At 38.2% G+C, this 72,089-nt stretch overlaps 2 protein-coding genes across 3 annotated transcripts; one reads left to right on the forward strand and one right to left on the reverse strand.

Annotated features, from left to right (window-relative positions):
* The first annotated feature begins 30,547 nt into the window (after positions 1–30,547).
* POU1F1 (POU class 1 homeobox 1) lies at positions 30,548–42,532 on the forward strand. 2 transcript variants are annotated; one of them, XM_042810531.1, is made up of 6 exons: positions 30,548–30,689; positions 32,826–32,975; positions 35,747–35,992; positions 38,097–38,261; positions 39,697–39,757; positions 42,319–42,532. In XM_042810531.1, the coding sequence occupies exons 1-6, from the start codon at positions 30,548–30,550 to the stop codon at positions 42,530–42,532; spliced, it is 978 nt and encodes a 325-aa protein (XP_042666465.1). The 2 variants fall into 2 exon arrangements, with proteins under 2 accessions (XP_042666465.1, XP_042666466.1); XM_042810532.1 differs by having other exon boundaries at positions 32,907–32,975.
* Positions 42,533–47,111: 4,579 nt separating this feature from the next.
* Positions 47,112–58,277, reverse strand: CHMP2B (charged multivesicular body protein 2B). The gene is made up of 6 exons (XM_042810737.1): positions 58,136–58,277; positions 55,040–55,131; positions 52,635–52,829; positions 50,240–50,342; positions 49,100–49,206; positions 47,112–48,931 (listed from the first exon to the last, which is right to left on the reverse strand). The coding sequence occupies exons 1-6, from the start codon at positions 58,167–58,169 to the stop codon at positions 48,818–48,820; spliced, it is 645 nt and encodes a 214-aa protein (XP_042666671.1). The 5' UTR covers positions 58,170–58,277; the 3' UTR covers positions 47,112–48,817.
* Positions 58,278–72,089: the final 13,812 nt, after the last annotated feature.

Consider the following 72,089-nt stretch of genomic DNA (forward strand, 5'->3'; position numbering starts at 1 on the left):
TAGCCTGAACATTTGTCACTAACAGGAGTTATACAATGAACAGAGGACAACATCAGCTTGTATTGATAAAAAGAACTTGATGGAAATGGAAAAACTGCAATGAGTTTTACTTCTAGAAGGTGAAATAGTGCAGAAGATGCCTGCTAAAAGGAAAAAAAAAAAAAAGAAAAAAACAAAAAACAAGCTGTACAAAAGACAGTTTTCTGCACCAAATCCTGAATGTTAACAGTGGAGTCAGCAGCATATATTGCCTAATGCAATTGGTTCACTACATTTGCTGGTGTTTGGATTCCAGGTTTCAGTAGATAATGATGGTACTTTTTTTTTTAATCATTGTTCGTTACATTTGGATGGGAAGCAGGAGATTTGCAAAGTGCATTTTCAAAGGACAAAGGTACATCATTTTTGTATTTGGAAAGGGTTTGGTTATACACTGATATACACTGATAGAAGGAATCAAAACTTATGGTGGGGCTTTTTAACTCCTACTTCTTACTACTGTACATCACTGAGATAAGTTTACAGTAATACAAGAGAAAAAATACACTTTGACAAAGCATGTAGTCATCTCACTGTATTCAGCGGTACAGAACAAATTGAAATGCGGGTTTTTTAGGTTTTTTTTTTTGCTTACTTGATTGTTCTTTGCTGTTTGTTTGTTTGTACAGAAACACTTACCTTCTTTTGCTGGCAGTAAGATACTGTTGTAAGCTAGGGTACATCACTGGTATAAATACCTGAATTTTATGCTACAAGATATAAAAACTACTTTTCTCAGAAAGTCTCATCTTTCCTAGATGGATGCACAGTTTTTCAGCACTAACAATACTGCATGTGCTTGGAATTAGATTCCTTGTCTCAGTGCAAGATGCCAACTCAAATAACTTGTGCAATAGGAATTAGAGACTTGAATGTACTGTGACATTAGCATAAAATAAAATTGTCTAGGGAAAAAAAATGTTTTGCCAAATAAGTCTCTTGAGAGGCTCAGTAACAATGTGGAAGGAAAAACAACTGCGCCTATTGCAGAGACTTTTGAAGTTTCTGGTAAAGAAATCCTTTTTACAGATTAGAAATCACGAGTTGTTATGCTTCACATACTTTTGAATTTGGCATTAGTTCGTGATTCATATAGCTGACTGCAACAAAGAGTATGATGTTGTTGTAAGTACCAGAAGAATAATGTGTTCTTATGTTGCGCTTGTAAACCAAAGACTGTTATTAATAGTAGTATTTTTCTATTGAGTGGCAGGTTCTTATGCAATGAAACTTAGGTTTCATTCCAAAGAACTGCAGTTGCGCTTGAAGTGTAACAATTCTACCCAACTATGGACAGGTCTAGAAAAAGGATGCTCCAAATTCAAAGGTGTCTTCACCCCAATTCAAAACTGTAGAAACAAAATACAGAATATAAACAATTCCTATTTATTCACCTAAAACATTCAGCAGTGTGAAAGTGGCTTTAGCAGAGAGCTGAAGAAAAAGCCTTTATTTTCAACTACCACCACCAGTCCTCCCTCATGATCCTGTGACAACAGTGATATAGTCAATTGTGCTCTCTTCACAAAAAGTTACTTTAAAATTGCCATAGAACCATATAGATGGCCTTCAGAGGTCCCTTCAGACTCTAAGGATTCTGTGATTCTGTGATCTAGACTGCCAGAGTCACCAGTCTAATGGGAAATCTGCAAAATCATAGAATCATAGGATGGCTTGGGTTGCAAGGGACCTCAAGGATCATCAAGCTCCAACCCCACTGCCACAGGGCACACCAACTTCTGTATCTAGACCAGGCTGCCCAGGGCCCCATCCAACCTGGCCTTGAACACCTGTAGGGACGGGGCATCCACAGCCTCTCTGGGCAGCCTGTTCCAGCACCTCACTACTCTCTCTGTAAAGAACTTCCCCCTGATATCCAACCTAAATCTTCCCTCTCTAAACTTCAAAAGATTTCCCCTCATCCTGCCATTATCTACCCTTGTAAAGAGTTGACTCCACTCCTGTTTGTAGGCTCCACTAAGGTATTGAAAGGCTGCAATGAGGTCACCCCACAGCTTTCCCTTCTCCAGGCTGAACAAGCCCAGCTCCCTTAGCCTGTCCTCATACTGGGGTGCTCCAGTCCCCTGATCATCTTTGTGGCTCACTTCTGGACCCTCCAACAGCTCCCAAAATGGAGAAAGAGTAGGAAGAACAGAGAGCCAAGGTCTCTGGGGTGTGAGTGGGGTTTATTAATCTGTTGGGCAAAATCATTCCACCTTTTAAGAGTGGTAAGTCAGCACCAGTAATCTCCTCACAAAGAGAGCTGTGAAAGATAGCATTGTGCTCCTCCTTTAAGAGAAAGAAAAGTTGTATTTTTGTAATCTGTATTTCTAAAACTCCCAATGGAGAGGGTCACTGTATTTTTTTTTTAACATTTCCTATATATATGTGTATATACCACACAGAAGATTACAGATGCAGACCTGTTGCTGAAGTTGTTCATTATTTCAGTTGCTGGCATTAAATGGAGATTAATTCTGAAGCTGTGTAGTTTATCTTCAAGAAAAAAATACAAACACAAAAAACAAAGAGAGAGATATGTTACTTTGCAAGCTTATTTTCTGATATCAACTGTTCCAAACTTCTCTGCAGGATTATTTCTGCTTACAGAGGATCCCTGCTAGGATATGGCCTGTGTAAAAGAAGGCAACTGACACTATGCTGCAAATGGCAGTTCACTATACCCTGATGTTCTGAGGGCTGCAAGTATGCTGAATACTGCATACTCCACTTTTAATAAAATAAAGGCAAAAAAAAATACATCTTTCAAAAAGAATTTTGAAAAATAGAGAAATATAACAGATATAAGTGGCCATCAAAAAAATTTTTTTTTACTTAACATTTTATACGCATCTTCTCCCAAATATATGTGTGCATAAAAAACAAACAAACAAACAAACAAACAAAAAGTATATACATTCATATGCCATTCTTTTGAGAGAAAATCACTGCAATATTGAAGCTGAATATTCAGAAAAATTGATCTGCGTGATAGTGTAGGGAGTAAATTTGTACAATGCTTTGCTTTATTTCTCCATCTCTGTTCTATGGTACAGGAAGGAACATTAATCTGTAGAAAACAGAGAATGTAGAAAGACTTTTTAGACCTGCAGACTTGTAGAAAGGGAAATTTGCCATATTGAGGTTCATAATACGGCTACTTTGAAAGGAGCTTAAGAACAAGTGAAGTGCTAGAAATGTGTTTTCATGGAAATAGTGAACAAAGAAGTCAAGGTAAATAACGTTGAAGGTTATAAGCAAAGCTGTAAAGAGAGAGAGAGAAAGAAATCATTATGTGGTAAGCAAAGATCTTACTAGAGAGACAAAATAACATGATTTTTTTTTTGTGTGTGTGTATGTATAGAAATATACAAAATATAGAAATTTAGCAGTGTCTCATCAAGTAGTGCTGATCCTCGGAGCATGATGAGATTGATAATTCAGAGATGTGCTGCTGTGTCAGAATGTCAGCTGCATAAGCATGTTGCCATAGAGGAAGGGCATTCTCAGAGTACAGTTGAAAAAACAACATAAAACCAACAATAAACGTTTCTGTTGACTTCCAGTGGTGTAAAACTATAGCAACTTTGGAACATTATACCAGGTGTGGGTGGCATTCATCTTTTCCACGTGCTGCCTTCTTTCTGTGCAGGGGTTGAAATAAGGAAAATTGTAGCTGAGATGCTAAGAGCATAGTGAAGAGGCACTGCAATGTCCTTCTGTTCTAATAGGAATCCCGCTACTGGACTTAGAGCTTCTTCTTCATATAGACATGGTGGGTTTGGAACAACTTGAAGTCTAGCCTTATGCTACTCCATGTAAACTCTTCTCTAGTAGTTACAGTAGTTTTTGAAACCACTGTTTCAATCTTGATTATGTTTTTGAATATATAACCTCAAGTATACGAGGCGTGCAAATGAGTTCTATAGCTTGATATAGATATGATTTGTCCTCCATTTTCAGTATTCTTTCTCCCTTCTGCTACTTGGTAAGTAACAGAAAATATATATATATATATCCTTCTAACACTTGCAGTCTACTTATCTTTTTCTGGAACAGATTTCAGTTTCCAGAGTGTAAAGAACAGATGCCTCTGTTGACTTGTGGTTTAAGTTCTGCTGGGGGAGAGAAGGAGGAGGGGTACTCTGGCATTTTCGTAAAACACTTTCTGAGTTCGTTCCATAAAGAATTTTTCCCTACACTGAGAGGTGCCATCCATGAATTTTCAGTGATTTTTCCCATGTGCTTACCATATGTTGTTTATTTATTAACAGTAAATAAACAGTGATGAAAATGACCCAGGAAAGGCAAGCATCCTACTAAAAATCCATGAATAAATTAAATTGTTTACTTATTTCTAAAAAGAATATGAACTTGCTTTGAGTAGGCTCTTTTTCTAAGGTTCTTAAAGCTCATCAAATACAAATGGAACTGAAGGACAGACATATGGACAAAATTCCTCTCACTGTGTACAAGTAAAATTCCAAAAAAGCATCTCTATAGTCATTAATTCATGCGACCTTCCACAATAAGCCCAATGAACAAAGATGGTTCTTAGAAACCTTAGAGGAGTACATAGTAAACACTGATTTTTTTTTCTTCTATGTAATCCTTCACATGTTCTGGAAGGATCTCTGAGTGTCTGTGGGATGCACTGAACTCTAGTTTTACAGTTCTGGATCTCTACTGGGATTGGCACTGAGGCTGCCAGCACTAATTGTGATGGGTTTTTGTTTGTGATCTGGATACCTGCCTACTAGGAAATGAATTGGAACAACTCAGTCTTTTAGGGATTAAACTGAGGGAGAAAAACAATCTGTCAGTTTCAACCAATGCACAATTCACATTTTTGCCCATGTTGCCTTGTAAAAGAATTAATTTTCTGACATCCAGATTCTGAATTCACTGAGAATAACATCTGTGGATATGAATGGGAGGAAAGACTGTATTTCTGAACATCACTAGCAGAGATATGTGACTGCATCAGTGCAAGGTAACACAAAATAATTTAAAGGGCTGCTCCCAGAAGGCTTTCCTGTAAAGAAAACCTTTTGCCAGAGACTTGACAGACCTAAAGTACACAGGCCTAAACGATATTATTTAAGAACAGCGCTGTGTCTTATACTTGATGGTTTTTTTTTTCTTCCTTTCATTTTTTTTTTTAAACCAAGAGCCTAGCTTATCTTTTGGAAAATATCTCTTTCTGCAGATTATCCACAATGCTTGCATTTAACTAAGCAAATATTAGATGGAAGTTTGAATATTTTAGTATCTCTATTTGTCCCTGTTTTGCTTTTTTTGTTACTGTTGTTCTCCTTTGCTCCTCTGAAAATGCATGTTTGGAAAGATGGTTATTTGAGCAGACATTTTGCGCATCATCTTCTGGTGTTTTATGAGCCACCAGCAGACCATGAACTAAGAGCTGAAAAACAATGTAATATACTGGGCTGGAGCTCTCTCCATGCTTTACCAAGCAGAGCAGCAGGACAAAATTTTTGTCTTGATGTCCACAACTGGAGAGAGACAGAGGGAGAGATTTAGCTGACCTTATCTGTTAATGTGTCATGAGACCTAATTTCGTGACTAGTATGTAATGGCCAGTTTATTCCCTGCACAAGCTGAGGTGTCTGATGCATAGGCTGAGGTGTCTACTGGTAATGTCCTGTTCCATGCAACACTGTGGTCTTAAGAAGCCTTGGATTCAAAAGTAGTGAGCATTGTTTTACAGTTATCATTTCACATATCTGTTTTTTTTTTCTCATTAGAGTATTCATGTTTTTTCTTCATTCTCATCTGCCCACTACATAAATGAACATAAAGCTTTTCTTGTGGTATTTTGTTTTTCTACTTGTACTTTTTTTTTTTTTTTTTTTTTTTTTTTTTTGCCATTGACCTCTAGCAAACACCATCACTTCTATTTTGGCATTTGCCTAGTAGTGAGCACAAACTGTGCAAAAAAGACTTCTCTCAAAAAACAAATAATTGTAATTAAGAAAGTCACATTATAAAGGAGTGGTCCAGCTCTAGCAGCCAGTGAATACTGAAATATCTGTGAAGTATTACCTCGGAGTAGTGCTGTTTGCTATGGCTTGTTATTAGTAGCACAGATGAGATGAAAGGCTTGTAGATAAATCTAGATTTTAATTGACAGCAGCATTATTTATAAAGTTAGAAAATAACCTGCCTGGTAAAGTCTGCAAATATAATGGACAAGAAAGAAAGTACTAATTTTGGTAAAGTATGGACAATTAAAGGACTACGCATGTTGGGTGAGAAGCTGTGAGCTAAATTGCAATCTGACAGACTAAGCCAGTTTGAACAGTTTCACGTGGTTAACATCCACTCTTCTGGCATAAAATAACATGAAAATAATTTCAGAAGTGTGGAATGTGGGTTTACGTAGCTAGTTTTCCACAAGAAAGGAGATTCTAGTAAATTTTGAGCTCACTGGCCATTTTCAGGCAAGTTTCACTGAAGACTGTCAGTCTTATAACAAATAAAAAAACAACATAAAATGCCATAAATTTTATGAAAACAAGTCATTTGGTTGAGTAAAATGAAGCTGCAGGTTGAACTCATTTGTTGTCAAACAGAGAATCAAGGGAGAAAAAAATAATTACTACTTTTGCAGGAAAGTCTTCACACATGAGAATAATCTGCAGGAAACTGGACTTAATTTGTTTTGTATGTGAAATGTTGTTTTTTTTTTTTTTTTTTTCTGGAGATACTGTAGTTTGGTGCTGCATTAAATGAACTTTTCATTTTATTTACTTGTGAATTTTTTTCAAAGGTGTATCATTTGGTGCATGAGAGGGGAAGTCATGTCAACCATGAGACATGCCTCATCTCCTGCTTCTTTGCATTTACTCTGGGAGACTCTGCTGGGGCTGTTGCAATGGAGCAGCCCTTTCCCAAGGACACCCAGGAAGGGAGAGAAGGAGAGTGGAGTGGAGGAAGTCCTTGCCCAGCTATAAGCAGGTGGCTAGGAGGCAGTTTAACTGGCTGCTGTGCCATTCAAGTGTCTCATTCTAAAACACATCTAGGATAATGCATTTTCTTAATATCAGGAGTCATCATTTTGTATTAAGGAAAAGAACTTTGGGAAGTATCAGCGAAAAGAATCAGAGTGGTTTTTACATCTTAGCATATATTTATATTTTTAATGCTGTATTTTTAAGAAGGGGAAAATCAGAGGTTTCAAAGAACTCAGAATTTTATTTCTAGGCTGTCCTATAACAGAAGGAGCCAAGTACTACTATGGGTTTCATGGCTTGATGCCAACCCATTAAAAAAGCTTTGTGGTTCTGCACAAATGATTAGCCTTCTTCATCATTTAATATGAAACATCCTTTTTCCTGGCAGTGTATTTCTAACACAAAACAGTAGGGGTTTAGATTTCTGGCTCCAGTCACTGTGATAAGAATCAAGCAGTAAAATCTCTGCTCTTTGCTTTGGAACTATTCTTTGCTTATTCTATTCTCTCAGTGTCAGATGAGTGCTCATATATTTAGTCATCATTACCCACTTCTCCACTACAGACAGTCACACAAAGAGGATGTATCAAGAGTTGGAAAACATCTGTTAACAGTACAGAGATTTCAATTCATTTATCAAGTCCTTCTTCATTTATTGCCATAAAAGTAATGATTGTCTAAAACAGCTCTTTTTCCACATGAAAGATAACAGAACGCTTGCAATTTAACCCAGCAAACACCTGTGTATGTGATGGAAGCAGTTGCAAGAAGGTCTGTGTGATCATAGGGTGGCTCAGAACCAATAGGAGGAAGTCACAAGGAAAATTATTGGATTCATTTTCCTCTCAAATTAGCACGTGCTAATCTTCATTCCTTTTCAGTGCAGCAGGTTTACAAAGGCAGGTAAATGGAATTGTGGAGAATTTAATCTGGTAGCAGAATCACGAAAAATACCCAGTAATCTTGGACATCAGTGTAGAGCCTTACATTAAGACATTGATGCAATGTGAATTTAGGGGTGTGGCCCTGCAGCTGCTGAAGTTTGAGATGAACAGGCACACTCTCATTCTCTCTTCTTGACTTCTGGTTGAGGATGGCTTTTTCTTTGCTTGCACTGTTTGGATGCATGATCAGTAGCATAGTGACCTTTTCTGGCCATAGTTCGTCTCTGTTGTGTTCTTAAAGATCTCTTTCTGCGATGGCTATGCAGGAAAACTTAGTGCTGGCCAATACTTGTTCATGTTCAAAATGGCTGTCCTACCCATTAGAAAGGGAAGATTTGTACAAAACAGCACTATCTCATTGCTCTCAGCTCTTTAGTAAAACACGTTTGAAATGACTCACTGACGCTTCTAGCACTTGGATAATTATAGTGTAATTGATTCTACTCACAAACAGAGCATTCATAGCGGTAGCACATGAAATGATGGAAATCCGGTGTGGATCCAGAACCATTTCTGATAACAGGTGTTTGGAAAGTTTCACTCTTCATGGCTAAAAATCTTGCAAGAGTTCTGTAAAGGAGAAACTAAAAGCGTACAACTCTCAAGCAAGTGTATCTTCTACTGCTCTCTCCTGCTACCATTCTAGGCAGAAAACGTGGAAGAAATTACCGTGTAACAGTAACTGTTCACCAAATGACCCGAAAAGCAAAGCTGGAGCTAGCAGAAAGTTGAGGTAGTTGGCTGCTCTGTGAATGGACTCAATGAGGTATCTGAAAGGAAGGCATAAGTCACACAGACAAATTGCTCTTAGGAATTTCTACCCTAAAATAACAACATTAGCACAAAGGACAAGCCTTTCAATAGCAAACTGTGAATGTCCCTGACTGTGTGAGAGCTCGAATTGACTTGAACTAAGTGTTTATAGACCATTTAGCTCATCTTAAAACATGGTTGCTACTCACTGCTGTGATTGAAATAAATACCGTACGGAAAACTCTATGGACAAAGAGTTGTAATTGAGGTACACTTAATTAAGATGGATTAAACTCTTCCCATAAGTTAATCGGTTTATGCTCAATGAGATGGAACTGAATGTAATTAGCTAAATATCATCAATAAAATTACTTTTCTTCTCAGTTAGGAATATATTTTATTGAGAGCAACAATGGCTTAGCCATTCAAGAAACCATATGAATATAGCTTTGGGACCACTAATGGTGCTTTAGGTGTTGGAGGATTAGACTCCTGTTCAGAATGTCCTCAAAGGTTTAGAGATTAGACCATGAGAAGAATCTATTTTCCTAGCTTTTATTTCACTGCTTTTACCATGGACATATACATGAGATGCTTCGATCAAAGGATTAAATTAAATACTTAGAGGTTAATTCTATCACCTTTACTGAAGTAGTCAACTTGATTTATTGCTTTTGGCTTATATAGATAATAATTCTCTCTAGAGCTAATATTGTCTCAACAGGTGGTCACATAATCAAACTGGATTTTTTTATTGCAATTAAGCACTCCATATAAAGCATTAAGTTTCTCTTGTTTGCCAGGAATCATTCATATTTTAAAGCCACATTTGAGATCAGTAAATGCACTGGTGGAAGTGAAATGGATTAGGAACTGTGGAGTGAAGTTTAATTCTTTGGAGAGTATGTCCTTTGCACATGGGCATACAGATTCTCACACCAAAGTCTTAGTGTCAGTTCCCTCAACACTCCATCGTCCCTCTCCTTTTGCTGAGGGGATGTTTCTATTGCACAGACAAAATCTATTGGCACTACATCTTCCACTGCATTGTTATACCCTCAAAAGTGATGAGTGGCTGTGCACACTTGCAGTGACTGTGATGGGAAAAAAACACTGTGTTATGAGCTTTGTGAGTGTACATGGGTATCCTCTTGGTGCACTATATCAGATTTCATGGATGAGTTCTCAAGTCAAACCAAGTAGCATGGGGAAAGAAGAAGAGTCTTCATTTATAAGAGGTGTCTCTGACTGAATAATTGAAATTATGGCAAAGACTCCTGTGCCACCTTAGGTATATTGTAACCTGAGGCAATTTACCAACAGTACACCAATACACTTTGAATAGCTTCCTGAGATGCTGTGTTCATGTGCCCTAAAAATAGCTGTGGGTTCATGCTATATTTATTTGTTTGTTTGTTTGTTTGTGGCAAAAATATGCATGGTGTTTTAATTCTGCATGTCTGGAGAAGTTTAATGAAGGCGATAAAGGATCTGAAGGAAAGCCTTATGGGCAGCAGCTGAGGGAGCTGGGATTGTTCAGTCTGGAGAAGGAGAGGCTCGGGGGGACCTTATCTCTCTCTCCATCCGTCTGAAAGGTGGTGAGGCGAGGTGGAGATCGGCCTCTTCTCTCTCTCAGGGAACAGTTCTAGGATGAGAGGTAACAGACTTAAGTTGTGCCAGGGAAGGTTCAGGTTGAATAGTAGGAAAAATTTATTCTCTGAAGGAGTGGTGAGGTATTGGAACAGACCAGGGAAGGACTGGTGTCCCTGTCCCTGCAGGATTTTCAAGAACTGTGTGGGACTGAGGAACATGATTTAGTGGGCGTGTTGGGGATGGGTAGCTAGTTGGATGAGGTGGATCTTGGTGCTCATCCCATCCTTAATGTTTCTATGATAATAAACCTCCCTTTCCAACACTGCAGCTCTTAACATCTTACCTGAAAACAGTTGTTGTTGTTTTTTTCTAGAGAGATGAGAAATATTTTATAGGCATGTGCATGGGATGCTTCTGAACTGATGGTAATGGTGCAGAGCAGTCAGTGTCTCTGAATAGCTGCTGAGAGGGAGAGATTTCTCTGAGCAAAATGTATAGAAGCTTATTATATCTGACCTGCCTGTCCTGGACCTGCTTTATGACCAGTAAAGAGTAACAAACACTTTGTGGTGCCATTCATCTCATCTAAAAATAATAATAATAATAATAATCTGTCTAAACTGGCAAATTTAGACAGGAAAAAGATAATTTTAGTCAGGTAATTAGACCCTCTAGTCCTTCTTTCTCACTTGATTATAAAGTGAGTCCAAGGTGACAAGCTCAGCTGCTGGCATGCTGACTGTAAATTTCTAAAGTTAAGTGAAATCAATCCTACTCCTTCAGCCTTTGAAAAAAATGAGACATGAGTCCCCTTTTGGCCATAAGCATAATTTTGTTGCTATTCTTGACCCTTTGGACATTAACAGCTAGACTCCTTTACTTCTTCCTTCCACTCTGAAGTGTGCACTCATGATTAGCCAAAGGCTTAAAAGCCAAGCAAGTTCTGATAGAAATCAGCCACTGACTTCTTTGGGCACTGGACCTTTCCCATAGAATATTAAATTTTTGTATTTGTAGGAGGCTGTGGGTTTTTTTTTTGTTGTTATTTTATTTTGTTTTGAATAAATGGATTATTTTATGCCCTGGAAATATTTTGGAATGAGAAGTATTTGAGGGTGCTGGTTTTGCCTCTATGATTAGCAGGTATTTATGTAACTTTAACCTGTCCTGATGGCTGGAGATCAGGGAGCATCAAATGGTTCTGGATGCAGCCAAAGCAATACGTGCTGCTGAAGTTCAGATTCATGTCTGACTTGTGAGACTGAGACCTGAATGAACCTGCCATGTTCCTGTGGATTGCCAGGTCTCTAATGGTCTGAGATCATGCTGCACCTTTTACCCTGCTGAGCTCTGTGCTCAGCTGCCCTTATTTTGTAGTCAGTCCTCAAAAGAAACACATCACGGAGAGAACTTCAGATGCACAAACAGTTGTGCATGCTCATGGATGTATAAGCCTTTTTTTTTTTCTTTTCACTGAGATGCCAGGCTAGTTTTTACTGTATTCTCTCTCTTGTTTTTGTACTCGAGGAGGAATGCAGCAAAAAATGCAGAAGTACAGTAAATATAATCACAAGGGTGATGCAATGGCACTGTACTGCGCCTGCTTTTTGAAGCAGTTGTGCGTCCCTTCAGCATTCTGCTGGCTGGCTGTTTGCGATTGCCACCTGCTGGTAAAAGTATTACATGGCTTGTTTCTCCTTCTGGAAGAGGACAAAAGTACAGAAGTACGATTTTTTTTATTACCATTTTTTTTTAAATCAGATTATTTCATTTTTCTTGGACTTTTTTTTTTCATTATGGCTATATTAATTGTGGTTTCCGAATAAAATATTGCTGTGTTTTACTGGATTTCACAGATTATGTAAATCTCCAAGTATTCCAAGAACACTTAAGTTATTATATTATGTAAATATCCACTGCCAGTTCTCTCTTCTTGCAGGATTTTTAAGAATTAAAACAAGGAGGACCCAAATTTTGCATTCCCATTAAAAGCAAAAGGTTTCTGGTTGCCTGCAATGGGTTTGGAGAACTCATCTTTTCATTTCAAAAACATTTCAAAACCTGGTAGAACAAAAAACCATTTTTGTTCACAGAGATGAAGCCACCATGCAAAGACAGCGTACACTGTGCAGTCTTTGTTTCATCCAAGGAAGATGCTGTTCTTTTTAATTTATCTAGTGGGTGGCAGCCCTGTTTGTGATTGATGGGCTGGAAATAGATGAGCTTTGAGGTCCCCTCCAACCTAACAACCAGTGAGGGGGCCTCCAGGGATCATGTTGGTTTTTAAGTGATTACTCCTAAGCCATGGCTTAGTCTTGACAGTCTTTTTCAGGAACTAATCTCTTTGTTTTACACATAACCACATAAGATGTACTTTGACACAGTGCAATAATTATCAGCTACCTCCTGGTAATCAATAATTTAAAAGCCCATGCAATGTGTGCTGTTTGCTGCTTTAGCAGAGATTTGATGGTATAGTAAGTGAGAACTGGGTAGTGGGGAGGTTTGTAACCTCAGGTGGCTACCATAGGGATGGGGGCACTGTTCACACCATTCATGGCAGGACCTGCAGGGTGTGCTGGGAAGGGACTTGCTGTTGAGGGGTATTTTCATTGAAGGTTATGAAGTCTGTGATGCCTGGTCCTGCTCTGTACTGTTCCATGTGCCCCTAAAAGAGACAAAATTAATATTCAGCTGGAGCTCTATGTTATGGGCTCATAACATGGGAAATGATTTAGTCATTGGAATAGTAGATTGGGTTGATAGTTGAACTTGGTAATCTGGAAGGTCTTCTTCAAACTAGATATGAATCTGTTCTATGCTTCTCCACATGGATGAGAGGTTGGCACAGGATTCTCACTGCTCTATTTTTGGGACATCCCTCCAGTTTGTGAAAGGGCTGTTTCCCGCCTCTCTCCCCACATCCTTCATGGACGTATGTAGGGATTGGAGGCGGGTAAGTCGCTCCTTGGCCTTCAGCAGTATTTCTTTCAACGCGTTACAAAAAACATCTATTCCTTTCCCTGACAAAAAATAAAAAATAAAAAAATCACTGGAGTTTCATCCAGTGCTGCTGTTGTTAAGGCTGTCCAGCCCTTTGTCTGATAGAATGGTTCTTGCAGTTATTTACAGCTGCTAGGCTCTGACCATTGAGGATGAGATTTTTCATGCTTATTAGGAATTTCAGATGAACTGTTATGGACAGTTTTGCCTATTCCCCATTCATCCTCCTCCTTCTCCCCCCTCCCCCTCCCTTTTATTTTTTTGAAAGAGAGAGAGAGAAGAGCAAAGAAATACACTTTGCTCATGTTTCAAACAACAACAACAACAAAATCCCTTTCTTGTATTGTTTCTATTTAGTTCCCAAGCTTAAAATTCATAATTTGGATTTTCTTCTGACAAAGAAAGATGCGTTAACATCCCTATGAAAATATGCCCATAATGGGCAAGAGAAGCAGCCTTGAAAAGGGCAAATTGCTCCGTAACAGCAAAAATTTTCTGAAGGTTAAAAGGATGCAATAATAAATATTTGTGAATCTTCCCTCTTGGGGAGAGTGAAGCAGTGATGATGAGGCAAAAGTCTGGGGACAGATATGAGGACAAACCAGTGAAGACAGGAAAAGGAAGGGATCAAACACGCAAAGAATCATCAGGACTGAAGATTGTGCATGTCTATGCTAATAATGCCTTATTCAGACTGTGCATATTTTGAAGATATTCTTTTAAAGTCTTCCTTAATTTTAGAAATCTGCCTTCCTGGGTGTTAGACTTTGCAGATAGAAGGTGTACCTAAGCTGAAATAGACAGTCACTTTGATTTGCTTGTAATAAGGATGTCTTTGTTAGAACCATAGAATGATTAAGGTTGGAGAAAGACCTCTAAGATCATCCATTCTAACCACCATCCCCATCACGCCACTAACCACATCCCTTAGTGCCACATCCACATGGTTCTTGAACACCTGCAGGGATGGTGACTCCTCCACTTCCCTGGGCAGCCTGTGCCACTGCCTGACCTCTCTTTCTGAGAAGGAATTTTTCATAATATCCAACCTGAACTTCCACACACACAGCTTAAGGTCATTGGTAACAGAAAGTAATGAAATAATTTGTCAGAACAGGATTCTGTCATTTGTCCTGCTTCCCCTCTCGGGAGGAACAGCTCTCCTCAGGACTTAGATACGAACAATACAAGCAAAGATTACCTCTCTGCCTAGCAAAGCAGGTGAGTGTGCATAAGGAATATCACACAGGAGGGGGTACACTACCAGCAGAGCTGTAGATCAACATAGATGCATTGTGATGTAGTAGGACCAATCACATGGCTGGTACTGTGGCAGGAATCACAGTCCCCTTGTATGTCTCAGTGCCTGGCAAGTAAGAAGTGTCTGCAGCTATAAAATGCTTCAGGTCTGGCTTAGAGCATTCAGCATCTTAACTGATTTAAGAGGAGGGAAGTTAAAAGGAAGGGATAAGGATGACCTTGCAGCTGGACACAGGAGAATGCTGTGTACTCACACCTGTATGTTAAGAGACTGTGGGAAGGCAAATCTCTCTCTTCTTCACTGAACGTGGATGAAGTACCTTTGAAAGCAGGCTAAATAGCTACCAATGAAGGCCTAACACTTCTAAAGACTCTATCTTAGTGTCTTCATGCATCTCACCAGTGAAGTACAGTCATCCTCAAGCTTTGGTCCCAGGCTGCTAAGCTCTGGAAATAAGCGACCCACTTTTAAAGGCAATGAATAAGGCTATTGAGAGAGTTGAAGCCCCCAGCAACCCACTCACGGCTCAAGAGTTGCCCTTATTAGTAGCTTATTAAATCTAGTAGTGATTTCTGAGCTTTCAGAGCAAGTCATTTGCCCCAGGTGCATGCGCTGCATGTGCTCCCATCTAGATGGGTAGGAAGGAGTAAGCCCAAGTGTGTTACATTTTCCTGAATGACAATTCATTTGAATTAAAAATCATAGTTTTTCATTCAAGGATCAGAAATAGGAACAAGAGATCATAGTTGTTTAAGATGGCAAAGCTTACTGTGGAAAGTGGGAATGCACAAGAGTAGCAGTGCCATGATTTATTCTTGCTCACTGCTAATGTGACCTAATGCTTGTCCCTGCTGTCAGCAGTGAGGCTCAAATTGAGAACTGCCACTGGATAAGCAGGAGAACCTAAGCTACACCATCAAGCCTCTTCGTTTGTGCCCAAAGTTTGTAACTCCTCTTTCAGACTGTGGATCTCTATGAGAGAGGAGCATTCACACTAGTATGTGTTATATTGGGATAGAAAAGTTGAGAGACACGGTTAAAACAAAAAGTCAGGAATTTGGGTGATCCAAGCTACCATTTCTGACTGCCATTTTTTGGTGGATGCTGATCTAAATTCTGTAGAGAAGCTTGCAACAGCTCAGGACTGCCATTTCAGCTGTGTGGAGTCAGTACATGCTGGCATGGTTAAAGGAGCTTATTATTTATATCTGAAATATTAAGCTGAAATAAAATTAAAATGAGACCAGCCTGTAATTAAATGTTACATTATCTGATTGGTTTTGAGCATTGCAAATTTGCTAATTGTTTAATCCTGTTTTTCTAAAGTGAAAATGGTAATGTTGCAAACATACAACTAAAATCTCAGTGGCTCTCTATAGAACAAAAAAACAGACAAACAAACAAACAAAAACCACCACACAAATAAACAAACAAAATAAAGCCTACATAGAAGAGAACATTGAATTTTCTATTAATGTGTTAATGTATGCACAGCTTTAGTTTGGCTATGGGTATAAAATGCCTCTTGCAACAAAGAAACTGCTTTTGATTTTTGGTCTGCCAAAAACTCAAGCCAGTGCTATGAAAAGAGTACAATGTCGAGACTGTAATATCTGATTCATTTTTATGCTATTTTTTAATGGAAAAAATTCAGTGTGTTTGTAAAATTTGGTATTCAAGACATACGAAATGATGCCAGCTACTTCACAGTATGAAAGACAGATCTCAAGTAATTTTTATTGCTCCTTTATTATTCAATTACTAAGAAAAAACACAGGCAATCATTTGTTTAATGCTTCAGTTTACTTCATGCAGCCCTAATTAACATGTGTTTTTGAAGGTATTTGGTGTGGAGGTTTATCTTTTGCACATGTCCACTTACGCATAACCTCTATAAAGATGGCCTTTTACTGTATCTGAGCATCTCCCCTTATTTTATTGACTGCTTTGAATAATTGGTGGTGTTTGTGGCTATTTTATTCAGAACATATATATGTATATACATGTAATCTTATAACAATTGAAGATTTGCAGTGTTTCTGAGGGCCTAAATTTAAATACATGTGCCGTTTACATTAGAAAACTGGAAATAGGAGGATGCTAAGTAAATATGGTGAGATCTGTGATCATTCAATCAGTAAGGAAATTTTGTGTTCTGCACAATTCATTCAAAGATTGCACTTGGAGACCAAACCAAGCTTTACTTTTTTCTTTTAAATATGTTTGCAGGTATTGTTTTTAAAATATTCAATAGCATTCACTGTTAGAAAACACAGAAATGGGTTGAAATATACGCTAACTCACAAAGTTATCACAATGTATGTTCCAAATTTCAGGTGAGAGAAAGTTGTAGACTCATTTAGGCAGTATTAATAAAAACAGGTAAATGTTTAAAAGCAGTCACACTGTTCTGCAAAAAAACATCTGCAAAGCATTTCTTCTCAGTAGAAGTCCAGGTTGGCAGCTGAGGATAGTGAAACTAGCTGATATGTTTGAACCAGACCATTGTCCAGCTTTTACAACATTCATTTTCTTCTAATTGATCCATGGGGGACCATTTGTTCCATGTTTAAATACATGTTCCAATATTAACCTTCCCAAAGTTTCCCAAAGTGTAGGATGCTGTTTGAGGTTATGTGAAATTTGGAACAGACTGTAGAAACTCTACAATCCCACCTGCAACTTGCTAAAACGTGGCAACTTTTCGAAATGGAAGATTTTAATATTATTTTTCTCTAAAACCAGAAGTGAATGGCATTATTTCAAATTGTATTCAAGAAATACTGATTCTCAAAGAGTCTGTGTGGATACTAAGAAGCTTTTTATTTCAGTCAGTGATATAAGCATGCAATCAACTCTTTTTTTGTAATGCAAAGTTGAAAAACATATTTGTATCTGTATATAATCAAATATATACCATAACATTTTGCTATTTTTGCCCCAGGATTTCCCATGCTTACTTAATGATTCCTGATCATGGAAAAATTCTTGTCTTGTGGAAGTTCCCTTCTGAAAATTCATAGGAAGAAGAAATCAGGAAGAAATCACTCAGCACCAAGAAAGTCACCATAGTTATTATGAGGTCAGTAATCTTACTTTTTAACATGTGGTTTAATGTAAGAACACAGCAAATTGTACTGAGTTGTTTATGTTCCTGAATCCAAACAAATAGCAAAATAATGTCTTACCTATTTCTGACTTATACAACAAATAGTTTCCTATGTGCACATCTCCTTTCTATTATCTTTTACTACAGTTGATTCTTTTGAAGCAAACATCACCTGACATTATGCCATGATGTTTTATATTATTTTTAACCATTGAGAAAATAGTGAAAATTGAATAAGCAGTCATTAGCTAAGGATGATTATTTAAAGCTAAGCTATTAATAAAATCCTTGGACAGGTGGAGGCAGTTAGTAATATCAATTAGTTCTCTCTTGAGATATGAAGTATTCATTTTATAAATTTATTTATTCTCTATATAAAGTTTATTGCCTCTTGAAAAATGGCTTGGTGTTGGGAATACATCTTGCTATCCATTTAGAAGAATGTTCTGCTGATGACATGGAAGTGCTTTCAACAGTTTGGGGAAAAAAGAACAAGTGGTTATGTTTTGCAAACATGAAGATGAGCCTGAGCATTGGATTAAGAAAAAGATTAAGAGATGGCTTTGTGGAGATCTTCTGCTCAGGTATTGTGCTTGCTGTGTGGAGATGACAGGTTATCACAGACATTAATAGCAAAGTATGTTTTTTCTGTAATGCCATGTTTCTTAGTTTTCTTTGTTAAAGGTTTTTGTGAACACACAGCTCATTTGTTTCCAGGTGCTATAAAACACTTGCTGAGAGTGATAGAATTTCACTAGAGAGGCTTAATTCATCACACAGGTTGCTTGTCTGACAGTCTCTGTGGAAGCTGTATAGCAGAACAAGTATCAGGAACTATGACTCATGCTAGGACAGGGATGCTAAAGAATCAAACCTGTTTTTTTTTTCCATTGCTTTTGGAAAGTTGTCTTGTGCTCAGTGCTCTGGGACAGAGATGAGCACTCTGATAAAGGCATCTTCCTGTGTGTGCTCAGGCAGGAGTAGTTGGATAAATCACCAGCTTTTCTAAGCAACACCAGCTAGGCTGGAAATTGAAAACTGGTATTTATTCAGATGTACTGAATCCTGTGGAGAAGGTAGGGATTCAGTTGGGCTGAGACAACCCACAGGAAAGTTCTGGAAGAAATAAATTTATTGCTAATAAAATCAACAATAACTAGATTTTGTGTTGCTATAATCTGCTTCTGGTAAAAGCCAACTAGCAGAGAAACTATGGTAAAATTGGCTATCTTTTAGATATGTCAGCTTCTTATTTTATATACTTTTTTTTTTTTTTTTTGCTTAGGTAGTAGCTTTAAGTGTTACTGGACAAGAAAATGATGCTGCCCTGTGATGAAAGTGATTTTGCACAGTGTGCTTGAGTGAACTAAGAGGAGGGGGCTTAGAAAAGCAAATTAGCAGTTCCAAGCTAGAGGAACCTTGGAAGATTCAAATTAAATTAAAAAAATCCACTGTGGAGATGCACAGTCTGAAAAGAAAAGGCAAACAACAAAGACAAGTCACAAGAAAACAGAAAAGATGATTTCCTCATCCATTTGGTTAACCAAAGGGTGTTGGGAAGATGGACTCAACCAGATTGCATTTTGCAGGGTAACATATTTCACATAGATTCATGGCCTGTGGTGTTGCTTGTGATGTATACATACTGGATTATGTTACAAAAAGGTCAGCAAAAATTGCATTTTCCATTTCTGTTCTTCTTTTAATTGTTGAAGTCCACAATTGTGGCTGTGAATATAATTCATAGTGGGGATGCAGCACTATTATTAGTGTAGTCCTCAAGACCATATTAAAACTCAGACATGCTGTTTTCGTACCTCCTTTTTGTGCTTGCTTCATCTTTCCTTCTGAAAATTTCCATTTCATAGAATCATAGGATCATTTAGTCGGAAGGAACTGTTAAAGGCCATCCAGTGCAAGTCCCCTGCAGTGAACAGTAGCAAGTATAGCTCAGTCAGGTGCTCAGGTGCTATGTTATTGCAAGTCCCTAAGCTATTTTATAGTGCAAACTATGGATGTCTTCTGACTTATAGCATCTATAAGAAGAATGTCCTAATGGAGACTTCGTAAAAGCTGAGCTTCTGCAGCCACTGTGCAGTCCCAAGATGAAATTAGCAGGTGAAGAAAAACAGCAGCACCTGGGTGGATCCTTAAAATTCTTTGCAAGATTCTTGCAAAAGCTGTGGAATTGTAGCCTGGGGAGTGCTTGACTGTTCTGGATGGGGAGAAATCCACCTCTTTTGGCCCAAGCATGAAAGAAAGAATGGATTTCAAACATCAAACATCAAAACCTAAGCTAAGCTTAGGTTTACCTTTGCCTGGAGTTATGCTCTGTAAGGAAGCACTGTCACTTCCCCTGTCACATACAGGTTTGAGTTATGCTTGTTTAACTCTTGGTAAGTGGCTCAGTATTATGTTTAAATACCTGCTCCTTCAGGCAGCTCACTTGCCAGTACAGTGAGAAGCATCTCCACAGATGTTACATGTATCCACTGTCAGATTAAAATGCAGTATGTTGATTTAAGAGGAAATTTTCAAGCCCCGTTGTGCCAGCCTCCCAGCCCAGAAACACTGTTCTTGGTAGGGATTTTAAAAGGAAATCTGGGTGCTAGTTACAAGAGCAGTGATTCTGTGATAAAGCTGTTAATATAATTCCAACCAGATGCATTAAAATGCTCATTGTGAAGAGAAGGAAATTTATTTGAACACTTTAAGACAATAAATGATTCTCATAGTCCCATGCTGTTTGTTTATTCCAATTACTTCACTACTATTGTTTGAGTTTAGTTGTGTTTTTTTGGGGAAGATTTTCACTTTCCTACTTTTGCCTGAGCAATAATTAAAGAGGGGGTCTTTATATGAAGATCATTTTATTCCCCACTAACAAAAAAAATGAAATTCACACTTACAAGTGAAGGCAGAATAGGCGGACAGATCTCCTCCCTGCCTACTCATGTGGAGACTGAACCAGCCCATAACTTAGATGATGGCTTCTGAACTTGGAGGCGGGACAAACGTGGTCTTTTGCCCGTGGTCTCACTGTGGAAAATGTAAATGGAATTTTTGAATACTTATATGGACTTAGGGAGCCATTTCAGACTTTCCTCTATCGCATGGAAATACGTTTAAAAGCTGTACAGTTTTATAAGTGAAGCATTGACCAAAATGTAAGTTGACAGATCTGGCTGCTGTCCCAATGTTGGCCATTGATTTTACTTAACGCTTTGGCTTTCTCACCTATAAATTTCAAGCAACGCCTCTGGGGACAAAGACAATAGACTTTAGATAAGTGGAGATATTGAAGGGTGAGGTGGGGCTATACCATGATGGTTATTCCTTTACCGTGAAGGTACACCTTCCAGGTTTATCACTGTTGGATAATGATTAATCAAGTCGTACGGATTAATTTTTATTGGGGGTTATTATTTATGTTCCAGAAGAATAATAAATTTTAAACATTATTTGAGATTTCAGAATTAAAACTGTCTCATATTTCAAATAATTTCAAATGACCTTCAGACAGAGCCAGTTGGTGGCTTGAATATGCTAATGAAATCACTTTGCTTGCAGGATGTTTTGTTTGGTAATGAAACTCAAAACTACTGACCATGTTGAGCTGATGATGTTTGTCTATCTAATGCACTAATATTCATCAAGGCAGTGTGTGCAGGCAAAGTTCAGATATGAATATAAATGACAAGGATTTTCTGGGAGTTCATATAATAATCTCTTTTAGGTATTGATTTTTTTTTAACAACCTGATGCCCTTTATTTTATACTGATATTGAAAGAAAGCGGCATTATTTTATCACTTGGCTCTGTGAATGCAGAGATAATTGAGTTCTCATTAGTAATCATTTTAGAAAATTAGAAATTCCAATTTAGAGCAGACCTTTCTGGCTGTACTTGTACTGAGTAGTGTTTCCTGGAGTATTTTGGGAGCATTTACTGCTTAATGTGCTCAGTGAGGATATAAAAATCTGACCCTAATTTTTTCATTTATTTCAGAGTCCAGTTTTGCTTTTTTGACTTACTTGTATCTGTCATTTTAATGAGACTGAGCTCAGTTGAATATATGTAATTTTTTGGGATGAAGCATGACCGTTATAGCTATCTTAGTACATAAGAGAAAAATGTATTTGTGTAAACTATGAGCTAAAATGTTAGGGTTGTTTTAAAAAATAAAAGGCAGTAACCTTAGAAGATTCAAATTAAATTATAAAAATCCACAAACTTCACCTTTACTTCAATTTTATGTCTTTACTGCTGTAAGTCATACTAAGTAACACTGGAGTCCTGTCAAGACTATCCAAATTATCACAAATTTGGATTAATCCCAAAAGTATGAATGTTTTATGTTACAGTTTGTATAGGAAACTTTCCTGCTACATTTTATTCCATTAAATATATTATTCTATATACTGCTGATTAAAAAAATCTATAAATGTATTTTCTAATGCAGCTCCCAAAAATGTTATAAAAAAATATGATCTGAAGTATTTATAAAAGATTTTTGAAGATGCCCAGAGCATTAGATGAGGTCTTTAGTGTAATTGTTTCTGAAAATCTTGGTGATCATTAAAGCTGAAAGATCCCACATAAACATATCAATTTTGTTATGAGTAATAACTGAATTAAAGAAGTTTGTTGTTTTATTTGAAAACTGTTGCAAATTAACATGCTATCATTCTGGTTTTAGTTTTGAAATGACTTTATATGTGAAAAGTGCTTAACAGTTTGTTGGTCAGCCATTCAAATGTATTTGGAGATAAGTCATAGGGCACGTAGCAAGGAAGGACTGCAGAATAGGAGCAGGCAGCACAGGATGGATGAGGGAAATGAGTGAACATATCAGAGGGGGATTGAAGAAGAAAAAATTGAGATTTGAAATTGATCTTTATTCCATACATTTCCCATTACTTTAAAATTGCCTGGTGTCCAACAGCACTGAGCAATGGAAGAAATATTAATCAGACTATCAGAATGTAATTTCAGTTGTTATCTATTACAGTCCTTTCACACTAGAGAGACATGGGCATAGGAGGCACGCCTCTGGCTGTATATCAATGTATTGTATATATTAATGGTAGCTTACAATAAGCGTCTAAACAGCTGAAGTTTCTCTGGTATTTGGTTTAATTTCATTAACTCAATAACTTGCATTAACATGTAAGGAGTCACAGATGATAGTTAGAATAGATTATGTTATTGATCTTTCCAACATTTATGATATTATGATAAAAATCCAGGAAAGAGCATTCAAACCTTCAGGATTACTCTGATCTTTTCAGAGTATTTGACTGCTAGAAAAAAAATTCTGAAATCCTATCAAGATAGTGATGCTAGTCTTCAGTTCCTTCTCTCATTATTAAAAATATTTGGTTTTTGTTTTGGAGATCTGTGAGGTGAAAAATTATTTTGAGATAAATACCTGGGGATTTGTTTGTTCTCATTATTTACAACTCAAAAACATAATATAATACTAGTTACTGAAAAAAGTTCTCTTCAGTAGATCTGTGCACTTTGGATAGAGGAAAGCTTTGTACTGACGATTAAACCACAGCTTTTCTAATAGAGCCTGTAATATTTAAATATAAATGGACTAATTTATAGTGAAGCTGCAGAGATTAGATTAGATGACATGGTCTTGAGACTTAAGTAATGTTTGATGAGTTGCAGTACTGCGTCAGTAGATACTTGGATGATAGATATGGGGTATATAATGGTTCCAAAGCACTTTCTGGAGAGAGTTTAACTAATTCAGGGATCTGGGCTAGCAGATTTATTCTGCCAAGCTTCCTCTGTTACTTCTGACTCATTTAAAATACATAGTTTGCTCAAATGTGCTTCAGCTAGCCCCTTTGCACTTGGTTGCTTTGTCTCTTCAGGGGATAAAGGGACATGTCTATAGCATTTCAAACCTAGACATGATCAATTCTTCATCCTTTATTTTTCTTGTTTGGTGTATTTTTTATTTTGAGTGTGTGTTTTTTTCTTTGTTTATTGTGCTGATGTTTTTTTTTTTTTTTTTCACTTTCTGCCTTTTTTATTATTAACTTTGTATCTGGGAAGAAACTGTTTTGCTAGTGATATATAAACTAAGAAGCAGGGGACATATAAATGTTTCATTTGTACTAAAGCATTTTGGGATATATTAGGAGACACTAAAGTAGAAGTGGTTAGAATTCATTTCTATGCTGTATACCTTTTAAATGTTAGGGTTTTCCAATCATTTTACTGTCCAGCAGGCACAGATGTAGGTATCTACCATATTCAATGCATGTTTGTATTCACAAAAGCTTTTGTGAAAACAATGTTTTGTATTTATTTGGATACATATAAAGGTAACATATTTATGTATAAGTATATATGTAAATTACTTATAAATCTAAAGAAGTGTCATACTTAATATATCTTATTTTACAAGGATACAATGTTTTGTAATGCAAAAAACGACACTGGGAAAAGACTAATGATCTGCATACCGTAGCAAAGGCCTGGTTTACATGATAAAAGCTTCCTGGTATTACAGGCATGCTTTCCAAAATGATGTGAGAAAATTAGAAAAAGGTCACTTGGAAAAGAATAACTTGAAAAACTTATCAAATTAAAAACTACTTGGAAAGATAGAATTTTGCTATTGTAGAGGAAGTTGGATGTAGTTCTGAATTAACTGAAAATGAGTCAAACATTATATATCTGAAATCTAAACTTGGCCTTTAACAAATGTTAAATTTTTACTAGTGGTAGTACATTAATTATCAGAGATGTTAACTATATCTTCTTTTGCACATACTTGGCTAAACTGATGGCTGGTATTAGTCCTCCTGCTGGGTCCAGTCCTGGCAGTTTGTAGCCTGTTGCCACACTGCTTTCACTGAAATTACAGTGTAAGGGACTTGGGCTGTCAATCTGATTTAGTACTTGATTTAGGGGCTGGAAACCCTGCCTGTAGCAGTGGGGTTGGAACATGATCATCCCTGAGGTCCCTTCCAACCCAAGTCATTCTATGATTCTACGATTCACTGCCATGCAGCTGCAGGGTCTCTCTCTGCAGTAACCTGTGTGCAATACATGTAATATATTAGACTAACTGGGAGCACAGAGCATACCAGTGGAACTTGTGAATCTGTGTTATTTAAGTTTGCATGTCTTATCTGCCAGCCTAAACGTAGATTAGGATGCTCCCTAGCAGTGTTCAGTTGTTCTCTGAGAGCCGTGGGAACACCGCCGCTCCCTGTAGGTAACAGATCATGCCTGTGCCGCACGTTCAGAGGATCTTTTCAGTGGGGACGAACTAATGTAAGGACAGGTGGCTTGGAGAAACAAATAATCTTACTTTCTTTTTGCTCTTTAGCTAGTCACCTCGCTTGCTTTAAATTGGTCTTTAAGGCTATTGTTTGCTGTAATGCAATTACACATGTTTTTCACTCAGACTCCAGTGAGCCAGAATTTGGCAGCAAGACCTGATAAGCCTTCTATGTATCTTTAGAAGTGAATTGCTTTGTGCTAGTCCCTGGGAAAGTGTCTTCCATGATAATTTGTAATCCTTATTCCCCATCATCTGTGGATGAAACCATCCATGGCGTGTACACTGACAGTCAATTGACATTTTAGAAGATCTTTTTTTTCCTGTGCACAGGGTTTGTACTTAGAGATGTCTTTCTCCTTTACTGTGTAGGAAGTAAACCTTGAATCTATGGTAGCCTTCTTTCTATTTAGTATCTTAATGGCACATATGTATATAGTGATTTCAGTAAAAGATCTTTCTGGATAGTAAAATTCTGGGGAAGTGCTGTGTAAACTTGTAGAACTATAGAGCAGTTGTAAACTACTGAAAGTATAAAAATCTTTCAAAAATGCTGAAGTATATGTGATTATATCACTGAAGTTTGTTTGTATTCTGATATATTAAATGCTTAAAGTCTAAGGTATGCTGAAATCTATCACAGGCTCGCCTTTCTGGTGATGCTCAGTACTTCCATCTCACACTGACAGCACCTACCATTGGCATTCCTCATTCTGCAAGCAGAAAGCCCAGAGGTCAAGTGTTTACAGTTCCTGAGTGGACACAGGGATAGGAAAAGCAGCAGTGAAGGTTACTTTCCAAAGAAACGGAGTTTTTCAGGAATGCATTGTTGATATGTGCAAATGTATGCCTCTCCATAGTGTAAATGTGCATATAGGTGATTATTTTAAAGGATCATGTTTCAAGCTCAGGAGTATTGTGATTATGTTTGCAGAGACTTCCAGCTCTACAAGCTCTTAGTTTAAACAAGCCTTATATCTGAAGTTTTCTGTAGTACAGAATTTCCAACAGGCTCCCATAGGCGGTTAAAGCAGGCAGGATTTACAGGTAGATTCCACATCATGTAGAAACATCAGTTGTTAGCATTTTCTCCTTGAAGGTATTTGTAGTTATGCATGTTCTCCGGGCAACTAAAGAGGAGTTTCCAACATGTGTATATTATTCAGTAGGAGGTCTCAGAGACCCAAGAAAACAAAAGAATGAATGATGCTGCTGAGACCCGCACTTGTCTGGTTTCCTCTGCAATGATGCAGTGCTTGACAAAGGTGAGGAGGAAACTCCACGATGTTAATCAGCATGTGACTGTCTCTTGGGCCCAGAGAAACTGTGCTCCTCTGAAGCAAAATGATGGGGCTTTTTCTGATAGCCAGTCCTGAGAATTTACAGAAGAAAAGCTACCTCTGAGCTGAGAAAACCACGTGAAACAACCTTTCTGCAATGAAATCAAATGATGTAATGTCTGTCTAAACATAAACTTTAAAGGGCTTCTGAAAGCTCTCTTCAGTATTTTCAGATCCAGTCAGGAATAGATACAGGGGGAAAAAAGCCAGTCTTCTGTCATGAAGTAAACATTAAAGATCATTTAAGGAAATAAATGAAGGTGATTTCTGTATTATCCCATAATGGACAGGGTAAAAGATGCTTGTCATTAAAATCTTTATTTTCTCTAGTGCTCTTTATAGAAATAATAGCCACTCAGAAGACTAATTTCAACTGCAGATTCAGAATAGGGCAGATGGGCTTTACTGGTATATATACCAATGTCTTACCAAAATCCTGTTGGAGAATGAGGTCTGTCTCAGGGCAGAACCCTACCTTCATGTTTTTATGACATCGTAAGTGTAACAAAGGGTGAGGAAGAGAAAAACTCTTTTGGTTGGTGGCTGCAGGTCTGAAACAGCTGAATGATAATTCTTGCATTTTTAAATCCTTGATGACAACTCGTAAATGAAAGCTTCTCTGGGTGATAATGACTTCTAGGTATATTATGCTGTCCATTTCGGATTGTCCAGTGAAGCCTTTCTTATTTATTAAGTACTATCTTACCAGAAAAGGACACATTCATTTAAGTTTCCATGATCTTCCCAAACTTGTTGCTGAGTGCTGAGATTCAGATGCTGTTTCAGATTTGCAAGGATAGTAGTAATTCATACAGTTCTATCATCTTTCACCTTGAGATCTGTCCAAAGAATGCAGTTTGGAGAACAGACAGATGAAAGTGATATAATGAAGTGAGATGGGGTGTTTCTGCTCTAAGACTGTAGATAGTTGTCACATCCTGATAATTCTGAGAAGAAAAGAGTGTGCTTCGGGAAGTCTTTGCAGTCCTGTGAGATTAAGATTGAAAATCAAACTAAAAACCATGACTCTGTGTCTTCAATTTGTGTTCTACCAGCCTGGAAGAGCTTGGGTCTTCCATGAGTGTAGTCAGAGGGGAGAAACTGCTCTCAGTTGAATCTTGGTACTTCCCAGCCCCAAACTTTTCTTCCTTTTTGACACAGGAGAAGAGCCCTATATCACCCCTTTTGCTTATTATTAGCATGTTCAAGGAACATTTAGACATTCTGTTGAGGGACATAGTTTAGTGAGAACTATTGGTGATAGATGGATGTTGATCTGGATGATTCTGTAGGTCTTTTCTAACCTTGGTGATTCTGTGATTCTATGATTCTTCTGGCCAGAACTGAGTATCTTAGAATCACAGAGTGATTTGTGTTGGAAGAGATCCTGAAGACAATCTTTTTCTTACTTTCCTGCCATGAGCAGAAACACTTCCACTAGACCACGTTACACAGAGCATCACCCAGTCTGGTCTTGGACACTTCCTGTGATGTCACTGGGCAAAACCCTGGCACAGTTTTCTGAAATGTCAGTGTGGCAGTCAGGAGGCCCTTTTCAGATCTGTGTGATCGCATGACCTCCTTAAACTATCAGAAGAGTATCTGTTACTGCATATCCAGATAGGAGATGGGCTAGGAACAGCAAATGCTGGCAAAATACATCTCCTGTCAGAGAGAATTTAAAGCTGACGATGAAATTACAGAGTCATAGAGTAATTTTGTTTAAGTGAATCTGAAATCAACCAAACAGCTGAGCATGGCTAACACGTTAGGGCTTCACCATCAAGGGATTCTTCTTGGCAGAACAAAAATAGTAACAGACTTCACAGTTACAGCAACAGAGAACTGTAGTAAAGCTTTAAGAGAGGTTCTATTTTTGTAGGAAGTGACTTCTATTGCTCTGTCTGATGAATGTAAAATTTGTCAAATACCTAGTCTAGCTATTCAGGAATCTCAAAAATGCCATCAAATAACTAAAGAAAATATGACTAACGGCACAATCTTAATGAAGAAATTAAAATAAAAATAAGCAAGTTGTTGGATGTAGCGATAAGTAGGCAATGTGACGTGAACGCATTATAGAAATGAAAGTAATTCCACATTATGGTACACAACACTGTGGTGAAATGGCAAATTTATTTGAGAAGGTGTTTGGGTTGATGTTACAAAACAACTCTTTACTTGCTCTAATGATAAGTTCAGTTTCTCAAGATTGCTGGTTGTGCATACTTCCTTTTTCCAAGTTTCTGTGGATCAATACCTCTCGTGAAGCTACTGACACCTAACAAGCTCTGCATGTCTCTAGAGATCAAAGACTGAGTAGGTCTCCTGATCTCAAGAAGAAATGAAATCTGGCAGTGAGCTCCATCTTTCACCTGGCTACAAGCCACAGCTTCTCTGCATTTATCTGTGAGCTTCCAGCAGAAATTTTACAGTTTATAGACTTTCTGTTACGTATAGCATTTTGGTAAGTGTGCCAAGATCTACCATTGGAGCTAAGAAACTATTTATGTCATAAGAGGGAAATACTATTTCAGAACTATTTGTAAGGTGTTAAAAACAATGTCAGCGCTTTTGACTTTGCCTTAGTTTCCTTCTGTGCAATGCCCTGATCTGAAAATTTCATGTGTTTCAAATACATGCTCAGCTGAATGAAATGCTAGACTTTAAGGCTCAGTTCTCATTCATTAGTCAATGTGCTCATCAGTCCACAGACTTAAATATGCATAGAGCCAAGCCCAAACTAATACAAATGGCATTTCATTTGTTGGCATTATCTTCCATAATGTCATTATTATTACTTCAAATTTTTTGTAAATTTTGAAATGTAGAAGTGCATACGTGGATAGTGGTTACAAACATAGCTTCACCACTGCTAAATCACATATGTGATTAGCTATATGCTGTAATTCTGAAATTTCTCAGCACTCATAAACACAGCCTTTCAAAAAATACATTTAAAGATAATATCAAGAATTCTACCTGAAAAAAAAAAAAAGAAAAACCCAATAAAATATATTTTCTCTCCTATGCAACATATGTGAAGTCTGTTCCAGCAGAATCCTAATTCAGGTATTTGAACAAGTTTGGAATACAAAAGAAGGCTTACACTCAAGGTATTGCCATCTTTATGTTCTGACTATCTGTAGTTAAAAAAAAAAAAAAAGTACAAGAAAATAATTCAAATCGGTGCATTTTACCTCCTAAACAATAAAGGAAATGAAATGGACCATCTGCTTCATTTTTTTTAGCCTGTCATACACATACAATATGTGACTCTGGGGTACTGCAGTGATTTTTCATCATGTACAGGTTAATATGAATGCTCTTTACTATTCTGAAGTCATTCCAGTCTCATGATAGCAAATTATTGAAACAGTGATTTATTTTTTAAAAAAAAATATTCTGCTTTTACTCATTATCTAGTACAATAAAGGCTATAACACTCTGGATGAGACTGTAGATGCAGTGGCAATATAAATTAACAATAGGAGTTGTAAATGAATTTTATGTATTACTATGGGCTTTTTCAAGAGTTTATGTTAGATAAATATTTAGCAGATCTTGCTTAAGTAAAGCTATCTTCTCAGCAGCTTCCTCTTGCCTCATATTGTGCATCTCCTGTTTATACTTGTATGACAAGACAAGTGATCAACGCGTAACTGCTGGGAATTAAGTTAACCTTGGAGTATTTTGCTATGACTCTTGACTTCTGCAGACTTTTGATTGAGCTCTCAGCCAGGTTGTCTTCCACACAATTGTATGGATGAGATTCTGGGGGCAGGTGTTAACTGTGGAAACCTACTTAGTATTAAACGTACCTGTCTGATGGCTACCGACTTTGGAGACAAAGTTTTTATATATTTTTTTTCTGGTCATTGTTCTTTACAAAAGACCTAATTGAATATATTTGTCAAATCATGTCTCTGGTTTCCCTCTTCTTCTCCCCCGCTAATTGGACATGTATTGTGTTTGTGTGGGAAGGAAGGAGGCTCTATAGCAGGACAGCAATATTGCTGGGAAAAGAACATTAAAATGGATAAAGGGATTTTCTAGTGGTATAAATACCTGCACACGACCTCCCTGTTCTCTGGAGTCCTTCTGTATATGTATATACAAGTGCAAACACTGGAATAGAGTTGGAGCTGCCATTAATCGATCAGGACCTGATCAGTTAGAAAACGGGGAAGGGTGGCTCTTTGCCTTTCACCTGTTTGAGGGCATGACTTGCCAAGCGTTTGCTTCATCCGACAATTTTGTACCCTTGAATTCTGACTCTTCTCCCTCCCTGCCTCTGATAATGCATCACAGCGCAGCAGAGTGCCTGCCCGTTTCTAACCATGCGACCAGTGTTGTCTCCACAGGTACTTTTTAAAAATAATATTGCTCTCTGTAACGCTCATTTGTAGTGCTTTTAGATATGTGTGCATCAAGTTTTATGATATTTGAAGTGTTTGATATCGGTGTTATGCGAGTCTGAAACTACTTCAGAGTGGAAGCATTTTCATAAAGCTGCATCATGTGTAAATCAGGAACACTCTAAATGTTTGCATTTCAGTCAAATTTTAGCTTTCTCCCAGCTTATTAAAATATTAGGCTAAAGTCAGCTGTCATTACAGTAACTCAGAACAGGTTTAATGCTGACATTTTTTTGTGCCTACATAGTCTTCAGTGATGTCATGTAAATAATTAAAAGTTTGTTTTCTGTGCAACCACAAATTTTGATGACATAAATTACTTTAGACAGAAAACGCATTTAAAACAGGTGTAATATTAATTGTGAGGGCTTCCAAGAAGAGGGGAAAGAAAACCTAAGTACCTCCTGAATAAAATAACATCTAATGTTCAAAACTGGTGACAGAAATCTCATCTACATTTTGGAAATTTTTGTTTGTGTGAATAATCCAAATAATTGCATTTAAACAATAAACTGTCAGAGACAGGGAGACAGTTTTTTTGCAGCCTCAGATCTTCAGAAGTGGTATTCCGCAATATAGAAGCTACTGAAAACTCTCAGGAATATAAATAGCTTTGCTTTATTTGAATCTACATAAAGGTAAGGCAAGAGCTTTACTCAAAATCCCAAAAAGAATCCGTTTGCTGAAGTGCATCGGAAATAAAATGTTTTAACAATATGAAAAAGCATGTAAATAGTGAAAACTGAGCATCAGTAATACATAATGCAATCTCATTCTCCAGGCATGAAGCTCAAAATATCCTAACACAATTGTTGGATAGTGGCTGTAGTAGGGAATAACAGAATTAAATTTTTTTTTGAGGCCATAATAACTTATCTGTGTCATAGCAGTATTTTCTAGATTGTTTATTTATCCATCTTGAACTACAAAAAATATATGTGGTGACTGGCAGAGCTACAAGAAACATGCACAGGTGTGTTTTAGGTTTTCCATACTTTGTAGTTAAAACTCAGGGACCACTGTTATCAGTAGAATTCTCTTCACAGCCTCACATCTAGCAGGTGACCATCTGAGAACAGAAGTGACTGAGGGTGCCATTTACAATGAGTAAGCTTACGGAATTTCATATGTGGATCCAGAAATTGCATTAAATAATAACATTTTGGTGGAAACAGATAAAGCAAACTTGTGCAAAAGAGTAGAAACAGGAGAATTTTGAATAAAGACGTAACTTAAATGTAGAAATTCATTAAAAAGCATGTAATAATCCTGTATTCTTAAATAGAGTATACTTCTGTTCAAGAATTATACTATATCATAAACTAATATTCTGCAGTGTCCTCTCTGCAGTTAAGTTGATATTATTAAATTCAAATAGCATCTTCCTCCCTACCTTGTATTAAATCTTTATTAGTCAGTTGAAAACGGCAATTTTTAAGCATAACAATTATATAGATTATGGATTATGAAATAACAATAGAAAAACAAATACCCACAAGTAAACTCCTAGATATTATTTCAAAAGAAAAGTTGCGTTGCTCAGCATGCATGGGTATTATTAATTCAATCTCTCTTTTGGATGAACTTACAGTTGTACAGGTATGACTGTTCCAGTAGCATTTGTATGCGTAAATGTGTAAATGGCATTTTACAGTTCTGATCACTGTTCTAAAAAACAGATACTAATCCTTAATTAATCATATTGCTCTGAACACATCGAATGTGTGCTCTGAAGTTCAGGTTTTCACGTTCACAAATATGAGTTTACAATATTACTCTTTACAACAGTTGTTACAGGGCACTGTATATTTCTGCTGCCTACTTACACAAGGAACACAATCATGTATTTTGCACTGAACAAAAAATTGTCTGATTCGTCAGGTACTGGGAGGTTACTGAGCGTAGACCTGAAATACCTATCTCTTCATCTTACTGATCTATAAACTGCTGACTTTCGCTTCCCAGAGATTGCCAGATGGTTATGTCCTAGAGTTAATGTTTGCAGGAGAGCTAGATACAAGGATACTGTCTACCTCTGAACTGAAAGGATGTACCTTGAATCCTCATGCGTTTTCTTACCAGTCCCGTCTGTTTTGTCTTTGATACAAACTCCTAAATGTTCCCAACTCCATTTTGCTGTGATGACTTCGGGACATGTGTCAGCAGGACTTCACTACTCTGTGCCCTCCTGTCACTATGGAAATCAACCCTCTACCTATGGGGTGATGACAGGTAAGAGGCAGCCTCAACTGAATGAACTATTAGCATAATGAGTTTGGTCAGCTCTCCTTTAGATGAATAAGTTCAAAAGAGTTGCTTAAAGACAGGACTGGAGTTAAGGCGCTACAAAAGAGGTTAGCAAAGTAGGGTTCAGTTTCTTAAACTTAAACCTCTGTATCTCAGCACATCACTCTGTGTCTTACTTCTTTCTTTAAGACGGGGACAGTGATGCTTTTTTCACTTACCTATGTCCACTTTTCCTTTTGAGGGATTAGGAATGACTTATCTGATATATGGGGTTGTTACCAATATCTATGGTCCTGGAGCCTACTATTTCTTTTGTCTCCAAATACCAGAATCGTATGAGAAAAGGCAAAGCAATGAATCTACACAATGTTTGCTGAAGCTACTTTTAGCTGCCATATTTCTGTCATGAAGATCAAGGCAAATATTCTGTACCTAAGATGACTTAGTGTGTATAGAATCATAGTAAGTAGTACCAATGAGCACTAACCTGTATTTAATTCCAACAAAATTTGGGATCAAGGTTAGAAACAGAGAGCTACAATTGAAAGTTATTTTCTTATTCTTATAATTTTTACTAATTTAAAGACATTGGGATAGCCTTTAAAGCCAGAAACACTTTCAGTCAGTGTATGATTTTCCAAATCCTATAAGGCAGTATAAATTACATTCATACAGATGATCATGCATTTTAATATTTAAAGGTATGCTAGCATCCCAGTCACGTCCTAGGCTAAATGAAGTTACTCTGTGCAATTTTAAGTAGCCTTCAGTGAAACAGTGTCTAGAGCCAAATTAACATGCAACCCAGAAGATAAATGTTACTTGAAGATAATCCAGATCAAACTCCATGTTTGATTTCACTTAAGATTGATGAAAATACTACAGTAAATCAGCATGAATGAATATATCTGCATAGGGACTTCTTAGAGACAGAGAGTAGTGCAAATATTCAGAAGTTCTCATCTCATGGATAAATCCACATCTGTTGCACTGTTCAGATCCCCAGGTAAAATCCATAGGTATTAAACAATAGATATTAAAAACAGGTATTGCTCAGAAGTTTATTTTGTTTTGTTCCAAAATAAATGCATCTTCATCTTACTCCTTTCTTTCCTTTAATATCCTTCTTTTTCTCTAGGCATCAAGCCTGCAACTCCAGAGATGCTGTCAGCAAGTCTCTCCCAGAGTCGCATCTTACAAACATGCAGCATGCCACATCCCAATGTAGTAAATGGTGTCAGCACTTTGCAAAGCAAGTCTTTCTCTTTTTCTTGTATTTCCTCTTATTCCTTGGAAAAATCTCTTTCGTGGATTTCCTGTGTGAAATGTATAATGTATTCCAATGGGGTAGAACCTCTAATACTAAAGACAGCTATCAGAGCAGTAAAGAAAACAAGTAGAGGAGGAATGTGGAGGGGTTACTAATGAAGCTCTGAGTTCTGCTGCCAACGTTTGTGTCATTTAGAAAATTGAGGATTTCCTGGGGACTTAGACGTTATCATTCATTTCAGGTAACACTAAGGAGGTTTCATACTTCTAGTTTCTTCCTAATAAGTATGCTTTATCTCCTTCAGCTTAGAAATTCTTTCTATATAGGTGCAATACCTAGCAAAAAAAGAGCTTTCACTCCGACTGAATCTCCTTGTTAAGACTGATAAACATGAGCAAAAAGTAGCACAAGGTAGCTTTATCCTTAAGCAATATATTTTTAAGCTAGAATGGTCATTGTTTTTCTCTGGGTTTTCCTAAAAAAAAAATCTTATATTAAACCTTACCTAAACCTTACCAAAACATAAGGGCTGTTCTGAAAGTAATGTCTCCTGTTTTATTATGTTGGCCCATGATGTCAGAAGCAGATGTTGATGGTATGGCAGTAGAGGCTGAACCTTCCCACCAGGTGATAGATGGCAGCAGAGGGAAAGTCTAATAAATGATGTCTGACATGGAAGTTCGTATGAAGGAAAAGTGTGACACTGAATTTTTCCATGTGGAAAAAATGGCACACATTGACATTCATCAATGCTTGCTGAATGTTTATGAAGATCAAACAGTGGATGTGAGCACAGTGAGGCAGTGGGTGGTACATTTCAGCAGTAGGGACGGTGACATGGAAGACAAGGCATGTTCTGGATGGTCTGCATTTGGAGTCTTTTGACTTCCATCTGTTTGGGCTGATGGAAGATGGGCTGCATAGACAACATTTTCCTAGCAATGACATCATCAGAGCAGCTGTGAAATAGTGGGTCACTTCTGCTGGTGCAGATTTCTATTAGTTTGACATAGAGGCTATTGTTCATCACTGAAGAAAATGCATAGCTAACAGAGGTGAGTATGCTGAAAACTAGTATCTTGTAACTGAGAATTTGCTCTACCAAGTAGTGTTATTGCTCTGTTACAGTGTCCGTGGAAATAAATAGGAGGCATTACATCCAGATTGACCTACATAGTATCTGGTCTGGACATCATGTCTGGATTAGAGTTTGTTGGAATCTGGACTGCCATCTAATTTGATTATGTCACAATTTGCACATGCAATGGGATGGCTGTGGTATGAGAAAGTAGATGTTGTTCTGCTTTTGTATAAGGGGACAAGAGAAAGACTGGGTCTTGTGGAAGATCCTTATCATCTCTCTTGCATAGCCTTTCACATGTTACGAAAAAAAATATTACAATCTTTGGCTATGAGATTACAAAGGCACATTTTTTATAGTGTTGCAGAATAACTAATATTTAGTTTTCTTTTGGGTTTTGCTCAGGTAGCCTGACTCCTTGCCTTTATAAGTTCCCTGAGCATGCCCTGAGTGCCAGCTCTTGTGCCCTGGGCCACAGCTTCACACCCGTGCACCAGACCCTCCTCAGTGATGATCCCACAGCTTCAGACTTCAAGCAGGAATTCCGCAGGAAAAGCAAGTCTGTGGAAGAGCCCGTCGACATGGATTCCCCTGAAATCAGGGAACTGGAGAAATTTGCTAATGAATTCAAACTGCGGAGAATTAAACTCGGTATGTGCTTTTAGCCAGCCAACAAAAGGCTGAAAATTTCCAAGGAGATACCTATTATTTCTAAATATTTTATGGTCTGGGCCATGCACTTGTCTCATCATAACTTTAATCCTCCTGGTCTGACTAACTTTCTCCATTCCTAGAAAACTTGTGAAGAATTAATAAATGTCAGCTTTTAGCATCTTAGTGTGACAAAAGTAACTTTAAATATTCCTTCTTTATGAATTATTTGTCTTGTTCACAAGAGCAAACAAAATTTATTCTTGTTCATTAAGTTCCATTCAGTAGCAGGTATGTTATTTCATATAGTTTCAGATTTTCTGCAGCTGAGAGCAGCCCATGAGCTGATCTTTTGTACCCATTCCTTTCCCCATGAAGTGCTCCATCACACAAGGTGGTGCAGTGTCACTTCAGTATGCAAGATGGATGACGTCCGTGGCAAATATTTCACACCAGAAGGAAACTTTTTTTCCTGTTTTATTTTCTGGTGCCACAGCACCAGATGCTGCCTGATAAATAGCAAGGATGATGTGAGATGAACTGCACTGGTGGGTTTCTGGTGAGCTGAATATTGGGTACTCCAAACAAAATACTACAATTTTGATGTTATTGCTTATAAAATTATATTGTATCATTACAATTTTAGGGCATCCTTCTACAAAAAATCACCTTTATAAATGTGAAAAAAAGTTTACATGTTTGTTACAGATACCTATGCCTTATCTCAACCACTAGAAATCTCTTGTGTTCCACTTTGCAGTATAAAAATAAGGACTAAAGCAGAAATTTATATTTTAAAATAAAATCTGTAACCTAGGTAGTTTTGTTGTGTATCATGTATTTAGTGTCAAATGCAGCACAGGAAAGATTATCTGGACCCCACACTATTAATCACTATAATTATTACTGCATCTTGATGCAGTAATTTGTGAGGGAGCAAAAGTTGCTCTGATGTAAACAAATGGCTCAGAGGTAGTGAGGCTGAGCTTACTGTGTTAGTGGGAAAAATGTAATTTGCAGAGGAAAACTGATCTGAGTTTGAACTTTATGAGAGAAGACAGAGTTAAAATGGGCTGTGGATCTGGGACCGAGAAACACAGTTAGTGCAGTCAAACGGGAAGCAAAAAGGAGCCCTGTGAGATATTTGGCATCTAAAAAGATTGTACCCATCCTGGCTCACATGTAGGCAGGCAGGAAGACAAGACAGATTGATTGGTGCACTGAATGGGGTCCTCAGTGCCTGTTAGTAAAGTACAGCCACCAGAACAGATAACAGGAGACCAGCAGGGCTGACAAGGAGTAGCTTAATGCCACTGCATCACCTACAGAAATGTATGGTATCTGGATATTTCTGAGATCCCTAATCACAGAGATGTAAAACTTATGAAATCAGCAGAAGGCTGGGCACAGCCTAAGGTGAAATGAAAGTCAGCCCAGGACCTCTACAAAATGATCACAGAATCATAGAATCTCTAAGGCTGGAAACACCAAGATCACCCAGTCCAAGCACCAACCCATCCCCACTGTGCCCACGATGTCCCTCAGTGCCACATCCACATGATTCTTGGACTCTTCCACAGATGGTGACTCCACCACCTCCCTAAGCAGCCTGTGCCATCACCTGATCTCTCTTTCTGAGAATAGATTTTCCATAACAGCCAACCTGAACCTTTCCTGGTGCAACATGAGAACGTTACCTCTTGTCCTATTGCTGTTACCTGGGAGAACAGGCCGACTCCCACCACGCCACCACCTCTTTTCAAGCAACTGTAGAGAGTGATAAGGTCTCCCCTGAGTCTCCTCTCCTCCAGACTGAACAATCCCAGTTCCCTCAGCTGCTCCCCATAAGTCTTGTGCTGCAAACCCCACACCACCCCACACCAGCTTTGCTGCCCTTCTCTGGACACACTCCAGAGCCTCAAAGGCTTGTAGTGAAAGGTTCAAAACTGAACACAATACTCGAGGTGTGGCCTTACCATTGCTGAGTGCATGCACCACAGGAACACCAGGTTCCTAAGAGTCCACAATGAAGGACTCAGTGGCTCAAGAACGGTCACCTTCTGTAGAAAGATCTGGAGTGACTTTTTCCTCTTAATTTTGACAGGTTATACACAAACCAACGTTGGTGAAGCACTGGCTGCTGTGCACGGCTCCGAATTCAGTCAAACTACCATTTGCCGCTTTGAGAACTTGCAGCTGAGCTTTAAGAATGCATGCAAACTGAAATCAATACTGTCCAAGTGGCTGGAAGAAGCAGAACAAGTGGGAGGTAGAATTGAAATCCTCTACATATTTACTGCAAGTAGATCACAATCCTATAAATACTTTGAAGGACTAATATGTGCCTTCCATAAACTGAGAGTTTTGCTTCACTAGCTTTAGATATTAAGGTGTGTTGATGGCATGTATTAAATTTTGGTTTTTTTTGGGTGAGCAAAAAATATTTGGAGGGGCAAAACTATAAGGCATGGAGACTACAGAACTGCAGAAGCACCACTTGCTTGCTGGAAGTCATTTTCTTCAGTCTTATTGCAGTGAGCTAGTTCCATTCCTGTACTCATAGTCATTACCTCTACTTTGGGATCTGCAGGGCAGCCCATGCAGCACTGAACTGGATTTCTTCACTAGCAGAGGACTTCCTGCAAGTGCCTAGCATTTAAGATGTGGGCATAGGGTGCAGAATTCATGTTCAGCTGAGGCAGTGCTCTTTAAAGCCCTGAAGAAGAATAGTATGGCATAGGGATTATTTTTTTTTAATGTGATCTTTTTGCTGCTAGAGGATTCCCTTCCTTTTGCCCAGTTAATTTCTATGAGTAGAGAGTTCTGGTGTTCCCTGGGCTAAGCTGATTGAGAACAGGTTGGCTGATGTAAAGGAAACAGGTCATTTTAAGGGACAGCCTTTTCATCTGAATTCATTGAGACTGAATTGAGATGAGGGGAAGTGGCATGCCTGGAGGTGACCGAGAAAGCCAGGTCTGCCGCTGTGCAGCACTCACCCAGAACAGGAAGAAAGAGATTTAATACTGCCTTTTGGATTTGCCATTATATTCAGCAGTAGGAAACATTGTTAAGCAGCTGCTTCTGCCATGCAGTTCAGTTTCCTTTGAACCAAATGAAACCAGAAACTCTCCTAATGTGGTCAGCACACTGTAAGAATTACTTGTAAGGTGTTTGCAGTGTGTAGCAGCTGCTGACTTTGTTAGCATTGGTGAAGGCGTAAGCTGCACAGTATGGAAAAGCAACCTTGCTCTAGAAAGCAAGGGTGGGGGGGATGAATAAATGGGATGGAAGGCAGAGATGTAATTCTGAAGACAGTGAGATAGCTGATGGGTATGGAAATGGATCCAGGTTGCATCCTGCTGCTAATGATGAGGAAAGTATGTAAAATCAGTGGAGTGACACGTCTCCCCATGTATGTGGGCATAGAAGCAGTGCCAGTGCTATTGCAGCTTTACCACTGGCATGCTGCTTTTGCTTATAACCATTTTCAGCTGGAGTTGAAATGACCAAGACTCTTAAAGTAAAAAGTATAACTCTGGTGCAGAGCTATACTTATTCTCCTTATTCAGTAGTATTACTTGTTACACTTTCTTTTGTCTTAAAACAAAGGCAAATTTTTTTTTCCAGTGATGACTGCACGCAGTTTCCGTCCCCTGTGGAAGTTAACTGCTCTTTTGTTTTTGTTTGTTTTGTTTTTAATACAGCTTTATACAATGAAAAAGTTGGCATGAACGAGAGGAAGAGGAAGCGCAGAACCACCATAAGGTTATACATATTTATGGGGTTACATGTTAGAAATGCTTTTAGCTAAGAGGTTTCATTTTGGGGGGTTGAAATCAAAGCATTGTTTTCTATTTGTGAATAGCTAATGAAGGATAAACTATTTTGAAACATTTCAGTGAAAAATAAAAACACACCTCCCTATGAAACCCCAATGGGCTCCAAGTACAACACATTTCCCCATTAGAGACTTTTCAAAATATGACAACATACTTCCATGTGAAAAAAACATTCAGATTCTGACCCAGTTTTACAATTTTGGTATAGGAAATAAGTGCAGGCCCCCCTTGTTTGTTTGTTTGTTTGTTTGTTTTTGTTTTGTTTATGGAAAGTTCTACATCATTTCAAATGAACTTGCATGATTTTCCGGGAAATTAATATCTGGGACATCTGAGGGCATATTTTACAGGTGATAGTGGATCTCCACCTCTGTTCTCTGCTGCTGGATTCCTTAATTTCTTAGAGTTCCTAAGGAAGCATTTTCTTGAGCTGTATGAAAAAAAAAAAAAAAGAGAGAGAGAGAGAGAGTTGAGTTGCTAGGGAACTTTCTTCTCCCGTTATTTTTTTCATCTCAGGTAGCCAACACCTACCACCTGTCTAGCCTCAAATCCATACAGAAATTAAGTAGGCTGGTGATTAATCATAGAAATACAATTACCAAATAAGGAAAACAAAGAACATGATACAAGAGATGGTGAGGTACACCATTTTCTTTTCAGTATCCTAGACTCTTGTAATTGTTGTGAAGAAGAATTCACTCAAGGGGGGGCCTCCAAGTAGCTGCAGCATTCTTCCATAGAAAGGGGATTTGGCCACTTTAGGGTGCAAACTTAGCACTGCGAGGCTCTACCTCTTGCAGCAAAGTGCCTGCTCTTTGAATAGCAATCACATCCTCTGTGCAATGCCATCTCCCAGAGATATAGGCTGCTCTGTAGCCACTCAATCTGAGCCCCACAGTGACAACTCATACCTTCTTCTCTTACATATTCAACTTGAGCTTTGCTTTTTTGAATTATATTGCCTTTGATATAAGAAATAAAATGAAGATATGAATTATTTCTGTCTTTCAAACTAGATCCAGAAGAGGATGCTTCTCAGCTAGGAGTGAACAGGGAATGTAAAACGTTTCATTGCTCATTTGCTAATCACAGCACCTCACTAGGGACAAAACTTTACTCATGGAAGGCCATCCTCAGCTTCTCTTTAAGTAAGAAAGGACTGTGCCAGACCCTTACCCACTATGACCTACATAGTTGTGATTTCAGAGCAACTCTGTTCAGGTGTTTCCCAAGATCTAGAGAAGCCTCCTGAAGATTTTTCCACTAACACTATAGGATTTGCTGTTCTTGTTTTATCACAACTGCTGAGGAAATCAAGCTTATTATTATTTCTGCTTTTATATCTATCCTCATTACACTGAGGCTATTAAATATGGCAGACTGTCAAGTGCACAGACCACTGAGTGGAAGCTCAGGACTATACCCAGTATATTAAAACATATAAAATGTTTACTATTTCTTTGAAGGCGTATAGCACATCAGTTTGAGGACTTGAAGGACCTGGTAATTTACAGCTGTGGAAGCCATTTAATTTTCTATTGTTATTAGAAGTTTAAAAAACTCTCAGTAAAAAAATAATCGTAGAATCACTCAATGGTTTGAGTTGGAATGGATCCTTAAAGGCCATCCAGTGCAACTCCCCTGCAATGAACAGCTTGATGAGGCACTCAGAGCCCCACCCAGCTTGACCTTGAGTGTCCTCATGGATGGGGCATCCACCTTCTCACTGGGCAACCTGTTTCAGCGGCTCACAACCCTTATTATAAAACACCTTTTCCTTACGTCCAGTCTAAGACTCTGCTCTTTCAGTTTGAAACCATTTCCCCTTGTCATATCACAACAGGCCCTGCAAAAGAGTCTGCCTCCTTCTTTCTTACAATCCTGCTTTAGATAATGAAAGGCTGCTACCAGGTCTCCCCAGAACCTTCTCCAGGCTCTCTCAGTAAGGTATCTATACATCTCTGTGCGTGTAGAACATTACACTATTAATTAGCTGGTTTGGGCAATGTTGCTAAATATTGCAAAATGCACACACAAATGAAAGACCACCAACATACTACATTTGAAATAACAGGAACTCCAGCAGGTATTGCACACGTTTGCACATTATTTCCAGTATAATGCATAAAGTGCCCTCTTGTGTCCGAAGAAATTACAGCTACTGCTTAAGCCAGCTTTAGTTGCGTCCTGTTGTGGCAATGTAAAAACGTTGCAGATACTTTCATTTCTGAGAACATATTAACAAAAATAGGAAGCAAATTCCATCTGACACTACGCAAAGATAATAGTCTTACTTTACCTTTTTTTTTTGGTACTGTTCAACTTTAGTCATTGCTGACTGAGAACAGGTTATAGCAGATATTTGATTTTTAGAAAACATAACTGCTAAAAACTGCTGTTGTCATCTCTGATTTCCAGAAGTACTACAGAAAAAGCCTGAATGTGTCAGAAAAGTTCCTAAAAGTGATATTTTGTCTCTTTATCCAGTATTGCTGCCAAAGAAGCCCTGGAGAGGCACTTTGGAGAACAAAGCAAACCTTCTTCTCAGGAAATCATGAGGATGGCTGAGGGGCTCAATCTTGAGAAAGAAGTTGTGAGAGTTTGGTTTTGCAACAGAAGACAAAGGGAAAAAAGAGTGAAGACAAGTCTGCATCAGAATGCCTTTAGTTCTATTATCAAGGAGCACCATGAGTGCCGGTAAAGTTTTTCCACGTGTAGCTGTGGATTTCTGTTTTGCTTTATTTTAAGTACTTTGTTGCTTAAAAAACAAAACAAAACAAAACAAAAAAAAAGGTAAAACACTTGATTCCTTTACAAGCTAGACAGCTTCTGATGCAATTTGGTGTAGAAGGCCGGATTTCACTGTAAAATGTTGAAGAAAAAAATGCTATTGCATATATCTGAAGTGTTGAAGGCCTAAATTCAAGGAACCTATTAGGCATCACTCAACCAGAAATGCTTTAGAAATAGCACACGTAGTTGCAGTTTCCCTATGCTGTGCCCTTACAGTCTGCATTGTACTGAATGATTAACAGGGAATCCCCATTGTAGGTACCCTAAGCATGAGGAAAAAAATCCTGTGTGTTACTCATGAAGAAAGGTTACAGTGCTTGTGTCAGCAGCTGTAGCTCATGAAAGATTTTTGCCTCAGCCTGTCTACATACGTGCCATACCCCCAGCCCATCTAGCTATCTAACTGAGCTAACCTTTATGAGATGATGAGCCATTAGGCACATTACATGGTCCCACCCCCAGCATTGAGCACTGAGTTCACTAAATTAAAAATCAAAAAGAAGTTAGAACTTTGAGGAAGAGGAGAACATGAAGAAGTGATCCTAAGCTTGCAGTGTTGACAGTGTTGAGTATCTATTTATGGCCAAAGATGGGATCCTGGAGGACTGTCAGTAAATGTGAGTGATCCAGGAAGGCAGCAGAGGAATGTGAGATGAGGACTGTAAAGCTGCCTTCCAAAAACTGGCTGATATTCAGGGACAAGATCACAGATGCTGTACATCTCCGACTGAACTACTTCAAGTAGTCTTGGGTCTTTTCAAATTGAAGATATGAAAGATGTGCCATAGCTACTGTCTTTATTTATGGTAGAATAAGCTTACCAATACTGAGGTGTCAACATGGCTCCTCACATGTTCTTGGTTTCAGTGTACCACTGCCTTAAACAGGTGCTAAGTTCAAGTGACATTTTCTAATGCTAGTTATAAAAGGTATTTCCTGCCAATTCATTGCATGCCTTAAGGTTTGGTTTGGGTAGGTTTAGCTATTGCATAAAGAGTTTATAGCTTGATGGGAAAAAGTAGAGAATGATCACTTAATTAATACTTCAGACTTTCTCTGCGTTATATTTTTTTAAGATTAAATCCTTTTGTGGACACACTTAAATGAGAGAGTGTATTAAGTGAAAAAACAAGGCTTTTTTGCTTTGAAACAAGTAGCCAAAGCATTTACTGCACTGTATATTCCCACTCTCTCTTACACCCCAACAACTGAGAATAACCCCTTGTCATCCTGTAGCCTGGAGAGAAAATCAGGCAAAAAAGAACAATAAAAACTTACAAAACAACCCCACGACAATAAGCTAACAAAAACCAGTGACAGTGCCAGAGCTCCACCTATCAGAAAGCCAGACACCAAGAAACTAAATTAAGGACTTTAGTACTCACCAGGGACAGATTATCAAGCCATCTCATCAACCCTGCTTGTTGTTATTAAATAGCCCATTATCATATATGTATTTTACACTTTTCCCAGGACTGGAATTAAATGAGTACAAGCAAGCAGTAATGGCCTGATAAATTTTATTTTTCCATTAAATAGACCTGATGATTTAGAAAATGTCTATATAATAGGCCCACAGAAAGCAAAGAGGTTTACCGTTCAAGATCACTTAGAATCAGCGTGGACAAATTGTGTTTTCACACTCTTGCATGTTAAATTGTCTCTGACACCTATTACTGTGACCATAAGCTTATTCAGCTGTGGAAGTTTGGCCTTGGAAATAAATTTTTATGGATTAATTGCACTGCTACAACCCCTTAATTTAGAAGCAGATGCTAATCTAACCATTCAAATGGGAGAAATTATGCTATATACCCTAGTGGGTTAGTTCTCAATGCTAGCATAGCTCACCCACAGCAGCACAGACCACACCTCTGCCTTTTTCAGTTGTGTGTTGACAGATCATGAGCTTTCCAACAGGATAAAAGATAAACACATTTGAGATGACTGGCACTCAACAGCATGCATTTCTGTACTTCTGATATTACGTAGTCTAGTGTTGTATGTATGTTGAAACTACTGACAAGTATGAGTTTTATTTATATTGTAAGTTATTTTATTGATTATAAAAGGCTTCCTAGTGATGCTGTAAGCCTCTATGTTCTCTTCCTCCCCAAATAAAGTAATCTTACACGTTCAGTTTTCCACATAATTGTAGTTCTCTTTCAGCAATACTTAACTTTTTTAGCTGTGAGTTGTACAGATTTGTTTATTCACTTTAGCATGCTGTAAGTTAATTCAAGAGAAATTCATGGAACTGTGATTTCTTGTCTTTCACAAAGTCTCCCAAGTGAAGGCTAATTGCAGAAGCTTAGCAAAATAAAATGAAAATTGACACATAGTGCCATTTGTTGCAGAAGAGTGACAAAAAAACTAACTGGAAGAAGCAGTCACCACCTAAACACATCTAGCTATCACCATGGAAATACTAACATCTCAGAGCAGAATTGGTTTAAAAAAATGAAAGAAAAAAAAAAAAAAAAGCCTGGATGAAATCAATTTAATGTGCTGCAGCTGCAGCTGTTGGACTTGGAGAAAGTGGCAATTCAGAGTTTTCTCTAGGAACAAATAATTCACTGGCTAATTGCCATCAATCATTCTTGATTGAGGGAAAAGGCCTAGATCAGATGCCTGACATTTAGTTAGCTTTATAAGCCTGCAAGTAAGTTTAGGTAGCTGCTTAACAAATATGGGTTGTGCCATTTGTCTTTGAAGTTTTGTGGTGTTTTTTTTTTTTGTTTGTTTTTGTTTTTTTTTTTTTTGCTTTTACTTTGCCAATGTTAACTGTAACTTGCTAGAAGTAGAACATAGGACAAAACAAGATCTGCTGCTAACACCTACACCTGTGGTTCACCTGTCTCCTGAGTGATGTACGCTCTTATCACCCACATCTGAAGGAGACAGTGTATCTAGAAAAGGACACAGTATCAACAAAGCTATTGATCAAAGGTAAGTGGAATAATTAAGCTAGATTTTTATCTCTGAGATGCAATGTACATTGACTGTTATAGTGATCTACTGAATTACATGCTGTACAGAAAAGATGGAGACAGGTTGTTCACCATCCTGCATAATATAAAAACTAAGTCAACATGTAAAGTTAAACATAAAACAGTGATTCTCGGTGTGGTAAGGACTAGATTGTGGAACTTCTCTACTAGAAACTGAGTGCCAACAATTTATTCATGTGACTAAGCCTACAGAACAGAAAGCCACTCAAACTGCCATATACAGTAAAATTATGTACCCTATGGAAATAACTTTGATAGATGACTACTAATCTCTCTCCCAAACTTTATTTTCTTTATCTTGTTCTTTTGTTTTCTTGGGTACTGCTTACAGGCACAGTGGAGTGGGATTCTGTGTGACATGGACTGTGGTCTGCCTCAGTATAGCTGTTTTTAGGTGCATCAAGCAATTGTGCTGTTCTTTCTGGATAGAAGACTTTCAGTTCCTATTAAGGTGTGAGCAAGGATAAAGGAGTATGAGGGACTGAGTTGGTTTCTTTGTCATTTTAGTTTACTCAAAATAATATTAAAAGAACTTGTTTCTTAGTAGGGAGATGTAATTTGGTTACAGAGTGCTACAAAATACATAACTAACTACAATTGAAATAAACATAACTAAGCCTACAAACACTTTATTCTGCTACTAAGATTTTCATGTTAATTAGGGCTGCAGAACTTTGGATAACTGTCTCCAGAAACACTGCATAGATCTCGATGATGACTTCAGATAAGCAATCTTTCTGATGCCAAATAGCAATGCCTTCATTATTGTACTTCAAGGACACTAAAGATACAGGAAAAAGCTCATCACTGAAGTTTTAACATCACCCAATTTTAACAACTACTGAAAGAATAAAGTATGCACTTCACTCAGAAGGGACACAAATCTTGGTCTTCAACCAAAATACAATCAATAACACTTTATACCTAACTTCACATTACAGTTTGTCCTTCAATGCCCAGGAGTAGAAACTCCTTTTCAAAAGGAAGGAAATGCAAACTTAGTCAAAATCTGTACTTAATGTTGAGTCAAAGGCCACAGACAAAACGTTTACATCTTGCATAAACGCTCAATAAATGTTATGCTTCTTTATTGCTTGAGTCAAAGGTAAATTTATGTTTAAGAATGGGGCTATTAAAAAAAAGAAAAAAAAAAAGTTGTATAATTTGGATAGCAGGTTACTCAAAAGCTTTGGACCTTACCTGTTGTCTTTGTGACTTTAAGCTTGGATTTTCACACTTTAAAAGGCAAGGAAAGGAGAGATACCGAGTAAGAGAACAGAGTGGCACTGCGTCAGCGGTTTTGCTTTTGTAGCTGTCGAGCCCAAAGGAGCTCCCCAAACTCCCCAAAACCAACAGTAGGAATGGTATCAGAAATCTTACAGGTGCTGAAAAGCGGCAAGATAACAGATCTAACAATGCAAAGAAAAACCACCAAGAGAAGGATGTTTAGGACTAACTTCTAGAGGACAGAACCACTGTGGAATAAAAAAAAACCTTTTATTAGATTTTTACAAAATAACTTGTTTAAAAAAAATCATTTTAGAGGGATAGGCAATATATAAACTTAAATGTTCATATCCACTGCCTCACAAATTAATAGCACGTTCCTTACTCTAATTGTTATCAACATCCGTGTTAAAAAAAAAAAAAAAAAGACATATGAAGATTCACCTATGCTTTTTTTCTTTGCTGATTTGAAACATAAAGCAGATGGTGCAACGACAGTAGTTGCACAGAAGTTAATGTTTCCTCTTGCACTTTCTCTAACAGCAGTGTTTTCAAGAAACTTGTACCTCAAAGTTTTTCTGTTTTCAATCTTCAGAGGTATTTTACTTTCTTCTTTGTAACAACAGTGCTTTTGTTGTTTCTGTTTGCTGAACAGCCCCACTATACCAGCACAACCAGGCAAATAATCTACAGCAGAGTAAGGGCCTGAGGAACTTTATGCTATCTGGGAAGTTGTAACTGGGAACTGCATTCTCAGACTTCGTCATCTACTAAAAATGTCAAGTTTTTATTTCATTAGTTAAATGTATTCCACCTAAAGCCAGAATCAAACTGATACAGCTAAGAGATCATAGGAAAAAAAACCTTAATGGAAGCAGAATGCTTTTATTGTAGTGTTTTGACAAGTAATTATCATGTATCATCCAAAATTGTCCTCGTAACTGAGAATTAGATTTAGTTTATCATCAGTGTGCTCAATTATATCTTAATAAACTCAACTATGCACAGTTACCTCCCATTAAGAAATACTGTAAAATATATACAAATGTTTCAGGCAAGTGTCCTTTTTGCAGATGCAGAAGTAGCATTTCTGAACAGGTACATTTCTAAACATCACTGAGGCTGATCAGAGCTCTTGCCATAATGTTTTGTGGAAGTTGTCTTATATTTTACTCTCCTTTCAATGACTCATCCTGGAAAAAAAATAATCAAGAATACTAGATTTATATACATAAAGGCACAGGAATACTGTTAGGTTACAGTACAATAGAGTTCAATCAGTGCCTTTCATGCATTGAAGTTCACTAATATCTAAATCCCTTCCCAGTAGAATTAACTGCACGACTGTATCCTTCTCCTTTGACAAAAAGAATAATCAGCTATTTAGTCAACTAAAAGTTACTGCAGAAACTTGAAAGAAGTGCATAAACTGCTTTTTCTTTCTGCCTAAATTGTTGGACTTTCAAGGCTATTTCTCATCAAAACAAAATAATTTCAGCTAAGAGTAAAGGTGAAGTTTCGTTTCTGCCAAGATGACAGACTAATAATTCTTCTATAGGAATAGATTTATAAAAATGATACATATTATACAGGTGCTATCCTAGGAGATAACACCACCAGCTACAGAACTGCCAATTTTAAGGACAGAAAAGGAACTGAGAAGAAAACTTTGAATTCAACAGAGAATGAATTCAGACTGTGTATAAATTTATCATTAGAGCTACATCCCTACCCAGTCCACTGCTCAAGACAATGGCATGCAATGGACACAGCAAGTGTTATTCTCCCTATCAGTTGACTCAGAGTGGTCTCCTTCTCCCTTCAGAGTATCAGTTTGAAGATATCATTTCTGCAGCTTCAGAGTTTTCCTAGGCATCAGTTGCACTGACAAAGTATTTGCACTTTTTACATCTGTCTGCAGCTGAATAATTAGAAGGCAGACTATTGCCATCAAGTTAATCAACTCCCAAAGCTTTGAGCTGTCGTTCAATCTCCTCATCTGATATGGTAGTAGCTTTTGATGTTGATGCAGATGGTAAACCTCTGGCAGCAGATGGAGCTTTGGCCATCTAGGAAGAGACAGAAACTTTCTTTAATCAAATGAATACCATTTATGAGAAACTGACTACTAGAACAGGACTTTAAAATAAAGGATGTTAGAAAAAAATACTCGGGGTGGGGGTGGTGAAAATCAACGAAAGGGAAGAAATATGTGAAATAATTCATAATACCCGTACCTTTCCAGAGATTTCAATTCCTATCTCATCAAGCACTTGGTTAACAATATCCTGGCTCTCCTCCTCTTCATCAGAAGCATCAAAAATATCATCTAAAGTATCATTAACTTAGAAGAAAAAAAAAAACATTACATTATGCAAAGAGAGTAAAAAAATCTACTGCTGTTTTTCTACCCTCCCAAAATACCACTAAGTAAGATACCAGGAAAAAGCAACAGTATATTAGAGATGGTATTCTTACTTCTGCCTTGCAACTGTGGGGAGGTATAACACGATACAATATGACTGCTTTTGTAAAAACGTTTGGTTTCAGTGAAATAGCTCAGTTGTTCTATTACCACTCCACTATGTTTTAAAATATTTTCTTTTCAAAACACCATCTACAGTTCCCTAAAAATCCCTTCCCTCTTCCAAATAAGTTGCAGAATTGTTACCTAATTTCTGAATTGCAACAATACAATTTTGGGCAAGTGAAGTGTTGATATCCTGCTCAACAATATTCTTTTGAGTTCATGCTCTGGTATTAGGGCCAAAGCAGTGACATGGATTAGTATGGCAAGGAAAATGTGCTAGCAACACTGGGAAGTTCTGCAGTCTAGTTGGTAAAGGACAAAAACTACCAGAAATAAAAAACTTCCTTTATCTATCACCCTCCAAAAGGAAGTTTGTGGCTTAAAAATCAGTAAGGAGATAAATAAATCCCATATCAGCATGTACATAAAGCTGAGATGATCAATAATTTCTCAGTTAAACTTGAATTGCTAACAGTCCAAAACAAAAACCATATACAGAATGATCAACTACAGGAAAAGCAGTTTTTCCATGACCTCCTATTAGGTTATGCCAATAAAGCCTTGTAGTGGTCTCAAACCCTTTCCCCCTCCCGTATGTTCCTGTTGGAAGTATGGTGAGTGTTTCACATGAAGAAGGAATGGATTAACGTGCTACTAAAGTAGTGCTACCAAAAAGCCTAAGGCAGCCTCTCTGCTCAGACATTTATAGTTTTGTTTGCTTTTCACTTGCTATCACTTTCTTTCTTTGGAGAAACAAAACCTCAAACATCTGTATTTCTGTACTGGTTTAAACCTTGCAGGGAACTATGGGATGCAGCTAGCTATTTTCCCTAAATGCAGAACTTACTCATTTCTTCAGTCATTTCCATCTTCATATTTTCCTTCTGGAAATTCTGCATAGTTTGTAGTGTCTTTTGTGGATCCATTTTCTTATTAACTGCTTGCATTGTCTAATAATATGGGGGGAAAAGTCACCATTATCATACAGTTAGACAGTAATATAAAGGCCGATATATGCATTAAGAAGGAATAAAACTTCTCTAATAAAATAAACAATTTAGTCAAAATTTTATGTTTTTGGTTCTTTCACATGCCAGGAGTACTGCAGACACACAGATCAATACTACAGTCTGCACCTAGTAAGAAATACTGCTTTCTACTAAACTAATAGAATAACTCTTTTAAATGTATATGCCTTTCTTGCACCTTTATACTTGGAAAAATCTGCCTGATCTTAATGAAAAGAAGGGGAAAACATTTCCTTACTTGCAGGCTATACATTTTAGAGGTAAATGGCTGTAGGTTTCTTATTTGGTTGAAGAACACTTATTTCAACCACCACTAGAGGACAGACACTAAATTGCAATCATTTCCTTATACAATTTCATGGAAAAATGATTCTTTTTTTTGTGAAAAGCAAATAAGTGCTCACGTTAGCTTACAGTGAACTCTTGTATTGAGTACAGATCAACTGTTTTACTAGAAGTACCCAGCTGTCTTTGCTTATAAAAAGCATGCTTCTACATCTCTCATGGGATGTCTAAACCCAAATATAGGTGTGAGCAATATAAATGAAAGAGTATATCCAAGAAGGTAACAGTTGGCTTGATAGCATCCCTTAAATTAGCCAGTACATCCACTACTACTTCATAGAAGCACTACTTCTTTCACTTCTGATTTTGCTTGAAGTGACTACAGAATGTCTCAAGCTGGAAGGGATCTGTAAGGATCATCAAGTTCAACCTCTGACTCCACACAGGATCACCCAAAATCAGACCACATGACTGAGAACGTTGTCCAGATGCTTCCTGGACTCTGGCAAACTCGGTGCCATAACCACCACCCTGGGAAGCCTGTTCCAGTGCCTGACCACCATCTCAATTATGATTAAATAGTATGCTTCAAACATTACCTGAATTTCAAAGGTTGTGTCCCTATTCTTATTATTTTAATTGAATAATTGTTAATTGAATTGAACAATTGTTAATTGTTCTGGACTTGTAGGGTGTTAGTTCTTTAGAATTCTTCTACTCATAGATGAATATAAAAAAAATATTTGTACTACATTGATTTATGTATCTTTAGCAAATAGAGGTCAGACCCATGATTAAAAAAAACAGGTGACTACTCACTGGTCTTTATCCAAAATTAGTGCCACACAAGGCTAAAAACCATTTTGATGATATTTTGGAAGTTTCGCATTCATGTATTTGTTGTGCCTCTTAAGGCAACTGATTGCATCTATTTTTCTGCTGATGTAATAATTAATTAAAAAGCAAGATCGATTTGTTCCCATGCAAGACTCTTAGGGAATATATTCAGTAAACTGTTTAACCTGATTGGTCGTGCAGTCAGACACGCCACTTCTTTGTGGGTTAATCCTGAAAAATAAAGTTTGCTGCAGAGCTACAACTTCATCACTGGATGGGTTCGTTTCTGCCACATACTCCTCTAAATATTTTTTTTCACAGCAATAATTACTTTCTGCATTAAGCTGCAAGGCACATAACTGTATTTATCTCAGACTGTGACAGAAGTACTATTTATCTGTAATTACTTGTGCATCTTCTGTTCTCTATATCTCAAGTTGAACAATCCTGCTGCCAAAACCAAGTTCCTTATTTATCAGTTCAAGGAAATGGGAAAAAGTTCGTAAAACTGTGATAACTGAGATTTTTCAGAGTCTTTTATGACCTAAGATTTGTGAGAAAACTTAATGCAATACTGGTTCCTTAGAGCACAGAGACTGAAAATGACAGGGAACCCCAGATTAAATTTCCTCAGAAATGTATCATCTCAAGTAATAACCTACCTTACACAAGCTATAAAGCTCCTGTTACATACTGCCTTGATTTCCAGATGAAGCATTCCCCACTTTTTCCCCAGTAAAAACTGCTTGTGACATGACATACAAGCAAGAAATTGTAATTGCATGGTTGCCTGTCGTTTTTTTGGTGGTGGTGTATTTTTGTCCACTGGAAGAGCCATTCCACTGGTCTTAAAGGTGAATTTTATCATGCAAACATTTGACAGATGTCTGAACCAAGAAGGTACTCCCAGTTAGGCTCTAACTGGCAAGACTAATTGGACAAAGAATTCATAATACAAATCAAATTATATTCCCCTACTGTATCCTCAGCACTGTTGATGGTAGTAAGCACTACGCTTGATTCCATTAGTAACTGCATGCAAAACGTCTCCACGTTTACATTAAAATGCAGCATATGCTTGTAACACCTTACTTTTGCTGTAGTTGACATAGCTCCAGCCATCTTCATCTGAGAGTTCATGACTTTTGTTTGAGTTGACATAGAAGTGACTTTAGAACTAACAGCATACGTTCGATTTTTCTGTTTCCGCAGTTGTACAAGCTGTTTGGCCAGAACTTTGCAGGCTTCCTTATTACCAGTCTTAGCCATTTTCTTTATCTCCAATTCCTATTAAGAAAACAAACAAACAAACAAACAACAAAAAAAAAATTCAAATAATATAATAAAGTCCCAAGTTCAGGAATTTTTAGTGTTAACTATTTCCTATTGCCTTTTTTTTTTTTTTCCCCCAGGATTTTTTAAGTTATATCAACAGTTAACTGATTTTTTACTGAGGTTAGTCAAGGTTATTTCATAGAATAAATACAAAGCAGGACAGCTTTGTATTTAAAACCCAAACTGAATCAGGTAGTATGGTGGCACAGTTTCCCAAAAGGTTTCACTTCAACTTTTATATAATGTCACATTAATTTCTATGAGAATATTCAATTCTGTGTCTGGGTATGGAGTAACATTTCAAAAAAACATTTCAAAAAAAAAAAAAAGTGAACAAATAATTATGTCCAGCCAATTATTAGTGCCATGACTCTAATCTTTTTTGATTTCTTGCATTTACTAGCACTCCTGCTGCACGACCCATGGAAGAAACAGTGAGGCCATAGGCTCTGCTAGTTCTTCAGCTCAGAGATAATCTCATAAATTTTGGGAGAATAAGTAAATAAAGATAGGAAACAAAGGCTCTATTTGCCCACATCACTTACCTGAACTTATCACATAATAAAGCACTATAGTTTGTCTACAGCAACATGCACTTAATGTAGACACTACTGGCTAACAAGAAACAAACTTATTTTTCAGCTCAGGGAAACTGCAGGTACAGAAGTACCAGGGAAAAGTTTGGCACAAATAATTCTGTTAGCAGGGATTTTTTCAAATTATGTCTTTCGATTTGTAGCTCACAGAGACCACAAAAACAAAATTCCATAGTAGGCCCAGAATTCTGTTTTTTTCCATACCTCAAATATTGCAAATGACTGAAGAGACTAGTTTAGACTGAATTCTTTAATAGCAAACATCTGCAAACAAAGATTCTCTCAGTGAGAGTACTAAGTAGCATTTATTACTTGACTTTTTTGAAAGATAAACCAAAATCAATCACTGCTACATCACTACAAATGATCCAGATAATAAACCAAATAAAATATTTATTATTTTATTCTTAACTTAGCAGAATTTGGATAGCAAGCTGCAATACAGTATTGGCTTTTTTTCAGTGGCTTGGGGCTAGTTTATCCAACTCAGTTAGGTTCTTCTGAAAAAAATAAAATGAATATAGTCATATTGGGTTCCTGAACTGAAATAGAAGTGTCTGCATAGTATCAGGGATTCTCTTTCAGAGGAAAGAACATAATAAAATGTTCTGAGATTGACTGATAGATAAATAGGATCTGACTCTTACAAAGCAGTGTTTGATCTCCATTAATTGTCTTAACTGAAGAGCATATTTTAACTTTTTTTGAAGACATAATTTCATTTTTATCCCCCCAAACATCAAAAAAATTTCTGATAGAATTTAATGTCACAAATAATCAGGAAAATTAAGGTATTTTTAGAATTAGAATATTTCCTACTGAAAAAGCCTTATCAGTGAGTAATCTATTACAAACTACCTGTTGTAAAGCTTCAAGAAACAGCGTGACCTCATTTTAGCTCTCAAGGCCTGCTGTCATGAAACACCACCTCAGCAGCTACTGAAACATTGCCTGGATTTACATAGCTTTTCCCGGTCAGACCATGTCTTCATGCATCAGACCACACCACCTGTCACATCCATTTATCTAATTATGCTGCCACACAGCTGCAGCATCCATTCATTGAATACATGATAGCTCCCACACATGAAGTTATAAGAAGTTTTAATTTAGGCAAATATTTTTAACATTATTGGCTAGTTTTATGAAACTTCTAGTTGAACAAGAAGAATAATGCTATACGGATATTCATAATACCTACAGTCAGAAAAACTGTCAGCATAAACATCATTTAGTCTTTCCATTACTATACCATTGATTAAAAGCCTAGTATGAAAAAATATCATGTTCTAAAGGATAGAGAATGCTAAAAATGGAGAGAAAAAATGTGGATGTAGTGATTAAATCCAAATGCATTGTTTCTTTCTCTAGCTATGTTAAAGACTGAGCATCAGAATCACTTTTAAATTGTTTTCCAACAAAATTTTAATAACTGAAAAGTCAAAAAGGAGAAGCCAATTTTTTCAGCATTCAACTGTTATCCATTGAGCACTATCTTTAGCACTTTGCAAGTTGTTACGTTAGGCAGCTGTTTGTTTTTAAAACGAAATTCTCTGCTCTACTTACCAGCTGTTTTTCCTGTTTTTCAAGTGCTGCTCTATCTCTGGTTATAGTCCTCTGTGTACCTCTTAGCTCTCGGTTTTGCTCCTTTATTATATCTGGAAAAAAAATATTTACAGCTAGGAAAACTTTTCAGTAGTATATAAACATCTTGTCTGCCAAGCACTCTGCACACATGTTGTATTTTGGACAGCTTTTCGTTCAAAACAAAGTCAGCTACCAGAACTATCAGCAACTCAAATACATGAAAATAAAGGCAACATACAATTTGATGTACACAGGGTAACTATAGCATAGCTTCAACGGCACAGGCCTTAGCATACCCAACTTAGCATAACCTGTGCACCACAGCAAGATCCTTAACCACCCAGTAAGGATTAGATACAGACACTTTTCTGCAAGTTTCAGCTGTAACTCAGGATTAACATATTCAATATGAATTCAGATTTTGTCAACAAGTCAGACCTAACTGCAACAGGAAGGTCAGGTGAAGAAACCTAATACAGATGACTCCAGAGAAGTTATGGTGCTCTCAGAACCACTAATACAGTGAAGATGCTTTTAAATGGAAGCCCAGGATCTGTTTTCTGACCTTATTACGGCTCAACAAAGATGATTATTTTCCTCCATAAATATAACACATCTCTACAACTCAACTTTAAGGCAGACCAAGAAGCAAGAATTCTTACGCTTTTCCCAAAAGTTAATAACTGGCTAAGAGTATTTCAGTACAAAAGTGGAGGACTTTATAGCATAATGCTTTCTGGTGTACTACAACTGATGTAGTAAGCAGATGCTTGAACACTATCACAAGAAATGTAACATCCTCCACAGATGTTTCATCCATTCTGCTTACTAATTGGTAATATCCACTTAGTAAAAGCAAGAATTACAATATGGGCATCAGTCATGCCAGTTGCAGTTAACTCTTGTTAGAATTTACAGCAGGTGCATAGGTGTGATTCACCTGGGCGAAGGTAAGAGGCCTGCATCTGACTCAGAATCCTCTGACCTTTATAAAGGAAATAAACTGGTGCTTTTAGGAGGAGATTCATCTATTTCTAATGCATATATCTACTACCAGATAAATTTTGCATGGAAATTTAACAGGAGCACACTATCACTTAAATTTTGTGTCTAATCCACAGAAGGACTGCCACAATGGGGTTCTGCTACAGTACTGAAAAAGGCTTAGGCATGAGAAAAATCAGTGCAAATGGATAGTTATGAATAGAAATAAAGCCATAAAGGATATAAAAGATTAATTGCTGATACACAGCCACTCTTAATTATTTTTATTTTTATTTTTTTTTTAAGGCTGGCATCAATTTTTCTAGGTACAAAGAAGCACTCAGATTCTGTTTTCTCCCATTAAGAAATACTGTAAAACATCCAGGGCTGAAATTAATTCAATCTTGAATAGGTTCTAATTTAAAAAAAAAAAAAAAAACACACAAACATCAGCAGCAGGTACATACACATTGCCCACTCCCACCAAATGTTTTCAACCAAATAAACATATATTGCAAACAAACTCTGTGAAAACAGATTCCCTTCTGCAGTGCTACCACTACTCCCAGAACTACACAAAGATCATCCTCAGAAAACAGAGTTTTCAGTGGACATTAACAAAGAGCTGAAAGATGATACAGAACATAACACTACATTCTACACATGAGCAAAGCAGCAGTGAGAATTATTTGTGAATACAATGCTACAGGCAAGTAATTTGAAAGGCAGACAAATGGATATTACTTGGACAGCTGCATGCGTGAAAATGAAAGAAAAGGTTTAACAGCTACATACAAGACTACCTGCTCTAACTACAGCATCTTAAATTCCTTTAGAAAAGAAAACTTGAGAAATAGGAACTTCAGGACAATAAGAAATAAAATTGTCATGAGACCATATGGGCTAGCACAATGCTTGTTTTCTTCCTCTCTGATCTCACAGCATAGCTTAAACTAAAGACAGCAACACACTGAAAACAATGCTTGCTTGCAATTACAAGCTCTTCCATTTGTTTTTGCAAATGAGGGACAAGAACTTGTATCGGCTACACAGCAAAGTGAGAAGCAAGTTCCTAGCTTTGTTCCTTTTGCTGATGGCCATCCTAGGAGGCACCTGCACTCACACACCTGTGTGGGCAAGAGGGCACACCTCTGTTCCTGCAAACCGGCTGGACCAGAGATGGCTGGCAAGGCCTGACCTGGTGCCGTCATGGGAATGTAGCATCATCTCCTCCTTCCTCCCCACAGACTGTGCACCAGAAATGGGAAGGAACGAGAGCAGATACGTATTCTTCCTGTGTGAAGTACAATTGGCTGGCACACAGCGTCACTTTTGGCACGCAGCTTTCAAATGAAGACCCAAATGATCCGGCAAGGAATATCACAGAATCACAGGGGTTGAAAGGAACCTCTGGGGATCATCAAGTCCAGCTCCTTGCTAAAGCATCCGCCAAACCATGCAGCCAGCCTGGGGGCTTGTGCCCACACCCGGCATGCCCCTGCCCCGGGTGTTGGCTACACGAGGCAACGCTTTTTGCGAGAGCTGACAGCTGCAAGCAGGACTTCCTTGTGAGGTAAGCAATCTTTTCTGGCTTTACTCTCGAGAAGGTCACTGCTGCGTCTGTTTGAACACTGTGCCCACAGACTGGCTGTGGAAATGACGAGACCAACTTGTCGGAAGGCCCGCACAGCACAAGTGCATCAGGGAGCTCAGCGACCGCAGCCTTCTGCTGGGGAGCACAGCGATGCTCAGCCGCCCACCCCTACACCACGGACAACCCTCGTTCCCCGGACCAGCACGACTCGTCTCTGTTTACTCCGGCTCCACCAACTCCCCACAGCTCGTTTTGTTCCCTCGCTGACAACGAACGGCGTTTGTTCTCTTTTTCTCCGGCACCCACAGGAAGGGGATCGCCGGGGTCCGGCTTCCACCGCCACCCGTAGCCTAGCCGCCCCGTGGGGGGCACGGCGTCTTTCGCCTCCGCCCCCAGGTGCCTCCCGATGAGTCCCCCCGAGTTTCCGGGACGCCGGGCCCGGGCCTCCCCGAGGGCATCGCCACCGCCCTCCCCTGGGCGCCGTCAGCCGCGCTCACCGTCCACAGTCTTCTTCTTAAAAAGCGAAGCCATGCTGGCGCCCGGTCCCGAGCCCGCCGGAGACCCCTGAGCCTCAGCGGGCTCCTTCCTCCTCCTCAGGTGACCAGGAAGCGGCCCGACAGCTCACAGCGCCCGGCTCCTCCTCCCCAAGGCAAGGGGCGGGCCAGGGCCGGGCTGCGGCGCTTCTCCGCCTCCCTCGTCTGCGGCGGCGGCTCGGGTCGGACGCTGCCTTGTGCAGCCCGAGCTGTCTGTGTTCGCGATGTGCGGGAAGCGGGCATCTGCTGCCTATTCGTAGCTACCGTGGGGCACAAGAGAGAAGAGTGTAAAAAGTAATAATGTTTCTGGCTTTCAGAGTCTAATTACAATCCTCAATTTTTAATAAGGTAGTCACAGCGTAGCTGTTGCTAACTGATGTCTACACCAACTAATAAAATAAAATCATAGCTGAAGAACGTACATGAATATTTAATATTGGTTTAAAGTCTTTTTTTTTTTTTTTTTAGTCTGTTTTGTAAGGAAAAGCAAACAATTGTAATGTAGAAGTGTATTTTGACATCTAGACATAATGCCTTCCCAGGTTGTCTTTGTGCTTATGGTCCCTGATCAGCCCTGCTTTTAAAACCTCGCATGGAAAAACAATCTCTTGGAATAGCATAGCGACAGTGTAAAGATTTATGTGGATTTTACGACAGTGATACTTAAAATCTGTATTTCTGGAAAATCAATTCCAAGTAGCTAGTTGCTACACCGAAATCTAGGTCATGCATGATGACATCAAATACTGTGAGTTTTAACAGTTCGCTGTAAGGGGAACGATGCACATTTTGCAAGTTTATTTCTGTATGTCCACTACTATCTGTTCCATCTGATCGCTTAGAAATGAGTTAGCCAGCACAACTGAAATTCTGGCATTAAAAATGCACAGATGAAGGGGAGGAGAGAGCTTGTGATGGACATTCAGTTCCCCACTTTTCTGAGAGAAAGACTGAGCAGTTTACGCTGTTCTTCCAATGAGCTAATTAGCTGTGCAGCCAGAAAATCATTTTTCCACAAAATTTCTTCCTGAACATTGTCTTGTGATGAGGGAAACAATGATCACAGAATATCCCAAGCTGGAAGGGACTCACAGGGATCACTGAGGTGATCCTCAATTCCCAACTCCACATGGGACCACCCAAAATCCAAACCCTATGGCTGGCAGCGATGTTGAAGTGCTTCCTGAACTCTGGCACTTGTGGCCGTGCCCACTGCCCTGGGCAGGCTGCTCCATGCCCACCACCCTCTGGTGCAGAGCCTGTCCCTAACCCCCAGCTGCCCTCCCCTGACACAGCTCCATGCCGTTCCCTCGAACCTTGTATCTGTCACACAGAGCAGAGCTCAGTGCTGCCCCTCTGCTCCCTATAAGGGGCTGCAGCCGTCGTGAGGCCACCCCTCAGCTCCTCTGCTCTGCTCTGAACCAACCAAGGGACCTCAATTGCTTTTTATGCACCTTGCCCTTCAGGCCCTGCTCTCTGTGCTGCTTTTGTTGAACTCCATGTAAGTGGCAACTGTCCAGCCCTCTGATTTGCCACCATCTCTCCACAAGGCCCTTCTGCTCTTGAAGGAGTCAACAGGTCTTCCTACTTTTGTCATCTGCATACTTTTCTAGTATAACTTTGACTCCTGTATTCAAATAATTGATGAAAACATTCAAGAGAACTGGCTGGGAGCCGACTCTCTAGTTGGTTGGGGACTGTGATATATTGCAGGTGTGAAAAATTTAATTTCTTCAGATTTGTTATTGCTTGTTTATTGGGTGTAGGTGGCAAGGTTTGGTTAGGGGGATGGCCTCTGTAGAAAGGGTCTAGATGCTGCCCTGTTCCAGGCACAGCTGATGCCAGCTGGCTCCCATTGCCCTAGCCCACTCTATCTTACAGATATGATCAACACAAGTAGTGTAAGTGCATTTATGAGGGCCAAAGTGCTCTCTTCTGCAGAGCAGGGTTTCGGAAGGATGGTGTGATTCTGTATGAACTTAAAATTGAGCACGTTCAAATGGAAGTACAAAAAATTATAACTGTGTGTGTGTGCATACATAAGCTACTCTGCCATCCATTTAAATATTCAAGCACATTTTTAATTTAAACCAGGTGACTAGGTTCAGTTTACTTAAAACTGAATGTGTTCAGGTTCTCAGACAGAATGACTGATGTGGAGATACCCTTGCAAGTCATACCTTTTTCATACTTTTGATATAAAGGCTGATGCAGAAAAATACTCCTCTGACACACCTGGAGGAAAAAAAAAATAGAGGTGAATTTGAGTTTTGAGATTACTCTCAAGGTTGTGCATCAAACCTTTGAAGCTTTCTGACTGTATCAGTTAGTCTAATGAAAATTATTAGACCTCCTTATCTTCATTTCTAGTGTGAGGGAAACTTTACAAGTGAACTTTATCTGACAAGCTAAGACAGGCTGTCTTGGGATGTTTTGTGAATAATGACCCAAATTCAGAACTCTGTTTGATCTATTCTGGGCCCTCATCTGCAGATACAAAAAAAATTAAATGGGGCCATGTGTAGTAAAGAATGAAGTGAGTAAACTGAAAATTAGAAGAACCTGACAGATAAACGATCAAAGAACTGTATAAATGTATTGTTATATGAAATGCTTAAAGCATAAAATAAGTTTGTAAAAATAAGTGTCTTTGGGGCCTCAATAACTGGGTACATGCCAAGTCCCACAGAGGCTTGCACACGCTTTATCATGGAGAAACTCCAATGAAAACAGGCACATCAGCTACACATCTAACTAGGAGTTTGTGAGATCATGCTGTAAAGGCTTATGTACCTTACACCTTGAAATACGAAGATAGTTTGAGTTGGGAAAGGGAGTAAAAGCAAATATCAGGAAGAGAACTGTAGTGCCTGTAGAAATTTAAGTTGCACCTCAACTGAATGCTTGAATTTTTTTTTCCTGTGCAAGAATCAACTATTTCATAGACTGAAAGTTATGGTTGATTTATGTGTTTGACTCCCTTGAAGCCTGTTGGCATGTATCATGATGTTATCTCTAATTGCACTCATTAGTAACATGGAAAACAGCATCCTTTGCAGAGCAGGGAGATGGTGGCAAGGTATTCAGTGAGAATAGGCTGTGACTAGCTAGGAAGAAGGTGATCTGGAAAAGTGCAAGAGAGGATGAGTGGCCAATGTATAAGGTGTGTATGGAGCAAAAAGCCTGCATGGAAGTTTGCAAATAAGAATTTAAAAGGCAGAAACAGTAGGAGTAAATGAAGAAGGTCCTAGAGGAGAGAATGGAGAGGATTGAGAGGAGTAGTGGAAATGGTGCAGCTGTGAGATGCTCCAGGTTCTCTCTGGTATTATATCTCTGAAATTCTTCTCTCTTCTTGATCAAATTTAAATGATTTTTATGTATGAAAAGAAAAAAAAGTTTTAAATCGTGCATCTTACTCCCATCTTAAAGGTCACACAACTTTTCAATAATTTTTCTGCAAAACTCACAAGAGTTGGAAAGTACCTCATTCATTGGAAGAGAGGAGGAGTTCCATCTGGTAAATATACAGGTATGAAAGCTTCAGAAACGCTGAAATTAAATTTAAAGGTATATTTAGTAACAAAAAATATTTAATGGCCTACAAATAAAATTACTGAATTTTGTTCAAGTAAAAAAAATGTTAGAATAAGCCAACTCGTGATGAGAATGAAGTCAGTGAACTACAAGATTAATCAGTGGGTTATCTATTTAAAATGGTTTGTATTTTAAAACATGGTTTATTTTTAAAACATTTTGACTTCACCTCCCAGGAAGATATTTTTCATAAATTTTAGAAAATTCTGTCAAAGTGAATATGAAAGATGGAAAACAAGACATTCAGTCTTGTTATCTTTTCGCAATATGAGTTGAGTTGGGCATGTATGTGAAACAGTGTTTTGTTAGTCTCACAAATAATTGGTTCTTCTTTTGTCTGTCTAACATAGATCACTTTTCAAAGAACTGCTACTCGTCTGTGCCTTACAAGATGTGCAGTTTAGAGAAGGTGTACACATTTAGGTATGGAATCATAATTTGATTTATTTTGTTCTTGTGAGGACTGTGTGACATCTGTGGAGACTGAATTTGTCTGTTCATATAAGGAGTTCTGTGGTGTCAATAGTTTGCCTGGTAGTTCACTAAATTTGCTTCACAGGCTTCTGATGAAATTTAAAAAAAAAAAGTGGGAAACTGTAGTATCTTCAACATGAGATGTTATTGTATAGAATGAAGCCTTTTTGGTCAGCTGGATCTCTGAACATTTGAAGTATGTTGTTTCCATCATAACTTTCTATTCTTGGATATATTTGCAAATAATTTTTTGGGGGGGTTAGGGAGTTAGCAAGGTGGTGAGAAAACAAATTCTTATTTTAGTAATAAATAATATTTAAGTAATAAATAATATTTAAATAATAAATAGTAATAATACTATAATAATTCTTACTATAGTAATCAGGCAAAAAAGTTTTGCATTGTATGAAAACAGTGTATCAAAATATATAGAGATATTTACATATGCAAGGTTATACCTTAGTTTTGTTTTGTTTTGTTTTTTTTTAATTTCAGCGTAATCTTAATACAGCATAAGTTCTTTGCACCATTTAGCACGTGCATAACATTCAGGATTTTGTAAAACCCATTAAATGTCTAGTTCCTCCTTAGAGAAATCTGGTTTTAATTATTACCTTGATTGGTGATAATAAAACGCTTTTGAGTTGCAGAGTGCATCCTTTTTAACCTTCACATCTGATTGCAAGGTTCTTCCTTGGTGAAAGAAGAAACTTCATTATAAAATATGCAAGCAGATTTAGTTTTGCTTCAATAATCAAGTGCAGTAGGACATCCTTTTTCTGTAGGGCATTCTTGAAATCAAGGGTTATACTTTTAAAAGCATTTACTTGAAAATACTGTATTTTTAAATGTTTTTGCCCAAGGAGAAACGGAAGCCCAAGCTATCAACAAAACAGGTAAATACTGTTAGTATTTTATCATAAGCTTCAAACACTCCTCAAGGCATCAAGTTAAAGGGGCAGAGGGAGGGAAGTGCGAGATTACGGAGAGGATATTTATTATTACAAAGTGTGAACTCAACAGGGATTGCTAAATGTTCTTTCAGTCATAATAGCCTATCTCATGTTAATTCTAGCCTGAAGCTCTGTGGCTCTTTATGTATGGAGATAATGGGGGGGATAAAACTGTATTTTTAGTTTAGCAGCAGATTCCTCCCAACCATGGAAAATAAATTAGAGAGCTCTGCAAACTAAAAATGATTTGGGCTTTGAAAGAATTCCCAGTAATAATATACAAGACTTATTACCCTGGGTAGTTAGAGGGTCCCGTAAATTTATGGCTGAGTGTAGTCATTTTGATTCAGCATTGCTCAGTAACTTGTTTCCAAATAATCCGCCTTTAACGCAAATATGTTGGTCCTAAATAAAAGCCCTTTTTGGTAATACTTTTATTACCTGTATGTGCATCTTAGAAAAAATTTAGTGTACATTATTCAGGAAAAGGTGCTACATTTCGGTGAGGTTGTTATATTTAAATTAGCTGTAACCAACCATACATAAAGATTTAATACATCAAGACTTAGAATCATAGAATCACCAAGGTTGGAAAAGACCTTCAAGATCACCCAGTCCAACCATCCACTGATCACTAAACCATGTCCCTCAGCACAATGTCCAAACGTTCCTTGAACACTTTCAGGGTTGGTGACTCCACCACCTCCCTGGGCAGCCCATTCCAGTGCCTGACCACTCTTTCAGAAAAGCATTTCCTAACGTCCAGCCTGAATCTCCCCTGGTGCAGCTTGAAGCCATTCCCTCTAGTTCTATCACTAGTCACACGAGAGAAGAGGCCGACCCCCAGCTCACTACAACCTCCCTTCAGGAAGTTATAGAGAGCAATAAGGTCTCCCCTGAGCCTCCTCTTCTCCAGACTGAACAATCCCAGCTCCTTCAGCTGCTCTTCATAAGCCCTGCGCTCCAGACCTCTCACCAGCTTTGTTGCCTTTCTTTGAACCCGTTCCAGGGCCTCAATGTCTTTCTTGCAGTGAGGGGCCCAAAACTGAACACAGTACTCGAGGTGCTGCCTACCAGTGCTGAGTACAGAGGGACAATCACTTCTCTGTTCCTGCTGGCAATGCTGTTTCTGATGCAAGCCAGGATGCCATTGGCCTTCTTGGCCACCTGGGTGCACTGCTGGCTCATGTTCATCTGAGCATCAATCAATACCCCCAGGTCTGTTTCCTCTGAACAGTCTTCCAGCAACTCTGTCCCAGGCTTGTAGTGTTGCCTGGGGTTGTTGCGGCCACAGTGCAGGACCCAGCATTTGGCCTTGTTGAACCTCATCCCACTGGCTTCAGCCCAGCTCTCCAGCCTGTCCTGATCCCTCTGTAGGGCCTCCCTACCCCCAGGCAAATCAACATTTCCAGCCAACTTGGTCTACTCTGCAAATTTACTGAGGATGCACTCAATGCCCTCATCCAGGTCATCAATAAACATACTGAAGAGGACAGGCCCCAGCACCGTCCTGTGGGAAACACCACTTGTGACCGGTCACCAGCTGGATTCACCTCCATTCACTACCACTCTTTGGGCCCAACCCTCCAGACAGTCCCTTACCCAGCCAAGAGTGCTCCTGTCCAAGCCACAGGCTGCCAGCTTCTGCAGGAGAATACTGTGGGCAACAGTGTCAAAGGCTTTGCTGAAGTCTAGGTAAACTACATCAACAGCCTTTCCCTCATCCACCAGACGTGTCACTAGATCATAGAAGATCAGGTTGGTCAAGCAGGACCTGCCCTTTGTGAACCAGTGCAGGCTAGGCCTGATCCCCCAGTTGTCCTGCACATGCTGTGTGATCTCCCTCAAGACAATCTGCTCCACAACCTTCCATGGCACTGAGGTTGGGCTAACAGGCCTGTAGTTCCCCGGATCCTCATTGTAGCCCTTCTTGTAGATGGCAAGCCTCCAGTCTTCATAATTCAATTAGGCCCAGATATGAGAATATGTCCGTCTGTTCAAGTGAATAATGTTTAGAACACTACAAGTAGTTCTAAAATCATGCATTGCAAACCTAGGAAATTCAGCATGATGTTACTGCTGTTCATTATTTGCATTACAGTATTATCTAGGAGCAGAACTGCTTTGGCTTAGGAGTTAAACATGAAACATAAACACACATTCCCTTTATAATAAAAAATAATGCATGAATATCAGTAGTCTGGCCTATGCAAAGAAACAAGAAGCCTCACATACTGTCTGTGCTAAGGTGTCAAGGCAAAAAAAACCCTAAGGCATTTGAAAGATCTTTTTAGCAGCATGTCTTTTCAACAGCAATAAGAGCAAAGATGACAGATGATACATGTCAGAAGCAAACTTAAGAACACAGAATCACAGAATCATAGAATGGCCTGGGTTGGAAGGTATCTCAAGGGTCATGAATCTCCAACCTCCCTGCCACACGCAGGACGATCAACCTCCCCATTTAATACTAGACCAGGCTACCCAGGGCCCCATCCAATCTGGCCTTGGACATCTCCAGGGACAGGGCATCCACAACCTCTCTGAGCAGCGTGTTCCAGCACCTCACCCCTCTCTGTAAAGAACTTCCCCTGATATCCAAACTAAATCTTCCCTCCCTCAACTTAAAACCATTTCCCCTTGTCCTGCCATTATTTACCCTTGTAAAGAATTGACTCCTCTCCTTTGCAGGTTCCCTTTAGGTACTGAAAAGCTGAAATGGGGTCACCCTGCAGCCTTCTTTTCTCCAGACTGAACAAGCCAAGCTCCCTCAGCCTGTCCTGGCAGGGGAGGTGCTCCAGTCCCCTGATCATCTTTGCAGCTCTCCTCTGGACCCTCTCCAACAGCTCTCTGTCTTTCTTGTACTGGGGGCTCCAGACCTGGACACAGCACTCCAGATGAGGCTGCACAAGAGCAGAGCAGAGGGAGACAACCACCTCCCCATCCCTGCTGGCCACCCCTCTTCTGGTGGAGCCCAGGCTTTCCTAGCTAGAAAAAGCCTATAAAAATAACCGGTTGTAGAAAGCCTAGCATTCATGAGAACTGAAGGAAGGAGGCAGTGTGAGTAGTGTGTGAGGTCGTATGGAGATTGACACAGGACAGGGAAGGCCCTGAATGGAGACACATCATCTGTGGTAAATAAACAAAGGAACTATTTTGAAAAAGGCAACAAAAATGGTGGTGCAACCAAAGAAATGAATTGAGAATACTGTCTCCTGCAAAGAATTAAGAAGGAGCCAGGTTGGATTCATTAGAGACATGAAGATGTTGCACTCATCTGTAATCATAATGATGAGCATCTGGACCAAAGCTTCAGCTTTGTGACTAGATAGGAAAGGCTGGCTTAGCAAGGCTGTTCTGCAGGAGTGAATCTGCATGTAGCTGAAACTGAGAATCTGGAGATAATGTTCAGCTGAAAACAATGGAGGTGAAACTGGCAGTGTTAATATTGATTGGGAAAGGAAAAGGTTGGAAGCACTGATGTTTCATTTAAAATGAAGAAGTATTAATTAGAGAAGCATTTTTATAATTATTTTTTTGAAAAGTAGATAAAGTAGAAATACTTCTAATATTTCTTTTATTCTAAGTTCATAATATTTTTCATGCCTTAAGGAAGTAATTCTTTTTTCTCGTGATGATTCTGTTGTACTATAAAATATTTAATATTTTATCTCTTGATAGCTGTGAGAAGAAGAAAGCATATTTAGTAAAGTTATGTTTGTCTTTTTATGGATGAAAGAATGCCAAGTAATATTTTAGAAACATTAATGTTTCTTTTAAGTATGTGAAAAGTACTGAAAATGTCAAATAAAGGATTTCTTATCCTGGTCTTTTTGTCAGTGATTTATATTTTCACTGGGGTTCAGAATGCTTGTTACTTATGCTGTCCTTTGAGAATAGCTCTAGCTACCTAATGGTCCAATCCGACAAAAAATATGTTCAGATTCTGTATCACAAAAGCCTATATAAAACTCAAATTCACTAGAATCTACTCCCAAACCATATACTACTGGAAAGCCAGATATATTTTCTATTGCACTGGGCTCTGAAGTGTTATGAAAAATAGCATATTCGTGGGTTTTTTTCATGACTTTATGACCAGCAAGACAGCATTAAGCAGTTTATTGCAGACGCTGTTTATGCCTTCCGAGAGTGCTGCCTGGTGGGCCCATGTGCATGCTTTGTTTTCAGCACCAACTCTGGAAGCGATTTTGAATCTCATTTCATTTTATTTGAATCTATGTTCTCTTGTTGTTTGTGAATCAGTATTGGAAAAAAATAAATCTGGGCCAATGCTTTTTTTTTCACTGTTTGAAAAGACACTGGATTTATTTCAGATTATTTTAAGCGTGATGTAAAAATGCAGTTGAACAATTTATTTCTTAACCCTTTGATGCTGTTAGGGTAATAGTGTCATTTATAGGAAAGGGAGGAAGAAAACGCAGCCATATGCAAGTGAAGATTTTTTTCTGCAAAGCCAGCAAATGCATTTGGCCATATTAACTTCAGTGAGAATTCACATAAATAATCCCTTTCTATGTTAACTGAGGTGTTTGATTGGTAAATGAGGTCAGTAGGATGAACATGCAACTATCTCTATCAGTGTGGGAGATTCAGATGCTACTAACAGGAGCCGTGTTGGTTGAGCTGCCTCTCCTTTCTTCCTCTGCCTGTACAACTTCAAGTCTCTTGAGCTGAGCCTTTTGATCTAATTAGATCCCTATTTTAATGGCTTGTCTGGCTTAACCTTTAAATTATATATGGAAAATCGTGTTCTTCTTTTCTTAACTTTTATCAAGTTGGTAAAAGGGACTAGCTTGCCAACTGCTAGCTTATAGAACAGCATCACTAGGTGCACTCCTTGATTTTGATATGGCAGTATTTGGCAAAAGCCTTTGTGTGGTGATCTGTGTATGATTTAACTTCTTTTCTACAATGACAGTTTCTGATTGTACCTGTTTCTGGGAATTACTGAAGTTTGCTTTTTAAGAACAGTTCTTGAACAAGCAGGTGTTTTATGTGATGCTGATGGAATTCTGAAACCGTTCTCTTCAAAGGTCTGCTATCTTCATTGTTTAATAAGTTAGATAAGTTATTAACTGCCTTATTGGAACTACAGAAATCTAATGTTAGGCAAATCCATCATTGTGTTATTTTGCTTTCACTGCAATATCAATTAGAGCAGCTTCATGTATTCAGTGCTGTTGCAGTTCATGTTCATGGAGAGTTTTAATAAGGGGAATAAAAAGAAAAGTTTACCATGCGCTTTCCTGTTGTACAGAAATAGATGACACAAGTACACCAGTTTTGTCACACTTATAAATAGCTTCTGGAAATAGTGTCCTGTGAGGGAATAGGACTGATTGACTCCTTCATTGTGAATAATTTATCCTGAAAAATTTGCATTTTTATACATGTATTATCCGTGGATAAATGAATTTACATTCATCTATTTGCTATTCATAATCCTTCATTTAACAGTTTATCAATTGCTGCCTGCATTTTTTTGTGAAGTGCTCAATTCAGAGTTTTGTTACATGTGATATGTGGTGATCATCAAAGTAATCTTGACAATTTCTGGGTTCTCACTGAAAGACTGATGCTTTGAAATAGAGATCTCTTATTGCTGTTTGTGATTCTTTGTAGCCACATGAGAATATGGTTCCCTCTCCATAAAACGGGCTCGCATACCGTCATTTGCTAGGAAATGAACATGGTCAAGTAGGGGCAGCTGTTTAGACTTGCAGTGAATGTGAGTGCACTTCAGTGTTTGTAAATCAGTACTTGTGAAAGACAGTGTAATGTGGCTTTCTTGTCTGTGCACACTTCTTTTTCTTTTGTAAGGAGGCAGCATAGTATGTGATCAGTATAGGACTAGGAAATGGGATGTCTACAGCTTCCAAACACAAAACAGTGCACATAGAGATGATTTGAAGATTCACTTAGCAAAGTAGTGCACTTGACAGAAAGAGTGTGCAGACCTTATTATGGTATCCCACCCATCAAGATACGTATACGTCAGGCTTGTATTTCAGGAGTTTCTGTGATATTTTTGATATCTCTACTGAATTGTTTTCTTATGTTTGTGTATTTATGTTTATGTTTATGCCTGTATGTCCACTGTATAATACAGATGATATATATGCACCTCAGTTTCACTCCTATCCATTTCTGCTGTGTGTGCAAATGGCGGTGCTCGGACCTGTTTCCTTTCTCATCTGCAAATAGGAATAAGAAACACTTCCCATTTCCTTCTCAGGAAATTTTATTACCAGTATTTTTGAGGTGCTGTGAGTGTGTTGACAGTTTGCATGGGAAACCCAATAGTTCTGGATTTTTTGGGTCCATTAATGATTGCCGGGAAAAATTAATAGCACAATCACACCAGCAAATATACAGAATCCCTGAATGCTAGTTTTATGCATGGTTACAATCGATGTCAAAATCATAGGATGTTGTATAATTAAATAATTTATTAGGCACAGCTGGTTAACTGCTTACAGCAAAGCAACCTGTAGCTTAATTGTTCCTTCTAAATCGCTGGTTTTATGCATGCTGTTCTGGCCCCAGTGCCCAAAGTAGAAAACTCTGCCTTGGGCTTCCTGAGGGTTGTGCAAGAAACAGTGGATCATAACTCATCCATGTCAAATTAATGTTGCTGTCATGGGACATCAGTGATACAATGAAGGGAGAATAAGGGCATTAAGGAGAGTTAGTCCTTTGGTAGGACTTCCCATCTGATTTCGCTGAAATGCTAAATGGAATCTTATCTTTTTTTTTTTTTTTTTTTTTTTTTTTTTTTTCCTAGGGAATCATGAAAATGTCTTAAAGTAATTTCCCTGAGGAAGAAATATGAACCCTGTTGTTTGTGAATATTAATAAGTTGTTTCGATTAAATATATGAAACAAACCGTTTTTAGGGATGCAATAAGGATATTTGTCACATGACATCAATGCTAACACGTCTTTGGTAGTTTTTAGCTCGTTCCAGTTTTTCATTCTGTAAAGTATGAAGTTAAATGTCCTGCTCCACCCTATATTCTAAAATGGCCGTTCACTATTTTGATTTTGTTTTCAAGATGCCCACTTCCATAGCCAAGTAGTGCAGCATGTTGATTCTCAATTGTTCATATATGTAGAAATCAATTTAAACAAAATCAGAGAGGTTCTGTGGGTTGTTGATTGTAAGTAAGATAAGCATTGTCTGATAAGTACTTCCTCGTTTAAGCACTGAAGTCTTTTACTAATGTTGAATTTTCAAAATAAGCTTGATTTAGGGGCATTAACCTGTTGGAGGTGTGATATTCAGTCATATGAGACTTGTCTGTGTTAAAGTTGTTCATTTATCAGCATAGCTGTTCAGTCCTATGGAGTAATGACAGATGTCTATCTGTTTTGAAGGGAAATTGGATGCTTTTTACAACTTTATGTCCCTATCAAAAGACTGTAGCAGTTAACTGTAACTTTCACTGTTAAATGCATTCAATTTTGTTAGCAGTTATTGTGCTAGATGCTGTTGAAAATGTATACATATGCCTTCTTACTTTGTCATCTTGTTTAGAACCACCAATTTCTTTGACTAAATGAATACAAGAGGTTAAAAATAAAGCTTAACAAAATGGAGTTACTGGCATGAGTTAGTGTATCAGATAAACACACCATACTTTTCATAACTGTTTGGCTTTTTTCTTATGCACTGCTCAATCCAAGGAGTCCATGATAATTCAGTGGAATTGTGAGGTCTTAATTCTTTACAAAGAAAGAAACATAGAAATTAGAGTAGCAATGTCTTCTGCTGCTCAACACTGCAATTGGACATCAGCAGGTTTGCACTTTTCTTGAGTATTTTGTATTGCCTATTCTTCCTTATGGGTCTGTTGACAGCATTTAATACAGAAACATATACTCTCTGTGGATCGTTTAGCACATTATTCCATGTTCCTCAGCTAGCATGTGTCATGGCAGGGGACCCAGTTTCATTTTTAAATTATAAATCACCATCTGCTTTTTTTTCTGTAGCTCTAGAGGTGAGAAGCTGTAAACTCTGTCTCAGCACTTGTGCCGACAAAACTAGAATTCTATTTCATGCTGATTGCTTTGAAATAAATGTTTGCCTTGGTAGAGTTTAGCTCTCCTTGAACATTTACTGAATTTTTAGTTTTAACTTGTGCATTTGAATGGGAGGAAGAATGATACGAAACTTGAGCTTTTCGTTTGTGTTTTTGACCATCTTGTTTAAATTGTGGAATGGGACTGATACAGTTTGTCATGTATTTCTTTCTACTAAGGCAAGTAACCAGGTTCTTCTATTCCTGGCAGTTTTATTTACGTACTTTAAAAAAAAAAAAACAATATAAGAAATTAAAATATATATATATATATTTCTTGGGTCTTGAAAAGCTGGATAAAAATCTTTTCTTTTTTTGCTTATTTACATGGTAAGCTGTCACTGCAGTGATTTTATAAGAGAAATTTGGGTACTCAGTGTAAAAGTTTCCAACTTATTCTGATGTCTTTCAATGTAAGGTCTGTCTCAACACATCCATGAAAAGTCAAGCAGTCATCAAAATATTAGTTGGGTGTTGTTGCACACACATAAGTCATACGTATAACATTTATCTACATATTTTTAATTTAACTTAATGGCACACTCAAACCAGTTTCCTCCATGTTGGTGTTTCTTTAACTTTGAGCCTTCCTTCCTTTGAAGCTGTATGTGTTCTATATGTTTGTATAAGGTCTAAGTAAAATTTTAATAAAATGTAACCCTTTAAGGTGCTCCACAGTCTTCTGTGATTGCTAGTATCTGATGCTTTACCCCAGTTCTTGAAATTCATAGATAGTTTTTATCTTCAATTGGACATAATCTCATTCAAAGAATATTGGATATGAAATTC

This window comes from Centrocercus urophasianus, unplaced genomic scaffold (assembly GCF_019232065.1).
Source record: "Centrocercus urophasianus isolate 14NV4802_14NV808 unplaced genomic scaffold, USGS_Curo_1.0 seq_12, whole genome shotgun sequence".
Classification (NCBI taxonomy): Eukaryota; Metazoa; Chordata; class Aves; order Galliformes; family Phasianidae; genus Centrocercus; species Centrocercus urophasianus.

Coding starts and splice junctions, on each gene's coding strand:
- POU1F1 (XM_042810531.1), top strand. CDS start 30,548: ATGACTTGCCAAGCGTTTGCTTCATCCGACAATTTTGTACCCTTGAAT. Junction 30,690..32,825: donor GACCAGTGTTGTCTCCACAG/GTACTTTTTAAA, acceptor TTTTCTTACCAG/TCCCGTCTGTTTTGTCTTTG. Junction 39,758..42,318: donor AAGCGCAGAACCACCATAAG/GTTATACATATT, acceptor CTCTTTATCCAG/TATTGCTGCCAAAGAAGCCC.
- CHMP2B (XM_042810737.1), bottom strand. CDS start 58,169: ATGGCTTCGCTTTTTAAGAAGAAGACTGTGGACG. Junction 49,207..50,239: donor GGAAATGACTGAAGAAATGA/GTAAGTTCTGCA, acceptor TTTTCTTCTAAG/TTAATGATACTTTAGATGAT. Junction 48,932..49,099: donor GAATTGAAATCTCTGGAAAG/GTACGGGTATTA, acceptor GTCTCTTCCTAG/ATGGCCAAAGCTCCATCTGC.